A 72089-nucleotide genomic window follows, 5' to 3' on the forward strand; every position below is an offset into this window, starting at 1 on the left:
AGCTGATGGAAAATTCTTCCTCCTCTGATTCCCAAGATCAAGAAATCATTAGAGCAGAGATTCTTACCACAATTTTGGCTCTGAATTTCAGAATATATTGAATAGAATATATGAAAGCCCTTTCCCAGAAAGATGCCCCTATGTACATACATAAAGCATTGTGCAGACTATCTCAGAGGGTTCATGGAACCACTTGAAGCCCATGAACACCATGCCATGAATCTTCTGCATTTGAGATTCTCCTCCATGTCATCTAATCTAATTTTAACTAAAAAGAAACACGTTCTGTAAGAATTCAACATAATGCTGTTAAAGTAACATCATCTTTTAATTGTTGCTGAACGTTTCATTAATCTTGGCCTTGAAATGAGGAGGCCAAAGGCACACCCACTCCTGGAGTCGAGATTCTAGTCAAACTGGTTCTCAGAGGGCTCTTGGGTGCAGATTCTTGACAATGCAGTTTGGGGAGACTTGACTCAGACATCAGTAGTTCAGACAGAATAGTGAGGAACAGTCTCATTTTCATTCAGGAGAAATTGGACCTCTATGGCAGCTTCTCCTTGACCTCTACCTTGTGCTTTCCACTGAGAGAAATCCCTTAAAAATTATCTTCCTCATGTATTTTTGAGGGAGTAGACATGTAAATGTAAGGCAGGTGCCAGACAACTATTTTCTCTCATGACTCCAGTGAGTTTTCTAAATCCTTTGTTAGTTGGACCTTGATTCTCTGGGCTTTTTCTTGTCCATTTATGGAGGCACTTGTTATCTGCAAGTAATATCTGTCTCATAAACTATTCTAGCAGAAGGTCTTGCTGCATCCTGAAGATTGAAAGATAAAGTTTAAAAGGTCCAAGAGTTGTTTTGGAGGGATTTAATTAATTGATCCACTGATCAAGGCATGCATGAACTACCCCCACACTGTGCTCTAAAATGATGGTTGGAAACATACCTTCATTGGGATTCACTTAAAGATCTCATTTGTCCCAAAGATTTTACCATATATGTAAAAGGTTTAATGCCAATGGATTTCTTTACCCTGCTTTAATACCAAGCTGCATGAATAAAAGACTGAATTTTTAATCCAATCTACTTAAATTCACACTCTACCTAAATCATAACATCTTTTTTAAACTTCTCATTAGTGTAAGGATTCACTACTGTATACTTAATGCCCACTATTTTTAAAGAGATAAAAGAAAAGATAGATAATTTTTAGCCTAGAACAGGAAATGTAAAAAATAACATTGGGGGGGGGGGGCATTATCTAAAACTAAAAAATTAAATAATCAAAATCTGGTTTAAAATCAGATTATACCCAGAGGAAAAGAAGGTTAGGGAACTCAGAGATAAGTCAGGAGAAAATTTCTAGTTTGAAGTATAGGAAGTAAAAGATTGGACATACCAGAGATCATAGAGTACATAGAAGATAAAGCTAGATGGCTTAACAAACTTCCAGTAATTGGAGTCCAAGAAGGAGGGGAGAATGAGAACAGGGCAAAAGCAATATTTGAAGATATAAAAAGTGAGACTTTTCCAAACTGATTTTTAAGAAATCAGCCCGCAGGTGCAAGAAACCCTAGAAACCTCAATAAGATTAATTAAAAAAAAAAAAGCAAACCAAAACATTCTAAAAAGAGGCATGTTATGGTAGTACTAATAAAAATTAAATACAAAAAAAAATCTTTGAAAACACAAGAGAAAATAGTATGTTAGTTTCATAGCAAAAATAAGACTGAGAGCTGACTTCTCAAAGCAAAGAAGGCAAAAATACAAAAGAATGATAACTTTGGTATGCTAAAAAAACATAACTGCCAACCTCAAATTCTACAATAAATGAAAATATTAAAAAACAAAGGTAAAATGTGAGAGAATTCTTCTTCAGCAGATAATATACTAAAGGAAGCATTAAAGGGCAATCTTTAGAGGGTGTGCTGGTTTGGATATATTATGTCCACCAGAAGAAGCCATATTCTTTAATGCAATGTTGGGGGGCAGATTGATTAATCTTTTGATTAGGGTCTGACCTCTTGATTGAATATTTCCATGGAAATGTGACTCATCCAACTGTGGGTAATACCTTTGATTAGATTATTTCCATGGAGGTGTTACCCTGCCCATTAAGTGTGGGTCTTAATTAAATCACTCTATAAGAGCTGACAGACAGAAGGAGCTTACTGCTGCTGCTGAGAGAGACATTTTGGAGATGGTCATTGAAAGCAGACTTTTGCTGATGCTTTGGAGATGCTAGCCCAGAGTTTGCTCCCGGAGAAGCTGAGAGAGGACAAAACAACCGAAGAGCAACATTTTGGAGAATGCCATTTTGAAACACAACCTGGGAGCAAAGGAAGAAGACGTCAGCCACATGCCTCCCCAGACAACAGAGGTATTTCAGATGCCATTGGCCATCTTTCAGTGAAGGTACCCTCTTGTTGATGCCTTAGTCTGGATACTTTTATGGCCTTAGAACTGCAACTTTGTAACCAAATAAACTCCCTTTATAAAAGCCAATCCGTTTCTGGTATTTTGCATAATAGCAGCATTAGCAAACCAGAAGGGGGAGGGGGAAGCACCTTAGATTTAAGGTTGGAGATACAGAGAATATGAAAAAAGCCTCTCCACACAGCCCTCTTCAAATAGCTCCAGGTCTTCAGACTTCATCCTATGCCCTTAAAGCCCGAGGATAATAACACATCACTAGCTCTAAGACACTGCACTACCCTTGTTGTTGACCTTCACCCTGCCTATTTATTTGTAAATAATCATTTTAATAAGTTATCCTCAAATTTTCTAATTTGAGGAAACACTCCATTTTCTGTCAGTGTCCTAACTAACACAGACATTATCTACTGCCCATGTTTTCTGAAACAAGTACAGAAAGGGAGCTGGGAGACTCTCAAGGAGCCTTGCATTTAATCCCCTGATATTCAATATGACTCCATCCCCTACCTTCATCTGTGTTTGGTGTACCCAAGTCAAGAGCATCTCTGGAGTATTTTAGCCAGAAAGCAAACTTCCTGTCTCTGACCCCTACAGGGGAGGAACAGTCCAGACCAATGAGCCTGAAGTTGCACGCTCCAATTCTGAAAACTTTTCAAGAATCTGTAATATCAATTTTATTACTGTTGATTTTCCACCTTGCAGACAGGCTATAGCTTTATATACTCTGCTATTCATCCAACTTCTTTGTTGCTGACAGGGTGACGCTGAAATGAGACACATACACAAAGTTATGATTTAAGGGAGCAGGGGACCCACAGCATCGTGTGACAAGTGGGTGCTGATACACCTGTGCTCCAGTTATTTATTCATTTGTTACACAAAGCTAAACTACACTACGTGATCAAAAGCATTCAGGGCCTCTCAGATATTAATCTTTACATCCTGCTGCGGATAAGAAGGAACAATCTGGGGTCAATGGTTAACGTTGGTGTCATAGTCACAAGACACACATCTTTACAGGGTGTGCCTACAATGGCGTTCCATGCAGGCTTGTGACCCAGCATTCCAGGCCACGACCCTAGACATGGTCTAAGTGACATGAAAAGCTTGGTTCCCCACATGTCTCCCTTTTTGTTTCTTCAATGCAGACAGGATGGACCAAGCAGTTTCTTTCTGCTATAGATCTGAAAGGGTTTTTCTTGTGCATCTGAGGACTAAACAAAGACATAAGATGATTAACAAAATTAGGAGAATACTACCCAGGAACCCACCACCAAGAGATTTAACCCATACTATAGGATTTTATTTTTCAAAGCCATTGGCAATACCTTGCATTGTCTCTGATTCTGATAGAACATTAAGATTAGCATTTTGGATATTATCTACTGTTTCTTGCAATTTTAAAACATCCATGGTAAGATTACCATGATGTCCAATTAAATGTCTCTTGACTCTATCCCTTGTAAAATGGGTGTCGTTATATTTATGGGGAGTGACACAAAATGTTGATGTATTCCAATCACACTGTAACTTAAACCAGTATCTTAAGTTCTCAACTTCCTCCCCTACAAGGAGAACAGCATTCTCTAGATCCACGAGATGAGCATTAACTTCTTTGTCAATTTGTAACTGTTCCCCCCATGCTTTACTCGCATTTCTATGCCATTTTTGAACACATGCTGTAGTTTGAATAGATTGATGTAGTGCTGTTCCTGCAACAGCGGCTGTGGTTGCAATAGCTATTATGCCAATCAGAAATGCTATTAACAGTCCAAGAAATCTCTTTGTTCTTTTATATACTTTTTCTAAAATTTGTAGTAACATATGCATATCAGGTGACAATTCCCAAGGTCTGTGCTGTGAAACAGGGAGCCACAGGCCTTTGCATTGTCTAAGAATTACAATAGTAATATTTTTAGAGTCTATGGTGTTATTCAAGCAAGTATAAAGTGAACAACTTCTATTCTCCATACAATTGATTTCCTTAGTAATAATATTAATAGTGAGATTTCTTACCCAAAAGACATAAGGATCTCTAACACAGGCTTGTATTCCAAAAGTATCTATTTTTGTAAAATTTAGAGTATAATTAATCTTAACCATATAATTCCCATTCCATCTAGAAATGTTATGCAAACTAATAGGGAGCCTCGAAACCATATCTTGAACATAGGAATTATTTAAAGTAGGTTTGGGTGGGGACCAGCCAATGCCATGCCAAATAATAGGATATCTTGCTGGGGTTTGAATACTATAAGAATGATTATAATTATGAACTTCCCATTTTAGTCTCTTGTAATCAGAGCACTTTGCATTAGTGCAATTCTGAACTGTATACCCCTTAGGGGACCAGTCAGTTACAATTCCATAGGAACCATTCTGCACTAACACTCCACTAACTGCTCTACAATTATCCCAATATACCCATTGCATTTCTGGTGACCAATGTTTTGGTATGTAACAAATAGGGCATTGTGGAGCATGGTCCTGAATAGTAATATTTTCATTGTAGGCAAAACTATAGCCAGATATTAGGAACAGGGATGCTTTGGAGACATTATCTCACTTGGGTATGACTGATAACCATGCTTGCCAAGTCAGGGTCAGGCATCCTTCACCCTGTCCCACACACAAAGGTAAATGTGTAAAAGCCAATGACTGAGAATAGTTCTTTCCTTCCTCCTCAGGAAACTGAGGAAGTCTTTCATCATTTGGAGGAGGCAGCCAAGTACCGTTGCTAAAATATACAGTGAGAGAGGGATGATCCCATTCTACAGGCTGTAGCAACAGGGGATTAGGAATGTAAGCCCAATAGGTATAATTTCCAGAATGAGCACATGCCGGAGATATACTCACAGCAGTAGCAATTAAAGCCAACATTGCCGCCGTCAGGTTAGGACCTATTATGGGCAGCTGAGCTTGCTGAACTTGTTTTTCAGCATCCTGTCACAGCTTTTTTATCTGACCCCAAGTTGGGTGTTGGGCTTCCCTAGTTTGGGGTGTCGGCCCGATCACTGTCCTCTTCAGTGTCAGACCCTGGAACTGCATCACTGGTGGCTCAACGTTCCACAGGAATTTTCTTTTTCTTGTTGGCTCCATGGTACAGCTTCAGTCGTCGGGCTGGTATTCAAATTGGAGTTCATCTGTCACCTGGGGAAACACAAGCATAACCTCGTCCCCATGTTAGCAATTTTCCCATTGTCCATTCATTGGTTAACACATCCTTCTACCATATGGGAGGTGCTTTCTGAGAGTGATGGTTTGGTGTTTTTTCAGTTGGGAAATGCCGTTCTGCAGCAGTGCCGCCCAGTTTTTCATAAAAATTTTAAAAATTTAAAGTAAATAAGGCTTTTGATAATCTCTCATGGGGAGTTTCATCATCTTCCCCTTTTTGTTTTTGCAACATAGTTTTTAATGTACTATTGGCACATTCAACAATTGCCTGTCCTTGAGGATTATAAGGAATACCAGTAGTATGACGGATGCCCCAAGCTGTAGTAAAACTAGCAAATTTTGCAGATATATAGGCTGCACCATTATCAGTTTTTAACGCATGGGGCAAGCCCATAGAGGCAAAACAGGCAGGTGAGCTCGAACATGATGAAATGTTTCACCTGTTTGTGCAGTGGCCCAAAGAAAGCCAGAGTATGTATCAATGCTGACATGAACAGTGGCTAAGTGGCCAAAGGAGGGAATATGAGTGACATCCATTTGCCATAAATCATTAGGGGCTAAACCGCGAGGGTTGACACCAGGCTCCTGTAATGGAGGAGCAGTAAGAAGTTGACAATTTGGACAGGAAGAGACAATATCTTTAGCTTGTGCTCTAGTAAGGGGAAATCAAGACAGTAGTCCCTGTACATTAAGATGAGTAAGTGAGTGAAAGTGAGAAGCTTCTGAAATAACAGGTAGCAATAATTTATCTGCAGCAGCATTGCCAGCTGCTAGAGGGCCTGGAAGATTGGTATGAGAACGAATATGGGTGATGTAAAAGGGAGTGATACGAGCACGCACAACTGATTGTAGCTCAAGAAAACGGTTAAATAAACAAGGAGGCAACTGTTGCTTAATAGTTGCCGTTTCAATTTTACTAGTTACGTGAACAACATAGGCAGAATCAGATAAAATATTAACGGCTTCAGGAAAATCTGTTAAAACAGCTATTACTGCAGCCAGTTCAGCTTGCTGGGCAGAGAAATGAGGAAGATTTAAAACTTTGGACTTAGGGCCAGTATAGGCAGCTTGACCTTTAGATGATTCATCTGTGAACACAATGGGAGCATTAATCAAAGGTTCACGAAAAGTATATTTTGGCAGTATCCATTGTGTATGGTGAATAAATTGGAAAAGGTCATTTTTTGGATAATGATTTACCCAGTTGGCCAACATAATCAGCTAAAGCAATTTGCCAAGCTAGACGTTGTTGCAAAATAACTGAGTTCTTTAGCGGTTACTGGGAACACAATGAGGCAGAGGTCAAAACCATTAAGTTGCTTTGCTCTTTTCCTTGCTTGAGCAACCAAGGTGTCTAGAAGATCTAAATAAGGGGATATGGATTTTACTGAAGAATTAGGCAAAAATAGCCATGGAGAGGCGGGGCAAGATGGCGGAGTGGTGAGGAGCAGAATTTCGTCTCTCCACTAGAGCAGCTGGCAATTACCCAAGAACTATATGAAACAGTGCTTTCGGGGTCTCCAGTAACCAGTCACACATCAGACACAAGTTTGGAATTGGAGGAAAAGCTGAGATCACAGCGAACATTGTAAGTTCCCCAGACCAGGGGTCTGGCGCCCCTCCCCACCCAGACCTCACAGACTGTTGTCGGAAATAAAGCGGTACCTGTAAGGGAATAAACGCTCTCTCGGTTCTGGAGGAGAAAAGAATTTATTTACGATCTTGCAAGATAGGGCGTCCAGCCAAACACATGAAAGGCTGGCGCGCCAGAGGAAGAGAATGGCGATCTTTAAATTTCCTACTCCTAATTCGCAAGTCCCTCCCCTGTTTCCCCATTGACTGGGTACTACAGAGGTTACAGCCTATCCGAGAACACTAACTAATTCATCTTTTGAGATTTTAATTTGTACAGCCAATCCCAGAGAGCCAACTAGCTCATTATTGAGATTTTGAACTGATCAGCCTATCCCAGAGAGTTCATTTAGTTTAAAAAAAGTTTTTCTTTTTGCTGTGAGTTCCTGCCTCTGATTTTACTTCATATTTCTTTACATTCCAGTAACCATGGTTACTTTTTCATATAAGGGGCTGGCAGATTCTTCTCTTTATCACGGGGCTTGTTTAAACTGGTTTTGCCTCCATTTCCCTTATTCCATGCTGTCTCTATGTGAAAACTAAACTTATCCCTTTCTTACAGTTTTTATCTGTGATTAATCATTTTTCCTGTAGGTAAAACAAATAATAGGTGGTCTATAAAGAAAAGAAGTAATGATTAGACAACTGAAATTCAATTTCAGGTGAAAAGAAGGGGCTTCTATTATTCAACTGTGTAGTCAAGTGATTGAAGAAATAATTTATAGCTGACAAAGCTGCACAGTGATATTAACTTTTAAATCTGATCACCAAAATTTTCATGACAAAATTTTCAGTAATTAATTTTGAAATAAATTTTCAAATCTATTCTTACATCCTGGAAGGGTGTTCTTTCATAAAGAAAACAAAGTTTGGCTTTGACCATGCCCCACAGAAATACTGGTTTTAATTCAGCTTTGGCCCAAAGTACACTTCTAATTCCAATCATATTCAACCTTAAAAAGGAGCATAAAATGTTTTGGATTTGATCACACTCTCCAATCTTCCATGTTATTGCTGTTTTGAATTCTAATACCATCTTATTTTCATATCCCCAATTTAATCATTGTTTTTAAAAAATATTTTATACGTTCACTTCTTATTTAGATTTTCTCAAGTTATGAATCTCCTTGCTCACTATAGGGTTTTGTATTCCATTTCTTCATCACTTCTAAACTCCTATATATTAATTTCCTTATCACCTATTTCACGTCTACTGTTCAAACTGTATATTTGAGCTTTTAAACTTCACTGAATATATTTTCATTGATGGTTTATTAGTCCTCTTTTCTTCCATTAACTTTTTATTTTTAAATAATTTTATTTTGAAGGAATTTCAGATTAACTGAAAAGTTACGAGAATAATACAGAGAATTCCTGAGAACCCTTCAGAGTAATTCCCCAAATGTTAGCATATTTAGCATATTACTATATTTTGTTTTCTTTTTTCTCTCTCTCTAGTACATATATATATAATTTTTTTCTGAAATGTTTGAAGACCCATGTCCCTTTACCGTTAAATTCTTCAGTGTGCATTTTCTTAAAACAAAGGCATTTTACGTAACCACAGAACAATTAATACCATCAGATATTAACACTAATACAATAATATAATTTCTTCTCTAGACTTTATTCAGATTTCACCAATTGTTCCAAAAATGTCCGCTATAGCAAGAGAAAATCCCAGAACATGTATTTCATTTGGCTGACATATTTCTACAGTTTTCATTAATCTGGAACATTTAGTCAGTCTTTCTTTGTGCTTCATAACATTCTTGTTTGGGGGAAGTATAAAGCCAGTTATTTTGTATAATGTTTCTAAATTCGGGTTTGCTATTTCCTCAGTACATCATATCATAAGGTATATGATGTTGATTAGTTCCAATACTGGTGATGCCTTGTTTGATCAGAACAAGCTTGCTCCTTGAAAAAGTGACAGCGTCTCCCCGTCGGGGAATCGAACCCCGGTCTCCCGCGTGACAGGCGGGGATACTCACCACTATACTAACGAGGATTTGACGAGCAGCGTGTTTTTTGTGACCTACTTATGAATTGAGCCACTACTGTCCGGTTCCTTCGCTCTGTAGTCAACACGGTTCGGTCATCGACCATAGACGAGGTGACTGTCTTACTCCAACTTGTCGGAGCCCAGCCCTGCGTCCCACTCCATCCCCTCCCTCGCCCACTGGAACCTGAGTCGAGATGTTCGGCCGTGGTGTTTTTCGAGGTCCTTAAAATAAAAGATAAAAGGCAAAAATTGCTCTCTCTAGCTTTTTTTGTGGAGAACTCACAAGTGCTACACTCACAGCTATGCTTAGAGTCCTACAGAACATAGGAAGGAGTCGCAAACTCTGAAAGGAGCACCCGCCGATGCCACCTTCGAGCCTGGTCTCGAAGACAAGAAATGCAGAAACGGAATCGATACTTGAGCTCCGGTAAGGACATTTAAAAAAACGCTGTCACAGACCCCATGTAATTAAGTCTCCATATAATGTGTACTTTCGAAATCTAGTGCTTTTCGCGGTTCGGTGCGGGGGTGGACCGAATTTTATCACAAGAAGAGAGGTGTACAAAGTTCTAGGCAGTTTTGGTTAATACAAAAGGAGAAAGATATTCCGTAGTCGGCAGGATTCGAACCTGCGCGGGGAGACCCCAATGGATTTCTAGTCCATCGCCTTAACCACTCGGCCACGACTACACACACGTTTTTACCGCTCATATTCACAAACGGAAATTTTGCTAGCAGACGTCATCAAGTAAGAGTTAAAAAAAAAAAAAAGGTGAAAATGACCTCATGCGTAGGAAAACAGGCTCAGCGAGTAGACCAGAAATCCTCGGGTGTAGGGGGAGTTTGGTAAAGACGTCTCTGCGGCAGCAGCAGGAACTGAGAGCACTGGAAAAGAAGTCCTCCCCGCATCAACAACAGCGTTTCCAGACCACATGGAGCATCTGGAACTCCGCTCATCTGGAACCAAATGCATCCCCCTACCCCCACCCCAAGCGAGTTAGAATTAGGCCCTCATCCTATTCTAAGACTGATTATGTGCAGTTTTTGTTTTGGAACTTACAGGCATTGTGGCTCCTTGATGAATTAATAGATTTCAGGGAAGGAATTACTTCAACTGACTTGTATGCCAGGTGGAAGGCAAGGAAAGAAATGGGAAAAAACCTCCTTATATCCCCTCGCTCTTGTGTCCCTAAGCGCCTAGATCTACACCTACCTGGGTGGGGGGGATAGGATGGGGGACGGGAATCAATCCCATTGTGTTTGCACAGTGTTTTGCATTTCACAATGCGCTTCCACGCTCCAGTCAGAAAATATTTTGAGATATTAATTTATGATTTTTTCCTTGTTCTATTTCTCCCTTTCCCTTCCTGTCTCCCTCGTTCAGTGGACAATAGGCTGAGGGCTTCAGAACCAAAAGCAGAAGAACCTATACAAATTTCTGTTTCCAAAAGCCTAGACCCATAGAAAAGTTGACTTTTTCAAAAATTGGCCTATTCTGGAGATGACAGAGGCTTTCTGGAGGAGGTAGAAGGTTTGTGAGTGGGAGGAAGAGTATCTTAGAAAAAAAGGTGGCAGGTGGAGCTGCAAAGGGTTAATGAGAATGGCTTTGGGCTAGTGAAAAAAATATTTGGGGTCCTCCTAGCAAAAGCAAATTTGTGTATCTGTGCAACAATAAAAAAGATTTGGGACAACTCACTTGCCTGTTACGATATGAAGGAAAAATGCACATTGGGAGTTGGAAGAAGCAAGTTCTAGTCCTGACTCCTACATGTTGTTTCTGTTACTTCAGTAGAGTTGCTTAGTTTCATTTTGTTTTCTGTCTGTATTTGTTTCCTAGGGCTGCCATAAAAACTTTGCCACAAACTTGGTGACTTAACACAACAGAAATTCATTTTCTCACAGTTCTGGAATTCAGAAGTTTGAACTTGAGATGTTGACAAGGTTGGTTACTTCTGGAGGCTCTGAGGGAGTATCTGTTTCACGACACTCTCCTAGCTTCTAGTGGTGGCCGGCAATCCTTATTGGTTGCTTGGCATTCCACTCCAGTCTCTGCTCTGTCTTCACGTGTCATTCTTCCCTGTACGTCTTCCTGTGTTTTATAAGACCATCCTTATAAGAAGGTCATGTGGCCTTCTTATAAAGACAACCAGTTTGGATTTGGGGCCTACCCTAATCCGGTAGGAACTCATCTTAATTAGTTATGTCTGCTGTCGCAGCCCAAGAGGGCCATGCCAGTCCAGAGGCCAAAGAAGACAACAAGCATTTTCTGATAATGAACTTTTATTCAGGGCTTACTTACAGGGTGAGAAGTCATGGAGACATCATGATGGCTCTCTCAGGCTGGGCAAGCATCGTCACAAGGAAGACGACCGAGCGATGCAAAGAGGACAGAAAGCCTTTTATAAGGGTTTAAGACAAAGGCCCTCCTAAGGGTGGGGGGAGCATAGATGCAGGAACAGGTCACTGTGACCTGGGGGGTGTGCAGGAAGGACTAGAATAACACTTGAACAATTACATTTTGCTCTTTTTGTGAGACTAAGAGCCCCTCACTTCCTGCCTGCTTCCCATAAAGTTACATTTTAAGGTCAATTTACCCTTTTTCTCTTTACTGGCTTAGAAAGACAATAGGTTAAACATTTAGCTGCCTAGGTCATGCATACTGCTGTGCACCAAAGATCTGCAGGCCTGTTTTGCTCAGGCCACAGGTTGCCACAGTCTGCAAAGACCCTATATACAAATAAGGTCATGTTCTGAGGTTCCAGGTGCACATAAATTTTGTGGGAATACTATTCAACCTAGTATACTGGCTCAAATGAAGGAATTTGAAGAGGTGTTCTCATTCTTTAAGTTCTTTTCAATTCTAAAATTTATTTCTGAGGCCTTTATGTATGGAGGATAACATAGCTGAATATAAATTTATTCAATCACAGACATTTCTTAAATTCTGCAGTTATTATTCCATTTTGTCTTGTCTTTTGTGTAGTAAAAGAGAGCTAAAGCTCTCTTAAGTCTTTGTAATTGATTTTGGTGGTTTATAAGGCAGGACATTTTTTCCCTTTGTATCTTAAATTTTCTTTGCAAGCATATACTTAGGTCCGTATGTATTTTGTCTGGAATGTTATGAGTTCTTTTAATAGGCAGATATATTCTTTCTTAAGCTCAGGAAAATTTTCATGTCTTCAACAGGGAGTCTAGTTTTTAAGATTAAGTGTGAGAGTTTGGAATCACTCCCCGCTTATTGGCTATGTGATCTTAGACAAGTTATTCAACCTATCTGTATCCCAATTTCCTCTTCTGTAAAGTAGGAATAATAATACAGAAGTAACTTCATGGGATTGTTTTGAGAATTAGATAAGTTAATATATGTAAAACTCTTAAAACACTTAGAACACTAAATAGCACATAGAAAGTATTAAATGATAGCAAAAATTTTCCATCCTTTGTCTTTCATATCTAGCTATCATTTTCTCTTAATATATTATCTTCATCTTTTTCTTTTTAATCATGGTAGAGCTTTAAAAAGATATCTATACACACATTCAATTTCCCACAGCATCAAATCAGTTCTTCTCTAGTATGACTTTAATTATATCGCTGCATTTAAAATATGCTTGCTATATTTATCTCATTCATCATTATTTCAGCCAGTTGTCTCAGTTTTTTGTTCTGTTCTGTGCAAGTCATGTCTTTCTGTAATCTATTGTGAATGCCAAATTGTTTTCCTGAATTTTTTTTCTAGTTCCTACATTAGATCTTTACTGAAATCTGCTCTTTGAGACTGCTAGATGTTGTTCCCTTTCCCTTGACTGTAACTTTGTTTTTCATATATTCAGTATTAGGATTTCCAGATTTAGGGTTTTGTCAGCCAACAGGCTGAGGGACCTGGTTCCTCTATTCAAATGCTGGTGAGGGACTTAGTTCCTCTATCCAAGCGCGTAGGCCACATCTTTCAAAATATAAACCCTATCGACTTCTGTTGCACTCTTTTCTGCCAAGGACACGCTTACAGACTGGTCTTGGGCCCCATCCCCAGCCATGAGCTGGCTGATGTAGGCAATATACAATGCACCACTGTAGGGCAAAAAGCAGTAACACCACCTCCCGGTTTCTTTAAGCATTTTTCAAAATGTAGGTCGAGACCCAGATGAGAGTCATGAAAGCAATTTAATGGGTCACGACATAATTTTTTAAACGACAAATAGAACACAAGAGAATGCAGAACGGGTAGTAAAATATTACTTCCTGAAACGCTTGTTTCCTTTCTTTAAAGTATATATGTGTGTACATATGTATTTATTAGAATAGGTTCCACTCAGACAAGTTTGAGGGTCACCACTCTAAAAATACCTTCACCACACACATTCAGGAGCAGGTGATGGGGGATAGCAGATCCGCCACGCGAAGCGCGACACCGCACGCCCGTTTACGCCTCTGGGAATTGTAGTCCAGAAACTCCGTCGTTAGAGGGTTCTGGGAAACGTAGTCCTGCGTGCCCCATGGGCGCGGTCTAACGCAGCTGGCTTGCGGAGACAGAGCTGTCTCAGTTCCACCGGAAGTAATCGTTAAAGCCGGCTGTAAGCGTGAAAAGAGGTTGGCGATCGGAAAGTCCAGCTCCCTTAGATCCTTTAGCTGAAGTCCGGTGACAGCCCAGCGTTTCCGGACTAGAGGTCGGAGTGTGAGGGTAGGTATGAGGGTGCGGCGGGGAAGGTATCACCATGGCAACCTCCAGTCCTCCGGTTGCGTGACGTCACTTTACTGGTTTCGCGTCCAGCGGCCTCTGCAAGAGGGAGCTGGGGAGTCCTAGAACCGGGGCCCCTCTCGCCTTTCTCCCCCGGCCGCTGGCTGGGCCCACCCCGGTCCCTTGGAGGACTTTGTTCTTTTGTTCTGGTCTTAGGGCAATGACGGGAGCAAGGCCCCGCCTTGTTGGCCCACCTCCCAGCTTTTCCGCTCCGCAACAGGTGTGTCTTCCTGTATCCGAGCCCATGGAGGTGTGAGCCCATGGAGGTGTGAGCCCGCGAGTGGGAACCGAGAGGCCGGGCCGGGTCTGTGGGCGCTTCTGGCTTAACTCTAAGGTTTCCACTCTATTGTTCAGCGGAGCGCCACATGCCTTCTCTCGGGGAACTTCTCTTGTGAGGCACCTCCTGGCCACTTTGCAAGACTCGGAGGTGTTATTGTGTGACGGATGCTGCTGAATTCCTTCCCGTGTCTTTTAGGGCGGCCAACTTCAGCGTGCCTAAGAGCTCAGACTCCCGGCAAGGGGAACTTGACATCTGAGCCCCAAACCGAGGTCCCAACTGGAGGGTACGCTGCCTGGGGAGCCCTGATGCCCAGGTTCCAGAGGAACAGGATGAGCTCCTGAGATGGAAGGTAGTGGGGACGCCTGGGCCGGGAGAACGGGGTGATGGAGTCAAGAGAACAATCCCGGCTAGAGAAGCAATTCTTGGAGAGAGATCTGGAAGATTTGAAAGGAGGGAACAGTATGTTTAGGGATAGAGAAAAGAAACAATTATGTTATAGGTAGAGATTCTTCCTGGCTTCAGGATTGGGGGATGAAAAGAAGCAATAATTCATAAAGTCTGTAATCCCCACATGAGTTTGATTTATTAAATATTGGAATGATAATCTTGCAGTCAGAAAAATTGGTAATTTTCTCTTCAATGCAAGAATCAGTTTTACAATATCCTTGGCAGATGACCATCTGTCAAGGCTATGCCTGAAGAAGTGTGGCACCATTTTGGGTGTAGACTCCTCCTTTGTTGGCTCTTTCTTTTTTAGTTCCTTATGTTAGCTAGACCAGCCTGTCCCTGTAACTTCTGTGTTGATTTTAGTTCTGTCCCCAAAGTGAAAGACTGTCTGCTCTCTTTCTCACATTGCTGCCTTTCAAGTATGTGAATTCTGCTCTTACAGCTCCTCACAAATTCTTTTCTTTCTTAAGTAAAATAGCCTCAGTTCCACTGAAGGGTTTTCATATGATGTGATATCTAGCTAGGCCTCTTCTCTGGAAACCCCTGCTTGTCAACAGTCTTCTTAAAATGCAGTGCCTAGGACTAAACAGTTCTTTAGGTATGCTTTGAAAAATACTTAAAAGAGTACTTGTAAAGTACAAAATGCTTCTTTTGATTTGGATTATATTCTGCTGTTTAGCATCAGATTGTATTTGCTTTTTAAAAAATCATCAATATTATACTGTTAATCTTAGATCTTTTTTACATAAACTGTAGCAGCTATTCTTGTATAATGGAATTGTTTTTATCCTTAATGTCAGAACGTCACATTTATGCTTGTTCAATTTTTTGGCCACGTGTTCCAGATGTCAGAATAATTTTGAATACTGATTTAATTATACATTGTTTTAACTGTTCTTTCCAAACTTTATGACACTTGCAGATTTCTATTATTATTTTTTAATTCAGTTTTATTAAGATATATTCACATAGCCTACAATCATCCACAGTGTTCAGTTTTTCCCAGTACCATCATGTAGTTGTGCATTCATCACCATAATCAATTGTTGAACATTTTCATTACTCAAATAAATAAATAAAAAGAATAAAAATAAAAGTAGAAAAGAACATCCAAAACATCCCATCTCCCCCATGTTCCCCCATTATTCATTTAATTTTTGTTCCCATTTTTCTACACTGGATAAAGGGAGTATGAGCCACAAGGTTTTCACAATCACAGTCACATCATGTAAGCTATATATTTTACACAGTCATCTTCAAGAATGAAGGCTACTGGGTTGCAGTTCACTAGTTTCGGGTATTTCCTTCCAGCTATTCCAATACACTAAAAACTAAAAGGGAAATCTATGTAACACATAAGAATAACCTCCAGAATGACCTCTCAACTCCATTTGAAGTCTCTCAGTCACTGAAACTTTATTTGGTTTCATTTCTAGTCCCCCTTTTGGTCAGGAAGGCTTTCTCAATCCCAAATGTCGGGTCTAGGCTCATCCCTGGGAATCATGTCCCACGTTGCTAGGGGGATTTATACCCCCGAAAGTCATGTCCCATGTAGGGGATTGGGCAGTGATGTTTACCTGCCGAGTTGGATTAGAGAGAGAGACCATATCTGAGCAAAAAAAGAGGTTCTCTGGGGGTGACTCTTAGGCACAATTATAGGTAGGCTTAACCTCTCCTTTGCAGTAACTTCGTAAGGGCAAACCCCAAGATTGAGGGCTTGGCCTTCTAAGTTGGTAGTCCCCAATGGTTGTGAGAATATCAGTATTTCCCCAGGTGGGGAACTTTAATACTGCCACATTTTTCCCCAGTCCCTCCGGGGGGCTTTGTAAATACATTTTTACTCTCTGCCCAAATTACTTTGGGATGTATCGGGGCTTTATACTAACCTGTATAATCCAACCAGATCTCATTCCCTATTCAAAGTTCCAAGTAATTATTGTGTTTGACTGACCATACAAGTTAAATTATACAGACACTAGCAGATTTGACGACTGTTCCTTCTGTTTCTTCCTATATATCATTGAATAGGTCAGGGTAAAGGAAGAGTCCTGTGACATGTCACTATAGATTTCCCTCTCTGTTATTGTTGCCTTTACATTCTTTATATAATGTTATGCAGTCAGGTTCGGTTTAACCAACTATTATCATACAGTCCTTTTTCTTGAATTTGTTAAAAATAATATGATAGGAAGTCTTAATGTTATTTATATTATTCACATAGGTTTGAGCTGTGCTTTTTATTTGTTCTCAATTCTTTGCCACTTATGTATTTTTTTCCTTTTTTTATTTATTTTTTATTTATTTTTAAATTAAATTCAGTTTTATTGAAATACATTCGCACACCATACACTCATACATGGTATACAATCCACTGTCCACAGTATGATAACATAGTTATGCGTTCATCACCACAATCTATCTCTGAATATTTTCCTTACATCAGAAAGAACCAGAACAAGAATAAAAAATAACAGTGAAAAAAGAACACCCAAATCATCCCCCCATCCCACCCCATTTGTCCTTTAGTTTTTATCCCCATTTTTCTACTCATCCATACACTAGATAAAGGGGGTGTGATCCACAAGGTCTTCACAATCACACTGTCACCCCTTGTAATCTACATTATTATATAATTGTCTTCAGGAGTCCAGACTGCTGGATTGGAGTTTGGTAGTTTCAGGTATTTACTTCTAGCGATTCCAATACATTAAAACCTAAGAGGTGTTACCTATATAGTGCATAAGAGTGTCCACCAGAGTGACCCCTTGACTCCATTTGAAATCTCTCAGCCACTGAAATTATTTCGTCTCATTTTGCATCCCCCTTTTGGTCAAGAACATACTCTCAGTCCCATGATGCCGGGTCCATATTCATCCCCAGAAGTCATATTCTGCATTGCCAGGGAGATTTACAACCCTGGGAGTCGGGTCCCACGTAGGGGGGAGGGCAGCGAGTTCACCTGTCGAGATGGCTCAGTTAGAGAGAGAGAGGGCCACATCTGAGCAACAAAGAGGTACTCAGGGGAAGACTCTTAGGCACAACTACATGCAAGTTTAGATTCTCCTTTGCGGTAACAAGTTTCATAAGGGCAAGTCTCATGATCGAGGGCTCAGCACATCAAACCGCCAGTCCCAATGTTTGTGACAACATCAACACCAGTCCAGGTGAGGATGTCCAACATATCCGCACCTTCCCCCAGATCCTCGGGGCTGAGGAGGGGGAGGCTGTAAATATATTTTTTATTTGCCCAAATTACTCTGGGACGTGTCACTATTTCACTCCAGCCTATACTAACCTACCGTATCTCACTTCCTATTCAAAGTTCCATGCAATTGTGGTGTTTGAACAAATCGACTGTAGAGTTGTACCGTTTAGAAAATTTAGATCCTGTACCAAATAGATATCTTTTCCCTTGGTCTCACACGGAAGTTGAAGTTTTAAAACACAATCAGTTTCGACCTTTACCCTTTGGCCTGGCTTGCCCTGGTCTTAACCAGACCTGCTTCATTCATATCACTAATTGAAGTCTGGGCTCTTTTTCAGCTTTTTTTTTTTTTTTTTTTTTTTGAAAGTGGCTGTATGCACTAATACTGACATTCATATCCGCCGAGCTCTAGCTCTGAGTTTCAGGTGTCTCAGAGATATGCATTGTTCCAGAGACCAATCAGGTTATACGCTAGGGGATCAGCATCTCAAAGTTTAGAGATAGGCATTACAATTCAGGGATAGAGTTAACTGCTATAAGAGCTTACAATCTAGGGATTATTACAATTATTATGTCCATGTTAGGCTATGTTCTAAGATTCAATTCTGAGTTTACACATTGTAGTTAGTCCATATTGGTGAGGCATCATCCCTCTCACCATGTTTTCTCCAACACTTTTACTCCTATATATATATTTTCCTACAATTTTATAGAGTTATATTCACATACCATACATTTATCCACAGTGTACAATCAGTTGTTCATGGTATCATCATAAAGCTGTACATTTATCACCACAGTCAGCACTTGAACATATTGATTACTACAAGAAAAAAAAATTTTTTTTTTTAGCAATAAGAAAAAAATGATAAAAAGAAAAATAACATGTCATACAATACAATATACTAGTAAGGACAGCAAATAACACCACTACCAAGAATCCCATATTCCTCCCCTATATCCCCCTCATATACATTTAGCATTGGCATATTGCCTTTGTTACATTTAATGGAGGTATATTACAATGTTACTGTTGACCATAGACTCCAGTTTGCTTTGATTATGTTTTTTTCTGAATACCATCCCCTTTTCAACTCTCTACATGGTTGACATTCATTTGCTTTCCCACATGCAAAAACATTTTTATATTTGTATATTTAGTAACAGTCATTGGCCACTCCAGTTTTTGCCAAGTTATACAGTCCCAGTCTTTATCATCTATCTTTACCTCTGGTGTCGTACATTCTCCTATCCCACCTCTTTCAGCTTTACTCACAGACATCTTTGTTCAGTGTACTTACAATACTGTGCTACCATCACACAGTATTATGCTATCTGTTTCTGGATCTATGCAATCGATCCTAAACATTCTGTAGTCTTTCAGCATCAAATGGCTGGTCTGCCCTCTTTCTATCTCCTGGTTGCCTGTGTTGTCAGCTTTTAACTCCCAAAGTTTGTTCATTAATGTCTGTTCATATTAGTGAGACCATACAGAATCTGTCCTTTTGTTTCTGGCTAACTTCACTCAATATAATGTCCTCAAGGTTCATCCACATTATTACATGATCCATGTCTTTGTTCTGTCTTACAGCTGCATAATATTCCATCATGTGTATATACCACAGTTTGTTTATCCACTCGTCCTTTGATGGACATTTGGGCTGTTTCCATCTCTTGGCAATTGTGAATAATGCTGCAGTAAACATCGGTTTACAAATGTCTGTTTGTGTCTTAAGTTTCAGTTCCTCTGAGTATATACCTAGCAGTGGAATAGCTGGGTCATATGGCAAATCTATATTTAGCTTCCCGAGGAACCTCCACACTGTCTTTCAGAGTGGTTGCATCATTCTACATTCCCGCCAGCAATGAATAAGTGTGCCTCTTTCTCCACATCCTCTCCAGCACTTGTCATTTTCTGTTTTTTTTGGATAATGGCCCTTCTGGTAGGTGTGAGATGATATCTCATTGTGGTTTTGATTTGCATTTCCTTAATAGCAGTGAAGTTGAGCATTTTTTCATATGTTTTTGAGCCATTTGTATTTCCTCTTCAGAAAAATGTCTGTTCATGTCCTTTGCCCATTTTTTAATTGGATTGTTTGTCTTTCTGTTATTGAGATGCAGGGTTCCTTTATATATTTGGGATATTAAACCCTTATCTGATATGTGGTTTCCAAATATCATCTCCCATTGTGTAGGTTGCCTTTTTACTTTTCTGACAAAGTCCTTTGATGTACAAAAGTGTTTAATTTTGAGGAGATCCCATTTATCTATTTGTTCTTTGGTTGCTCGCGCCTTGGGTGTGAGGTCTAAGAAGCCACCTCCTATCACAAGATCTTTAAGATATTGCCCTACATTTTCTTCTAAGAGTTTTATGGTCTTGGTGCTAATGTTTAGGTCTTTGATCCACTTTGAGTTAATTTTGGTATAAGGTGTGAGATGGACATCCTCTTTCATTCTTTTGGAAATGGATATCCAGTTCTCCAAACACCATTTATTGAACAGGCTGCTCTTTCCCAGTTGCTTCGGCTTCACTGCCTTATCAAAGATTAGTTGTCCGTAGATGCGAGGGTCTACTTCTGAACACTCAATTCGATTCCATTGATCAGTATATCTGTCCTTATGCCAGTACCATGCTGTTTTGAGCACTGTAGCTTTGTAATATGCTTCAAAGTCAGGTAGTGTGAGACCTCCCACTTCATTCCTCTTTCTCAAGATATTTTTGGCTATTCGAGGCACCTTACCCTTCCAAATAAATTTAGTTATTGGTTTTTCTATTTCTGTAAAGTAAGTTGTTGGGATTTGAATTGGTATTGCATTGAATCTGTAAATCAGTTTAGGTAAAATTGCCATCTTAACTATATTTAGTCTTCCAATCCATGAACATGGTATGTTCTTCCATTTTTTTAGGTCTTGTTCAATTTCTTTTAGCAGTTTCTTATAGTTTTCTATGTAAAGGTCTTTTGTGTCCTTGGTTAAGCTTATTCCTAAATACGTGATTCTTTTGGTTGCTATTGTAAATGGGATTTTTTTCTTGATTTCCTCCTCTTGTTGCACATTACTTGTTTATAGGAACACTACAGATTTTTGTGTGTTGATCTTGTAGCCTACTACTTTGCTGTATTCATTGACTAGTTCTAGTAGCTTTGCTGTAGATTTTTCTGGATTTCCTACACACAGAATCATGTCATCTGCAAATAGTGAAAGTTTTACTTCTTCCTCTCCAATTTGGATGCCTTTTATTTCTTTTTCTTGTCTAATTGCTCTAGCTAGAACTTCCAGCACAATGTTGAATAACAATGGTGATAGTGGGCATCCCTGTCTTGTTCCTGATCTTAGAAGAAAAGCTTTCAGTCTCTCCCCATTGAGTGTGATGTTAGCTGTGGGTGCCCCTTATGTATTTTATAAATGTTTTTTAATTCCACGTTCCTCAGAATTAAATCAGTCAAAAGGGTTTTTTTTTTTTTGGTATTTTTGGTATTTTTCACAATTGGATAGCTAGGATTACCTTTGTTGAGCCGTTGGTCCTTGTGCTAACATTTATAAACTGAGCACTTACTATGTGTCAAACACTTAGTAAGTTTCTGTTACTTGGAATCAAAAGCATCTTATCTGAGACTTTTCTCTTGATTGTACTTTCCTAAAGTCTTCGGAAATATATATCAGGGTGTATATCTGTCTGTGTACATCATTTCCTTTCATTATTTAAAAATCCAAGATAACATTTTCATTCTTTCCTCAAGATTTCTGTCACAAAACAGGTTTTCCTTACTGTCCAAAATTAAGTTAAGAACAGTAGTTCCCTTTATAGAGTCCTCTATATTCTGAGGCATGAGACTGTTAAGATGAATAAAAATTTCTTGATTAACACTATTTTTACAAAATGAGACTTCCATACCTATCCAGAATGTTGAAACTACCTTGACCGTCCTAGCTTTCCTCTTTATCATCTGTCACCCTCACCTGCCTAAGTAGTCCATGCCATGTTGCTGTCAGCATGGTGCGCCTTTTGATTTTTGTTTCCTCTCCATTTTGATTTATCTACAATTTCCATCAAATTTCACTCTCAGGATTATTGCAGTTGTCCATCTGTTTCTGTCATATCATTTTGAGTAAATTTTTCCTAGTCCTCTCTTAACCAAGGCTTTGTCATGAGACCCACACTAGGCCAGTGGGATCTCTCTGGAATTTGAATCTTGAGACTAAAATCAGATAGCATGGACCCAACCTGGTGATAGTATGCCAAAGAGGCTATCCTTCTACCTTAATGGTGCAACCTAGATTTCCCTGAGTGTCCTGTCCATTTCTGGTTATTCAGCTTTTCTTTTTATTCCCAAGTCCCCCAATTTCCTTAGAATGAATTACTAGTTTGTTTGTTTGTTTGTTTTCTGCAGGTATATAGTTTGAGGGTCTCATTCCAGTTATGTCTTCCATCTCAACAAGCGTTGGTATCACCTAAGAGATTGTGTTGCACTCCTTTTGTTCAAGTGTATGTTCATTTGGCTTATTGCCCCATCTCATTGGTATGTAGTTTTCTCTGGTCATAAATATTCTTCTTGACCCTTCCCTATTTTTTTTTTTTTTTTTTTTTGACTAAGCATCTCTTGCATTATTGTTAATCTTTCTATCTCTGGTCGCTAATTCAAATTTTATATCTAGAAACATCTTTCCCTTCTAGACTTTCTGCATACACTAAACGTGAAAGGGGAGAAAATTCTTGCCTATTTTTTGTGGAAACAAGTTCACCTAGTTTGGTTTTCCCACCATAGTTCCCCCCTCAGAAGAGTTTCGAAAGGTATGGTTGTTAAGCATTTGTCCCTACACTTTTAAAGATGAAGAAATTGAAGCCTGGAGAAGAGGAGAGACTTGCATAATTGTGGTTATGATTAATAATATTATGATTCCTGATTAATTACCAACGGAGTCATTCTGACAATTGGGCTTTCCTGTCAGTCGCTGCTCTATGAATCAACTTCCCCAAGAGCAAAGTTTTTGTTTTGTTTTGTTTATTGAAGTGTAAGTTACATACAGTAAAGTGCACAAATCTTAAGTGTACAGCTTTATAAAATTTTATGTATGTATGTGCCGGTGTAACCACCACCCACATCATGAAATAGAATGTTTCTAATAACCCAGAAGGCTCCCTTGTGTCCCTATGCAGTCAGTAACCCCTCCACAGGTAAACACTATTTTAACTTCTCTCACCATAGATCAGTTTGGTGTAGTTTTGATCTTCATATAAATGGAGTCATATAGTATGTTTTTGTGTCTGGCTTATTTTGCCCAATATGATGTTTATGAAATGCACGCATGTTGTGAGGTATATCAGTAACTCAATCTTTCTTATTATGGAACAATATTCCATTATATGAATATACCAGAGTTTGTTTATCCATTCTTATGTTGAAAGACATTTGGGTTGCTTCCAGTTTGGGGATGTTATGCATAAACCTACTGTATTAGTTAGGGTTCTCTAGAGAAACAGAAACAACAAGAGATATCTGTGAATATAAGATTTTATAAAAGTGTCTCATGTAACTGTGGTTATGCACGGGTCCAAATTCCGTAGGGCAGGCAGCAAATTGGCAACTCCAGTGAACTCCTCAGGAAACACTTCGCTGGTTAGCTGAAGAAGTGAAGGTCCTCTATCTGTCTCACTTAAAAGTCTTCAACTAATTGGATTAAGTCCAGCTGATTACACTCTTTCATTGTGGAAGACACGCCCGTTGTTGATGTAATCAGTCACAGCTGCAGCCCACTGACTGATGATTTAATAAACCAGCCTTCAATGTCCTTTTTTATTTATTAATTAGCCACAAATATCCTTGCAGTCACAGTTAGGCCAGTGCTTACTTGACCAGACACTTCGGTACCATCACCTGGCCAAGCTGGCACATGAACTTAACCATCACACCTACTGTGAACATTCTTGTGTAAGTCTTTTGGTGCACAGAAATACTCATTCCTATGAATATATGTACAGGAGTGGAATTGCTAAGACATAGGGTAGCCATGTGTTTAGCTTTATTACATACTGCCAAGCAGTTTTCCGAAGTAGTTAATAAGTTTATATCCCCACAGCAATGTTCAAAAGTTCCAATTGCTAGCAGTTGTATTAACCATTTCTGTTTAATTTTAGCCTTTCTGGTATATGGGTAGTGTATATGATTGTGATATTTGATTTGCATTAATAGCAAAACTCAAAGGGCATGTGAAGACTTTTGGAAAAGAATCTGATTATTTCTTTATGTTTTTTATTTAACAAAGATGGCAGCAGAAATATGTTGCCTAACTTAATGAGGAAGATAATGATCGAGTTGTAAGGTCCATATGATTCTGTAAGCTTCTAAGGACAGAAATATGTATCCTTTTCTTGTTTTTTTTTTTTACATTTTTTTTATTGTGAATTATAACATATACAGAAAAGTGATAACTTTCAAAGTATGAGTTAACAAGTAAACAATTTCAAAAAATGTTATGGGTTACAGTTTCACAATTTCCCAAATAGAGCAAGTTTTGAAGTATGTTATATGTTACAAGAACTGTGAATCTTAATGCAATGCTTTGCCTCCTGAGCCTATTGGAGAGGGTACAAGGGCCCCTAGTCAGCAGTTATGTTTCTTTTTAAGATTTTTGAGATATAAAAGAAGTGGCATAGTTCTTGCTATTTTCAGATAGAAAAGTAAGTGGATTTTATGGATTGCTAGGAGCAGCTAAATCAGACATGATTCACTGTGGCTTTTTCTTCCTCCATTAGCTATATCATCTCCAGACTCTGCCCTTCTCCAAGGAGGATATACTGATGAGGAGGGATTGACCCCTCTACTCCCATCAGCCAGTTTGCAGGTAAGTTGTGCTCCTGAAATGCTGTTTCAGTCCTTAAAGTGAGGTCTTACAGTTTCCTTTTTGTCCAAAAACCAATGCTGGCATTTCATTCTGGGCTTCCATCTGCTCAGTGACCTTCTCTGCTCTGCGTCTCCTACCTTACATACCCCACTTACTTCTTGCTTAGTATCTTGCTATGCTCCACGAATGGGAGAGCAAAGAGGTATAGTATAAAACTTGATCCTTTAATAGATCAGAATGACTGCTAAAAAAACAAAACAGGTAAATATATGAAAGGTGAAATGAGTACTGTGGAAATTAGAGAATGGAAAAATTCTCTGATGGTCTGGAGAGATGAGAGGAGTTTCATGTAGGAGGTGGGATTTGAGCTATCTCTCAAAGGATGGGTAACATTTAGGTATTTGAACAAGTGAGGCAGGGTAAGGGTCAGATTCTAGGTATGGAGTAGATTATAAGCAGAGGCTCACAAGTAAGAATAGGTGGGTGTTATGCAGGATTCAGTAAAATTGGGAGAAGATGGTATATTTTGGCAAGTGATAAACAAATGGTTGAATGAGGTCAGAATATGAAAGGCCTTGAATATCTGTATGAGCAGTTGAAGACTTTATTCTGTAGGCCATTTGTGAACCATTAATGGTTTTTGAGGTGGAAAATGACATGATAATTGTTCCGGTTTGCTAAAGCTGCTATTATACAAAATACCAGAAATGGATTGGCTTTTATAAAGGTGATTTATTAGGTTACAAATTTACAGTTCTAAGGCCATAAAAATGTCCAAAGTAAGACATCAACAAGAAGTTACTTTCACTGAGGAAAGGCCATTGGTGTCTGGAACACCTCTGTTGGCTGAGAAGGCACCTGGCTGGTGTCTGCTGATCCTTTGTTCCAGGGTTCTGGTTTCAAAATGGCTTTCTCCAAAATGTCTCTGGGCTTCTGTCTCTCTTAGCTTCTCTCTCTCAGCCTCTGTGCATCCTTGCTTGTTCTCCCAGGGCGTTTCTCCTGTAAGTGTTTGAGGGTACTCTCTTCTCCATAGCAAACTCTAAGTTTTATCTCTTCACTTAGCATTTCCACACGTCTTTCTGTATGCATCTCCAAGCGTCTCCAAGAGTCAATGTCTGTGTTGACTCTTGAGCTCTCTTAAGTACTTCAGTGAACTAATCAAGACCCACCCTGAATGGGAATACCTCCAAGGAAATAATTTAATCAGAGGTCTGACCCACAGTCCAGTGAGTCACATCTCCAACTGAAACTCAATCAAAAGGTTCCACCCAACAAGATTGGATTAAAAGAATCATGGCTTTTCTGGGATCCATAACAGTTTCAAACCGGCCCAATATTATTTTAGGAAAAACCAGTAACTAACTGAGAACTTAAATTTTTTTACAAGTGGTTAACAATTGTTCCAGCAGCCATAATCAACTTCAAGCCTTTTTTAAATCAGGCTCCGTCTTCTTAGACTTTTTCCCCCTTCTTACTTCTTGTCTCACAACTAATTCATCTTACTAAGAAATGGTCCCAATTCTTCCTACTTCCAGCTTAATTATTTTGGTATCACTTTATTTTTTTTTGTTGTTGTTGACGTATAATGTGACAATAAACTGCACACTTTTAAGTGGTATATTTTGATACATTTTGAAATACGTATACACTCATAAAATCACCCCAGTCAAGATAGTGAGCGTTATCACCACTACCAAAAGTTTCCTCATGCCCCTTTTAACTCCTTTCCCTTGCCCTTCCTGATTCCCTCAGCTTCCCACCATAGTTCCCAGGCATCTGCTGGTAGATACTTTGCTCTCAAGAAACCACCAAACTGTTTTCCAAAGTAGTTGTACCTTACTACATTACCACCAGTAGTGTATGATAGTTCCAGTGCTGCATATCCTCACCAGCACTTGGTATTGGCAGTCTTTTTAATTTTAACCATTTTAATTGATGTGTAGTGATATCTTATGGTTTTAATTTGCATTTCCCTAATGACTGATATTGAGCATTTTTTCTTGTGTTTATTTGCTATGAGTATATCCTCTTTGATCAAGTATCTGCTCATATCTTTTGCCCACTTTTAAAAATTTGGCTTTTTTTGTTTTTTTTAGTATTAAATTTTGAGAGTTCTTTATCTACTTTGGATACCAGTCCTCTATCAGATATAGGCTTTGCAAATATTTTCTCCTAGTCTGTCCCTTTTTTTAAAATTCTCTTTAAGAGTATCTTTTGAAAAGTAGAAGCTTTTAATTGTGATGGAGTCAGTATTTTCTTTTGTGAACTATGGCTTTAGTGTCATATCTAAAAATCTTTATGTAATCCAAGGTCACAAAGATTTTTCCTTATGTTTTCTTCTAGAAGTTTTATAGTTTTAGGTTTTCATTTAGGTCGAGGGCCCATTTTGAGTTAATTTTTACATATTTGCATGTGACTATCCAGTTGTTGCAGCACCATTTGTTGCAAAGACTATCATTTCCCCATGGAATTGTCTTTACACCTTTGTTGAAAATCAGTTGTTCATATATATGTGTATCTGTTTCTAGACTCTATTCTGTTCCATTGACCTATTTGTCTCTCTTTATCTCCAATGACAAACTTTATAACTGTAGTTTACTCATAGGTCTTGAATCAAGTAGTGTTAATACTCCAATTTTGTTTTTCTTTTCTCAAGTTGTTTTGGGTATTCTAGATTCCTTTCATTTCCTTATGAAATCTAGAATCAGCTTTTCAATACCTGCAAAAAAGCCTGCTAGGATTTTGATTGGGATTGCATTGAATCTGTAAATCAATTTGTGGAGAATTGACTTTTTAATCGTGAGACTTCTAACTCATGAACAAGGCATATACCTCTCTTTTTATTTAGGCCTTTTTAAATTTCTCTCAGTGGTAGTTTGTAGTTTTCAGTGGACAAGTCTTACCCTTTTTTTTTTGTCATATTTATCCCAGAGTATGTCATATTTCTTAACTGTTGTAAGTGGTATTGCTCTTATAATTTCAGCTTCAGATGTTTGTTGCTAGTATCTAAAATTGATTTTTATTTTATTTTATTTTACTTTTGGTTGGTTTCAGGGCACTTGCTTGTCTTGATAAGGTTATTTTGGGAAATGCAGGATCATTTGAGCACTTCTGTATAATTTGGCAGAGTTACAGCTTGCTGGAGTGCAGTTTCCCTAACTTACTAGAAGGTGGCGTGCTCAAGCCAGTCTTCCTCAAACTTTTCCTGGGTGCTGTGCAGAGTCCAAACCAGGTGGGGAACCAATCAGTGCACCGGTTCTCCCTGTGCACTGAGGACTGCCTGTCCTGGGGCTGCATCATGGGCCCTGGGCAGTTAGGCAGGAAGTCCTCTCAAGGGCACCCCATGGATGGAACATGGACCTTGCCTGCCTTGCACCAGTGAGTGTCTGTGGTGTGGGAGGGCCTTCTGATCATCAGGATGATGCCTATCCCTTCCCCGCTTCTTGCCAGTGCACATCCCCCCTCCTGGACTTCTGTGGGGGGGAAGTAAATTCTGGCTATCAAGTTCCCTCACAGGAGCTCCCTGCCATCTGACTGTGGAAGATCACCTCACCAGCCAACTGTCCAGGTAGGTGCATGGGAGTGGAGAGCCACTGCTCACAACCTTGCCTGGCAGCAGCAGTCTCACTGCTGCTGGCCCAGGAGGCAGACCCGGTGGGAACAAACTCACCCCGTCCCTTGAGTTCCATCTCTCACATTTTTGTTCATGTCCCCTCCATGTACTGCGGGGGACCCTCTATGGCTGGTCACATCCTGAAACTGTGGTCCTGGGCATACTGTGGCCCCTCTCTAGTTACTTTCATGGAAGAGAATCCTGTTCTGCCTCACCTCTCTAATTGTTTTTTTTTATTTTTTAATCTTCATTTTATTGAGATATATTCACATACCACACAGTCATACAAAACAAATCGTACATTCGATTGTTCACAGTACCATTACATAGTGGTACATTCATCACCTAAATCAATCCCTGACACCTTCATTAACACACACACAAAAATAACAAGAATAATAATTAAAGTGAAAAAGAGCAATTGAAGTAAAAAAGAACACTGGGTACCTTTGTCTGTTTGTTTGTTTGTTTCCTTCCCCTATTTTTCTACTCATCCATCCATAAACTAGACAAAGTGGAGTGTGGTCCTTATGGCTTTCCCAATCCCATTGTCACCCCTCATAAGCTACATTTTTATACAATTGTCTTTGAGATTCATGGGTTCTGGGTTGTAGTTTGATAGTTTCAGGTATCCACCACCAGCTACCCCAATTCTTTAGAACGTAAAAAGGGTTGTCTAAATTGTGCGTAAGAGTGCCCACCAGAGTGACCTCTCGGCTCCTTTTGGAATCTCTCTGCCACTGAAGCTTATTTCATTTCCTTTCACATCTCCCTTTTGGTCAAGAAGATGTTTTCCGTCCCATGATGCCAGGTCTACATTCCTCCCTGGGAATCATATTCCACGTTGCCAGGGAGATTCACTCCCCTGAGTGTCTGATCCCACGTAGAGGGGAGGGCAGTGATTTCACCTTTCAAGTTGGCTTAGCTAGAGAGAGAGGGCCACATCTGAGCAACAAAGAGGCATTTGGGAGGAGGCTCTTAGGCACAATTATAGGGAGGCATAGCCTCTCTTTTGCAGCAACTGTCTTCCCAAGGGTAAATCCTATGGTAGAGGGCTCAACCCATCAAACCACCAGTCCCCTATGTCTGTGGTCATGTTAGCAACCATGGAGGTGGGGTAGGCGAATACCCCTGCATTCTCCACAGGCTCCTCAAGGGGGCACTACATCTTTTTTTCCTTTTTTTTTTTTTAACTTTTTTTTTTTCCTTTTTAAATCAACTGTATGGAAAAAAAAAAATACAATAAAAGAACATTTCAAAGGATAACATAACAAGGGAGTAAGAAAAAGACAACTAACCTAAGATAACTGCTTTACTTCCAACCTGTTCATACTTTACCCCAAGAAAGTTAACCTAATATAGCAACATTTCTGTGAACGTGTTCCTACTATATCCATCAGAAATTAACAGACCATAGTCATTCCTGGGCATCCCCAGAACATTAAATAGCTTATCTGTTCTTCTTGGATTATTGATCTCCTGCAATCTTGTAAAACTCACCTTTTCTAGTAGCTTTTTGGTAAGTTTCATCAGATTTTCTACATGGACAATCATGTCTCTGTAAAGTTTTCCTCCCTCTCTCCCTCTCTCCTTTCCTCCCTCCCTTCTTCCCTTCTTCTGTCAACTTTCCTGCCTGTCTCCCTCTTTCTTCCTTTCTTTTCTCCCTTTACCCATCCTTTCTTCCTTCCCTTCTTCCTTCCTTCTTCCCTCCCTCCCTTCCTTCCTCCCTCCTTTCCTTCTTGCAAATTCTCCAGTGTTTAAAAGAAGTTGGGAAAAGTGACATCCTTGACTTCTTACTGATCTTAAGAGAAAACATTCAGTCTTTCACTATTAAGTATGATGGTAGCTCTGTGATATACATAGGTGCCATTTATTATGTGAAGAAGTTGCCTTTTAGTCCTACTTTGCTGAGAGTTTTTATGAGGAATTAATTTCACATTTTGCCAGATACTTTTTCTACATCTACGTATGTAGAAAATATTATATGATTTTTCACTTTAAATTTGTTAATTTGGTGAATTACATGGATTGGTTTTTGAATGTTAAACCAACCTTGCATTCCTGAGATACCCCACTTGATCATGATGTGTTTGTTATTCTTTGCATGTATTGTTAGATTTGATTTGCTAAAATTTTAATTAGAATTTTGCTTCTTTGTTCATATGGGGTATTGGTCTTTAGTTTTCTTTTTTTATACTGCTTTTGATATTACCTCCTCTTCAACATTCTGGAAGAGCTGAGTAGAATTGGTATTGTTCCTTCCTTAAGTACTGTCGCAGCCCAAGAGGGCCATGCCAGTCCAAAGGCCAAAGAAGACAAGCATTTTCTGATACATGAACCTTTATTCCGGGCTTACTTACAGGGTGGGAAGTCGTGGAGACATCATGACGGCTCTCTCAGGCCGGGCAGGCATCACATTCGTAGAGAAGATGACCGAGCGAAGCAAAAAGGGCAGAAAGCCTTTTATAAGGGTTTAAGACAAAGGCCTTCCTAAGGGTGGGGGGAGCATAGATGCAGGAACAGGTCATTCTGACCTGAGGGGTACAGGAAGGACTAGAATAACACTTGAACAATTACATTTTGCTCTTTTTGTGAGACTAAGCCTCTCACTTCCTGCCTGCTTGCATAAAGTTACATTTTAAAGTCAGTTTACCCTTTTTCTCTTCACTGGCTTAGAAAGACAATAGGTTAAACATTTAGCTGCCTAGGTCATGCATACTGCTGTGCACCAAAGATCTGCAGGCCTGTTTTGCTCAGGCACGGGTTGCCGTAAGTACTTGGTAGCATTCAGCAGTAAAGCCACTGGGCTTGGACCTTTCCTTGTGGTAAGGTTATTAACTACAAATTCAATTTCTTTAATTGATATATGACATCTCTGGAAATTTCTTCTTGAGTGGGCTTGAGATTTTGTGTCTTTCAAAGAAATGATCCATTTCATCTAATTTGTCAAATTATTTGGTATAATGTTATTCATAACATTCCCTTGTTGTCCTTTTAATGTCTAGAATCTGTAGAGCTACCTCTCTTCCCCCCCTTTCTTTCCTGATTTTGGTAATTTTGCCTTCTCTCCTTTTTCCTGATTCATATGGCTAGAGATTTATCATGGATTTGGGGTTCATTGACTTTTTGCTACTGTTTTTCTGTTTTGTATTTCATTGATTTCTGCCCTTTATTATTTGCTTTCTTCTGCTTACTATGCATTTAATTTGTTCTTTTTCTAGTTTCTTAGGGTGGAAGCTAATATCATTGATTTGAGACCTTTCTTCTCTTCTAATAGAGGTATTTAGTGCTATAAATTTCCCTCTAAACACTGCTTTGGTGGCAAGTGTGTTATTTAGTATGATGGTTAATTTCATATGTCTACTTGGCTAGGTTGTGGTGTCCAGTTGTTTGGGCAACCAAGTACTGTTCTGATTGTTACTGTGAGGTTGTTATGTAGATTTACATTATTAGATTTAAATCATTGACTCTATTACATCTACAATCAACAAAGGAGATTGCCTTCAGCAATGAGAGAAGTCTCTTCCAATGAGTTGAAGACCTTAAAGGGAAAAATGGATGATTTCAGCAGTCAGAAAGAACTTCAGCCAGCCAACTTCTCCTGGGGAATTTATCAAAACCTTCATCAGAGTTCCCAATTAGTTGCCTGCCCTACAGAATTTGGGCTTGCCAATCCCCACAGTCTCACAAGCCAAGTCCTATAATAAATCTCTTAATATTTACATGTGTGTGTATTCTGTCTCCTGTCGGTTTTCTGTTTCTCTGGAGAATGCTGACTAATACATTTAGTTTCCAAATACTTGGTGATATTCCACATATCTTTCTGTTAACTGATATCTAATTTAATTCCGTATAGTAGTAGAAGATATTTTGAATGACTTAAATCATTTTAATTTATTGAGACTTGTTCTATGGCACAGTATATGGTCTGTCTGGGTAAATGATCAGTGAGTACTTGAGAAGAATGTGTATTTGCTGTTGTTGGCTACATGTTATATTAAGTTTCTATTGCTACTACAATAAATTACCACCAATTTACTGACTTAAAACAATAAAGATTTACTATCTTACAGATTAAGAGGTTGGAAGTCTAACATGAGTTAGCAGGACTGCATTCCTTCTGGAGGTTTTAAGGGAAAATCTGTTCCCTTGCCTTTTCCAGCTTCTAGAGGTGGCCTGTTTTCCTTGGCTTGTGTCCCTTTCTTCTATCTTCAAAGTCCAGGAGCACAGTATCATCAAATCTCTCTCTCTCTGTGACTCTGACCTCCATTTCCATCTTCACTTCTACTCTGACCCTTTTGCCTCCCTCTTATAAGGACCCTTATGATTACATCAGGCCTACCTGTATAATCCAGGATTATCTCTCCCATCTCAAGCTTTTAATTTAACCAAATCTGCAGAGTCCCTTTTTCCCATGTTAGGTACGTTCACAGATTTTAGGGATTTGGATGTGGATATCTTTGGGGAGCCAATATTCTGTCTACCACAGATGTCAGTTAAGTCAAATTGGTTGATAGTATTATTCAACTCTTTTATATATATATTTTTGTCTTGTTTTATCAATTATTGTGATAGGGGCATTAAAATCTTAGGCTGTAATTGTATATTTGTCTATTTCTCCTTGCAGTTTTATAAGTTTTGGCTTCATATATAAGCATTTAAGGTTATTATGTCCTCTTAAAGAATTGACCACTTTCTCATTGAGAAATGGCCTTTGATATACTTCATAATATTGTGTGCTCTGAAATTTACTTTGATATTTGGCTAGTACTAACATTGTTTAACTTTTTCCATCCTTTTACTTTTAACTTATTTGTGTCATTATATTTAAAGTGAGTTACTTATAGGCAATGTGTTAGATTTAAGTCTGTCATCTTGCCGTTTATTTTCTGTTTGTATTTTGTTCCCTTTTACTTCTATTCCTATCTTCTTTTAGTTGAGTATTTTTTTTATGATTCTATTTTATTTCCTTTCTTGGTTTCTTAGCCACAGCTCTTTGTTAATTTAGTTGCTGCTTTAGAGTTTCAGTATATGGATTTAATTTATCACTGTCTACTTTCAAGTGATATTATATCACTTAATGGATAGTATAAGAATCTTACAATAATATACTTCCATTTCTACTCACCCAGCTGTTATGCTTTTTTTGCCATACATTTTACTTATACATATGTTATAAACCCCACAATACATTATAATTTTTGTTTAAGCAGTCAGTTGTATTTTAAAGAGATTTAAAGAATAAGAAAAAAATTACATGTTTTTATCCATGTAGTCAATATTTGTGATGTTCTTCATTCCTTTGTGTAGATCGGTGTTTCTCAATTGAGAGTGCTTTGGCCCCCAGGGAACATTTGGAAACATTAGGAGACATTTTTGATTTTCATGACTTGGGTGGAGGGTGTTACTGACATCTAGAGGGTTGAAGCCAGGGGGCTGCCTACAATGCACAGGACAGCCTCCCACAATTATTTTAAATGATTATCTAGTCCAAAATATCAGTAGTGTTCAGGTTGAGAAACCTTGGTGTAGATCCATATTTCCATCTGGTATCATTTTCCTTCTGCTTAAAGGACTTCCTTTAACATTTCTTATAGTGTAGATTTGCTGGTGATGAATTCTTTCAGCTTTTGTATATCTTTAAAAAGTCTTTATTTTGCCTTCATTTTTTAAAATGCAATTTTATTGAGATATTTTCACACACCATATAATCCATCCAAAGTGTACAATCAGTGGCTTACAGTATCATCATTTAGTTTTGCATTCATCGCCACAAACACTTTTAGAACATTTTTGTTACTCTAAAATGAAGAAAAAAATAAAAACAAACACCCAAAGCATCCCAAATCCCTTATCTCCCATTATTTTTATGTATACATACATATATATATATTTTTATATACATATATATATATATATATTTTTTTTTTTTTTGGTCTTTATTTTGTTACTCATCTGCCCATACACTGGATAAAGGGAATGTCAGTCAAGGTTTTCACAATCACATGGTCCCATGATAAAAGCTATATAGTTATACAATCATCATCAAGAATCAAGTCTATTGGATTACAGTTCAACAGATTCAGGTATTTCCTTCTAGCTATTCTAATACATTAGAAACTAAAAAGGAATATCTATGTAATACATAAAAATAAGATGGTCTCTCAACTCTATTTGAAATCTCTTAGCCACTGAAACTTCATTTTGTTTCATTTCTTTCCCCCCTTTTGGTCAAGATTGCCTTCATTTTTTTTTTTTTTCCTTACAGTAGTTTATTTGAAATATTTCACTTTATCCTAAATTAATATGTATTGTGCTGGAGTTTAGCAGTCCTTTTTTTTTTTTTCTTAATTAAATTCAGTTTTATTGAAATACATTCACACACCATACAATCATCCATGATATACAATCCACTGTTCACAGTATGATAACGTAGTTATGTGTTCATCACCACAGTCTATCTCTGAACATTTTCCTTACATCAGAAAGAACCAGAACAAGAATAAAAAATAAAAGTGAAAAAAGAACACCCAAATCATCCCCCCATCCCACCCCATTTGTCCTTTAGTTTTTATCCCCATTCCTCCATTCATCCATACACTAGATAAAGGGGGTGTGATCCACAAGGTCTTCACAATCACACTGTCACCCCTTGTAATCTACATTATTATATAATTGTCTTCAGGAGTCCAGACTGCTGGGTTGGAGTTTGGTAGTTTCAGGTATTTACTTCTAGCTATTCCAATACATTAAAGCCTAAGAGGTGTTGTCTATATAGTGCATAAGAATGTCCACCAGAGTGACCTCGACTCCATTTGGAATCTCTCAGCCACTGAAACTACTTCGTCTCATTTTGCATCCCCCTTTTGGTCAAGAAGATACTCTCAGTCCCACGATGCCGGGTGCGCATTCATCCCTGGGAGTCATACTCTGCGTTGCCAGGGAGATTTACATCCCTGGGAGTTGGGTCCCACGTAGAAGGGAGGGCAGCGAGTTCACCTGTCGAGATAAGATTGCCTTCATTTTTGAAAGATGTTTTTGCTGGGTATCAAATTCTAGGTGGACAGTTTTTTTCCTTGCAAGACATTAATAACGTGGCTCCATTATTTTCTTGCTTGCATTGTTTCCAACAACAACAAAAATCTGTGATTTTAATTTTTGCCTATATTTATATGTCTTTTTCCCTGAATGTTTTTAAGATTTAGTTTTCAGGGCTTATTCAAGGATCAATACCATGGCTCTAAGTATCCCTGAAGATAAGCAAGGATTGAGCAAACCAGACTTGGTTCTCCTCACAGGCTAAACTTGCCCTGTTCCTAAAGTGTGCTGGAACTGCTCATGGAAGGTGTTTTGTTGTATATCTTGACTCTGTTCAGTGGTGCCATGTCGATAACTTAATAGTTCCCATGGAGATTATATTTCTGCCATGGAAAATCTGCAAATACTACACATCAGGGTTGTTTTATTTTCAGAGATCCATTTACCAGCACACCACTAGGCATAACCTTTCTGTCTTTTCTCCTCAATGCCCTGGGTATTCAAGGATGTCTCTCCAGTCTAGGTGATTGGAACTTGCACATCTCTCAGCCCTGTGTAACCTTCAGAATCTTTGTTGAATTTACACTTTCCTAGTAGTTGTTCTTTTTTTAGCCTTGTGGAATCTCTCCTGGTGTATGTGCAGATCTGTATTTGTCCAAAGTTTCAAGGGTACCCCATGCAGCTTTTTGGCGCTCCTCCTTTGTGCAGCTCCTTCCTCTCCAGTATTTACCCTGCAGATTCCGTGCCTCAGTAGTTCTGAGCTGCCACCTTTGTCTTCTCAGCTCAATAAGACCACTATGCTTTGCTCTGCACTCTGCTCTGGAGTCTGGAGAGTACCTCCCTGCAGAAAACTGAGGTGATTGTGGAACTTGATTTCTTTGTTTTCCTTCTCTCAGGGATCACAGTTCTCTGTCTTGCCTGTTGTCCAAAATATGAAAACACTTGTTTCAGATATATTGTTCAATTTTATAGTTGTTTACAGTGGGAGTGTTGGTCCATTACCAGTTACTCTGTTTTGGCTGGAAGCAGAAGTTCCAACTAATGTTTAATAAGTTTATTTCTTTTAAAACAATATTGATGCATACTCACTCAAAGTTTCAAATACATAGTAAAGAAAAAGTAGGAAGTTCCCCTGCATTTCCTCCAAGTTTCACTACCCCAGCCCACTGTTAATATTTGGTTGTGTATTCTTTCAGATTTTTTTTCTAAGTATTAACATACAAACTTTCCTATTCATGAAAATAAAAATGGGATCATACCACGTGTACTATTCTTTTCATTTATTAATACTTTGTATACATATTTTCTAATCAGTACATATAGATACAACTCATTTTAAAAATGGCTAAAGTGCTTTAGTGTAGATGTACCATAAATTCTTTGGCCTCTGTCCTTTAATGGGCATTTAAGTTTACTTTCCCTCCTTCCACACAACAGTGATGCAGGGATTCTTGTACATATGTCTTTGCATCATGAGGTTCCTAGAACTGATAAGACTGGATGAAGTGGTATATGCATGTAAAATTTTGATAGATCCTGTAAGATTGTCCCCCAAATAGATTTTAATAGGTTTCCATTCCTACCATAGTCTACATGAGCCAATCCCGGTATCTCATTGTTTAACTATATTTTATTTTAGTGAAGTTCTTTTCATGGTTTATTACTCGTTTCTTGGGTGAATTGCCTGTTCGAGTTGTTGACCTATTGTTGTTTTTGTTGTGGGTTGTTCATGTTTTTTCCTAATGATGATGTCTTCCAGATGTTTTACATTTTTATGTGTTTAACTCAAATTTCTCTCTGTCTTCTGATTTTTTCCTGTCACATTTCAAGTTCATAAAACTATTTTCCTGTCTTTTAGTATACTATTTTATTTGTGCTTTTTCTTTAAAATTTAATCTTTAATCCAATAGGAATTTTGTGTATGTTGTGAAGTAAGGATCTCATGTTAATTTTTTTTCTCAAATAGACAGTCATTTGTTATGACACCATTTATTTACTAATCCAGCACATCCTAACTGATTTGAAAGTTGCTTAATCCTATACAATTCTTATAAGCATGGGTCTGTTTTGGGACTCTATATTGTTTCATTGAGTTTTATTCTATACTAGGCCTCCCTTTTAATTACTCTATCTTTTGGTATATTTTGAAATGTGGCGGGGTAAGTCTATCCTCCCAGTTCTTTCAAATACATTTTTGGCTATTCTCTTGCATGTTGGAGGTAGTAAAAATGTTATTGATGATAGTGGACATGCTATTATTATTTGATATATCTTGGAACACAGAGGGGGGAGGGGGAGGGGGACAATGATCAACATTGAGCACTTATTATATGCCAGACCCCAAAGTAAGCATTTCCCATTGAACATTTCTTATTTAATTCTTACAGTAACTGTAGGAATTAGGTACAGCCTTTATATTCATTTTACATAGGGAGAAATGTTACCAAAATCATTTTTTAGGTAGGTAGTCTGTATTCCATCCATACTTCTTTCAGTATTGCTAACTTTACCCCTTTTCCAGGCAAACACTTTATGGCTAAGCAGAAATATGTTTGGTATTTCAGGAGTCAGTGACCTTCAAGGATGTGACTGTGGACTTTACCCAGGAAGAATGGAAACAGCTGGATCCTGTGCAGCGAGATCTGTTCAGGGATGTGACACTAGAAAATTACACACACTTGGTCTCTATAGGTAGGGATGACTTCTCTCAGTTACTATCTGGGAGAGGGGGAAGGAGGGAGGGTTCTTGTGTTTGTTAGTTTTGACTTTAGGTTTCAAAACTAGAGATAGCTAAGTTTTGAAAGGTTTTGAAAAGGTTTCTACTCTCATAGCAAGTAAAGCGGCAAACAAACTAATAATTTTCTGAATCCAAATCAGTTCTCCACCATGTCTGGGAATTTATAACACTGAAGTTTGATATGCTATCCACTCCCGTTGGATTTGTCTCACATAACCTTTTCTCTAAAGACAAAGCCATGAGATTGAATTCTGATATGGCATTTTTCCCTTACTGCAGACAGACTCCTTTTTTTCCTCTCCATGAGCAGGACTTCAAGTTTCCAAACCTGATGTGATTTCCCAGTTAGAGCAAGGGACAGAACCATGGGTGGTGGAGCAAAGCATTCCAGTAGGCACATTTGGAGGTAAGTAATGGAAACCAGGCAGATGAGTGTCATTAATTCTAATCACCAGTCTGATAAGAGGATTTTATATCTGCATTTTGGATGTGCTTGCTTCTCTTTAAAGTGTCTGCCATGAGAAGTGGGAAACTATCTGCTCTGGGCTCTCTTATGCTTTGTCAAATCACCAGCTTTCTCAACATATATATTCTGTTTTTATACTACCTTTCAGAGGAGGTGTCCTTACTGCATTTTTCTAAAGCCAACCTATCAACCTAGTATTTCAGTTGCCTCCTTTTCACCCCATTGGTGAGGGAGAGATTCCCACCTAGGTTTATGGGGATAGCCAAATACACAGCACCTGACACTGGACAGCTAATATTGACAGCAGGTTATTAATCACTTTACTCTCAGCCCAGGGGAATAGGATGCTACACATGACACAGTGTTACATGGGTATTATACTTAGGAACAACCAGGAGCTATGGGAGGCAGGCTTTGTGGTATCAAAAGGGTGGGGTGCTCCCTGGTTCCTAGAGGAGGATGTGATTAGCTAGCCTGTTTGAATAATTCTCCAGGCTGGCTGGGAAATGAAGCCTGTTACTCACAGTTAAGCAGGGGCTGTGCCTGGTTCCTGTGATAAGCAGGGAACCTTGTCCACAAGAGCGGAGTAGAGAAAGGAACTTTAATTAGACTATTCAGCCTCTTCCCAATTTTACCCAATGTCAAGGCATCACATATTAATTTTAGGCCTTATGCTATACTTGGACTCTGGATTCCATCTTTTCCCATCTCCTTTGGGATCTTGACCTCATAATTACCACTTTACTTTTCAGCCCTTTCAGTTTTCTCTTTTGGATCTACAGGCTCCATCCCTAGTGCCATCGAACAGAAATATATAACCTGTGTTTCCAAGTATCTTCACTCAACACTATTAATCTTTCTGGCCACCATCCATTTGCCTTTTCGTTCCCATCCAAACTCAGCAACAGTGAGTGAGTTCCATGCCTGCAGCCTTTTCTTTTTTTTTAAAGCAGTTTTATTGAGAGATATTCACACACCATACAATCCATCCAAAGTATACAATCAGTGGTTTACAATATCATCACATAGTTGTGCATTCATCACCACAATCAATTTTAGAACATTTTCATTACTCCAAAAAACCCCAGATCATTCCATACCCCTCCCTTAGTCTTGGTGTCATACAATTGTTAATGTTGATGAAAGAATGTTAAAATATTGTTGTTAACTATAGTGCAGAGTTTGCAATGGGTATATTTTTTCCTGTATGCCATGCATATTAACTCCTCATAATAGTGACATACATTTGTTCTAGCTCATGAAAGAACATTTTAATATTTGTACTGCTAATAACTGTCTTCATCTACCACAGGGTTCACTGTGTCATACAGTCCCATGTTTTATCCTGTAGCTTTCCTTCTAAACTTCCCCTTTCAACCACAATCATACACATAATTCAATGCTCTTAATCACACTTACAATAATGTGCTACCATCACCTCTATCTATTTCCAAACATTTAAATTCAACCTAGTTAAAAATTCTGCACACATTGAGCATCAGCTCCTCATTCTCTACCCTCATTTTGTCTCCTGGTAACCTATATTCTAGATTTTAATTCTAAAATAGGAGTTTACTTATTATAATTAGCTCATATTAGTGAGATCATACAATGAATTTCCTTTTGTGTCTGACTTATTTCAGTCAACGTAATGTCCTCAGGGTTCATCCTTGTTGTCACATGCTTCCGAACTTCATTCCTTCTTACTGCTGAAGAATATTCCATCATACATGTATACCACATTTTGTTTATCCATTCATCGATTGATGGACACTTGAATTGTTTCCTTCTTTTGGCTATTGTGAATAATGCTGTTATGGACATAGGTGTACAAATGTCTGTTCATGTCCCTGCTTTCAGTTCTTCCACAGGGGCTGTAACATTTTACATTCCCACTAAAAGTGAGTAAGTGTTCCTATTTCTCCACATCCTCTCTAACACTTACAACTTTCTGTTTATTTAATATGGCCATCCTAGTAGGTGTGAAACACCTCATTGTGGTTTTGATTTGCATTTTCCTAATATCTAGTGATGTCGAACTTCTTTTCACATGCTTTTAGCCATTTGTATTTCCTCTTTGGAAAAATATGTATTCAAGTCCTTTGCCCATTTTTAATTGAGTTTTTTTTTTATTGTTGAGTTATAGGATTTCTTTATATATTCTGGATATTAAACCCTTATTGGATACATGATTTCCAAATATTTGCTCCTATTGAGTAGGCTGCCTTTTCACCTTTTTGACAAAGTCCTTTGATGCCCAAAAGTATTCAGTTTTGAGGCAGTCCCATTTATCTGTTTTTTCTTTTGTTGCTTGTGCTTTGGGTGTCAATTCTAAGAATCTTCATCTACCATAAGATCTATCTAGGAATAAATATAACCAAGGATATAGAGGGCCTGTATTCAGGAAATTACAAAACATTGCTAAAAGAAATCAAATAAGACCTAAATAGATGGAGCCTTTTTTCCTTTATCACCTGTTCATTTCTTAATCTCAGTGTGTAGCTTTTGATCCTATTACCTCATCATATCAGTTTGCTAAAGCTGCTGAAATGCAATATACCAGAAAGGGGTTGGCTTTTATGATGGGGATTTATTAGCTTACAGATACACAGTTTTAAGACTGTGAAAATGTCCAAATTAAGGCATCAACAGGATACCTTCTCTGAAGAAAGGCTGCCAGCATCTGGGATGCCTTGGTCAAATGGGAAGGCACGTGGCTGGCATCTGCTGTTCCTTCTCTCCTGGGTTTTGTTGCTTTAAGCTTCTGGCTTCAGTGGCCTCCTGTCTCAGCTTCTGTGGGTGTGTCCTTGTCTCTTAGCTTCTCTGAGCTCTCTGGGCTTTTTCTGTGTATTCTTTATCCTCTTATAAAGGACTCTAGTAAGGGGATTAAGATATGTCGTGAATGGGGTCGGTCATACCTCAACTGAAATAACTTAATCAAAAGTTCCCTCCTACAATAGGTCTGCACCCAAAGGAATGGGTTAAAAGAACATGGCCTTTTCTGGGGTACATAACAGCCTCAAACCACCACAAAAATTAGGAATAACTTTCTTTGAAACCATCAGTTCCCAAACTCTGCAGAGACCTCTTCCAGAATGGGATCCTGGAGAATTGTACCAATCTAGTTGCTCTAGATAAGGAATACAGCTCCAGAGTTAATGGGAGGAGGGGAGATTCTTTTTTATTGGTGGGGGTGGAAGGAGGAGTGTGCCATGATCAAATTTGGGAAATGCTGGAATTAGCTAAAATTTAAACAGGTTTCTTATTTGAGAACCACTCAGTTTTTTAATAGGCATTGGGCATTATGAATTTGCAAGAGGGTTGCATAGAATATAACGTTTCTGACTTGCTTGCTTGCTCACCACAAATCCTTTTATTCATACCACATCTTTAAAATTATTCTCCTAGAAGATGGTTTCAATTTACACAATTTTATATGTGTATATATATATATATATATATATATATATATATATATATATATTTTAAATAAGCGCTTTATTAACTGGTGCTTACCATTGCTTAACTTTTGCAAAAATTCAGTTGTCGAGTTTCATTACAAATTAAAAATGATTTTTGTAAAACTTCCAACTTAACCAGATAGAAAACAATTTTTAAACATTTAAATGTGTATGGAGAAATCCCAGGCTTTTCAAAGAATGCCTTAGTCATACCAAGAAGAGAAAATATTTAGATAAAAATAATTTAAAAAACCCATGTTCTGTAGATAATTTAGGTAGTTCCAGTTTTCTGGTCAGCGGGCAAAAGGGAAGTACTTACAGTATTTAACTCCATTCTTTTGTTTATATTTTGTTGCTGAATTCGATAGTCCTGTTGGATAACTAAATCAAATGATGGTCATCCTGGTAGGCTAGCCCTCAGTCCTTCCCTCTTTGGCATTAGGAGTGGAAAAATTTACTCTTAGCTGGTAGGGTTGCTGCCTTTATCTCTCTAAAAATGGTTTACAGTTTTCTGGCCATCTCTATGGGTAATTCGAGTTGTGGCAGTACTTACTTTGAAGTGGTCATTGGCTCTGGGTCTTCTCTCCATCATTTTCCTTATCTTCTTCCCACCCTCTCTAGACTCTCTTGGTGACATGGCCCCTGCAGGGTCATGATCTATAACCTTGATATGTATTCTGTCTAATCGGTCCAACTTGTTCTCCTTCTCCCTTGTAGTCAGCATCCTCAAGTACTTCTCCATGCACAGGGGTGTCAGAATACTGTGGTCGGTGCCAAGACCTTGCATGTGGTAAGATGGGAATTCCTTTCTACTGTAAAGATGGTGCTGTTCAGTCCGGACTTTAGGAGCTTTCTCCAGTCCTTCAGTCTTTGCCCCACTACTGATATTACAGTAATTCTGCTGATAAGATCTAACAATGTGGTGTGCTGCACGTTTATTGTGTTCAAATGTAACTCCAATCAGGGCTGAAGATCAGCCACTTCCACACCCGTTTATCCTTTAACAAAACCAGACTCCATGGTATATCCATCTCCTTCACTGCAAAGTTCTTCCAGGAGGTGCTCTTTTTGACAATCTGCTGTGTTACCTGGGGTCTGCTTTACCATCCTGTTATCAGCAGAACCAACTAAAATGCTATTTTGAACATAGCATTGACTGTCCTGCTGCTTTTAGTTGTCATCTCTCTTGTCTTGGGCAACACTACTTCCTGTTTTACTGTTTATTCTGTCCTTTTCTTTTCTTTTGTTTATTTGCTACTATACTGATTTTTCCTTTGTTAGTATATTTTATTCATCCCTATACCCTAAAAACCTTCGAGTATCTTCCCCCTACATCTGCTCTTTTCTCCCATATGTTCCTATGGTTTCAGCTGTTCTTTTCCATCCTCTTTTGAGCTAATTAATATTCCTTGTCCTACATTTGGTTAGCGTGCCGGTTTGAATGTATTATGTCCCCCAGAAAAAGCCATATTCTTTGATGCAATCTTGTGGGGCAGACATATTAGTGGGGATTAAGTTGGAATGTTTGGATTAGGTTGTTTCCATGGAAATGCACCCCACCCAACTGTGGGTGATGACTCTGATCAGATAATTTCCATGGAGGTGTTACCCCACCCATTGAGGGTGGGTCTAAATTAAATCACTGGCACCACATAAATGAGCTGACAAACAGAAGGAACTCAGTGCAGCTGAGAGTGACATCTTGAAGAGGAGCTACAGCCAAGAGGGACACTTTGAAGAATGCACTGGAACTGAGAGAGGAGCTTCAGCTTACAGAGACATTTTGGAGATGGCCTTTGAAAGCAGACTTTTGCTCCGGAGAAGCTAAGAGGACAGATGCCCCAAGAGCAACTAAGAGTGACATTTTTGAGAAGCTGAAGCCTAGAAAGGAACATCCTGGGAGAAAGCCATTTTGAAACCAGAACTTGGAGCAGACGCTGGCCACTTGCCTTCCCAGCTAACAGAGGTTTTCCAGACACCATCGGCCATCTTCCATGAAGGTACGTGATTCTTGACGCGTTACCTTGGACACTTTGTGGCCTTAAGACTGTAACTTTGTAACCAAGTAAACCCCCTTTTATAAAAGCCCATCCGTTTCTGGTGTTTTGCATTCCAGTAGCATTAGCAAACTAGAACAGTTAGTCTCCCTCTTTTGGTGTCTTCCACTCCCCAAAATATTACTATAGTCCAACACTCCATTTCTTTTTCTAATCCTTGAAATGCTTAGACTGGAGCTTCCTAGCTTCCTCCTCTAAATTATTTCCTGTATTATTTACAACTTTCCCATTTCTAGTAATGATATGACTCTTTCTTCAGTGTTCCAGGCTAAAAAAATATGGGAACCTAGCCAACTTTTTCCACATTGTCCTTTCTTTAAGTTATGGTTCTTCAAGTTTTGTTGTGTTGTTCATTGGCAGTGAATCCCAAGTTCAGACTGCTTCCTTTAGTTTCAGTCCTCTCTTACTGTGGCTCACACTCCCTTTATCCAGTGTATGGACAGATGAGTAGTGTTCTAGTTTGCTAATGCTGCCAGAATGCAAAACACCAGAAAGGGATTGGCTTTTATAAAAGGGGGTTTATTTGGGTACACAGTTACAGTCTTAAGGCCATCAAGTGTCCAAGGTAACGCATCAACAATCGGGTACCTTCACTGGAGGATGGCCAATGGCGTCCGGAAAACTCTGTTATCTGGGCAGGCACGTGGCTGGCATCTGCTCCAAGTTCTGGTTTCAAAATGGCTTTCTCCCAGGATGTTCCTCTCTAGGCTTCAGCTCCCCAAAAATGTCACTCAGCTGCACTGAGTTCCTTCTGTATGTCAGCTCATTTATATGGCTCCAGTTATTTACTTTAGACCCACCCTGAATGGGTAGAGTAACACCTCCATGGAAATTATCCAATTAGAGTCATCACCCATAGTTGTGTAGGGCGCATCTCCACAGAAACACTCAAAGAATTACAATCTAATCAACACTGAAACATCTGCCCACACAAGATTACATCAAAGATAATGGCATTTTGGGGGACATAATACATTGAAACTGGCACAAGTAGAAAACAGGAAGATAAAAAGTAAATGAATAATTGGTAGGGGGAGCAGTATGTGATGTTTTCGGTGTTCCATCCCATGATGCCACATCCAGGCTCATCCCCAAGAGTCATGGCTTACGTTGTCAGGGATATTGACAACCCAGGGAGTCATGTCCCATGTAGCAGGGAGGGCAGTGAATTTACCTGCAGTGTTGGCTGAGACAGGGAGGCCACATCTGAGTAACAAAAGAGGTTCTTGGGGGTGACTCTTAGGCACAATTTTAAGTAGGCTTAGCCTCTCCTTTGCAGTAACAAGCTTCATAAGGGCAAGCCCTAAGTCGAGGGCTTGGCCTACTACAATGGTAGTCCCCAATGCTTGCAAGAATATCATTCTCCTTAGCTCTTTCCATCTTTCTCCTCAAATAATCAGCTATATTTGAAAACTCAGAATTTCCTGAGGCGTTTGCTTTTAGTTTCATTACCTCATTCCCACAATGGCAGTTTTCTTTTTCCCTATTCAGAAAATACTGACATTTTCTTTTTCTTTCAGACTGGGAGAACAGACCTGAAAATAGTGTGTCAGCCTCAGAGCTGGACATTTCTGAAGAAGAGCCATCTCCAGGAACAATAGTGGATAAACTCAAAAGGGATGATCCTTGGAGTTCCAACTTCTTAGAAACTTGGGAGTCTGAAGGCAGTCTAGAGAGGCAGCAGGCAAACCAATGTATACTGCCAAGGGAAATAAAAATAACTGAAAAGACAGTACCCACTTGGGAAAGGGACAATATAAGTGAATTTGGGAAAAGTATCGATATGAGTTCAATCCTTGTAACACAGCAAGAAATAGCTCCAGAAGAGAGGTCTCCCAAATGCTATGACCATAAAACAAATGTCAAACAGAATTTAAAGCCAGTTAAAAAAGAGAAATCTTGTAAGTGCAATGAATGTGGGAAAGCTTTTAGTTATTGCTCAGCTCTTATTCGCCATCAGAGAACACATACTGGAGAAAAACCCTATAAATGTAATGAATGCGAAAAAGCCTTCAGCAGGAGTGAAAACCTTATAAACCATCAAAGAATTCATACTGGAGATAAGCCATATAAATGTGAGCAATGTGGAAAAGGCTTCATTGAGGGTCCATCTCTTATTCAGCATCAAAGAATTCATACTGGCGAAAAACCCTATAAATGTGATGAATGTGGGAAAGCCTTTAGCCAGAGGACCCATCTTGTTCAGCATCAGAGAATTCATACTGGTGAGAAACCATATACTTGTAATGAGTGTGGAAAAGCCTTTAGCCAGAGAGGCCACTTTATGGAACATCAGAAAATTCATACAGGAGAAAAGCCTTTTAAATGTGATGAATGCGATAAAACCTTTACCAGGAGCACACACCTTACCCAACATCAAAAAATTCATACTGGAGAGAAAACCTATAAATGTAATGAATGTGGGAAGGCTTTCAATGGGCCTTCAACATTTATCCGTCATCATATGATTCATACTGGTGAAAAACCCTATGAATGCAATGAATGTGGGAAAGCCTTCAGCCAGCACTCAAATCTCACTCAACATCAGAAAACACATACTGGAGAGAAACCCTATGATTGTGCTGAATGTGGAAAATCCTTTAGTTATTGGTCATCCCTTGCTCAACATCTGAAAATTCATACTGGAGAAAAACCTTACAAATGCAATGAATGTGGGAAGGCCTTCAGTTACTGCTCATCTCTTACTCAACATCGGAGAATTCACACCAGAGAAAAGCCCTTTGAATGCAATGAATGTGGAAAGGCTTTTAGTTATCTCTCGAATCTTAATCAACATCAGAAGACTCATACCCAAGAGAAAGCTTATGAATGTAAGGAATGTGGAAAAGCCTTTATTCGGAGTTCATCTCTTGCTAAACATGAGAGAATTCATACTGGAGAGAAACCATATCAGTGTCATGAATGTGGGAAAACCTTTAGTTATGGTTCATCCCTTATTCAGCATAGGAAAATACATACTGGAGAAAGACCTTACAAGTGTAATGAATGTGGGAGAGCCTTCAACCAGAACATACACCTTACGCAGCATAAGAGAATTCATACAGGAGCAAAGCCTTATGAGTGTGCTGAATGTGGTAAAGCCTTTCGGCATTGTTCATCCCTTACTCAACATCAAAAAACTCACACAGAAGAAAAACCCTATCAGTGTAATAAATGTGATAAAGCCTTCAGCCAGAGCTCACATCTGACTCAGCATCAACGAATTCACACTGGAGAGAAGCCCTATAAATGCAATGAATGTGACAAAGCCTTTAGCCGGAGCACTCATCTGACTGAACATCAGAATACTCATACTGGAGAGAAACCTTATAATTGTAATGAATGTAGGAAAACTTTTAGCCAGAGCACATACCTCATTCAGCATCAGAGAATTCATTCAGGAGAGAAGCCTTTTGGATGTAATGATTGTGGAAAAGCCTTCAGATACCGTTCTGCTCTCAACAAACATCAGAGACTGCACTCTGGCATATGACTATTCTGGGAACAGCATAAATGTAGGGGATGCATTATATCTAGTTTGTCCTTTTGTTAAGTACTGAAGAATCTGAGTGGATTGAGAAACTTTTTAAAATACTTTAACTTTTCATTATGTTATGGAATGGAAAGAACATTGGACTAAACGAATTCATTTATGTTATTAAGCAACTTTGTGACATTGGAAAACTCAACTGTTTTATGCTTTAGTTTCTTCAACTGTGAAATGAGGGATTTTGGAGTAGATGATTTCAAAGGTACTCTGGAGTTTTAATATTCAGTTTTGTATATTCATAACATCCTTTAATAGGATTACTATACATCAATATTTTGATGTATTGCATCGAGGCTGTGTTTATGCATGTTTTGCCAATAGAAGGTATTTGTGCTTCAGTAAGTAGACTGGGGATCTATTATACTCCTGTTCTAATGAACTTAGGTTGTTTAGGTAACTGGCTCCTAATAAAAATAATTTTAAAATACTTTCAGTAATTCAGTAGCACATAATAGTTATCTCAGTACAAGCATTAAAACTTTTAAAACTTCCTATTATCTTCTCTTCTAGTATGTTTCAACATTCTAGGAGTTTATCACAACTACAGAGATCAACTTCTACATCTTAAATTATTGGGATTTAACCCTGGTTGCATATTAGAATCACCTTGGAAATTTTATTGAATTCTATTGCCAAGGTCCCACCCATAGAGACTATAATGTATTTACCCTAGAGTGGGACCTCGGCATATATATTATTTTAAGCTCCTAATGTGCACCCTGGAGAGAATGATTGGCTTTACTTCATTAAATACTCCTTTAGTTAGTAGCTTCTCTGGTGGCTGCTCTTAGAAGCCTCACAAATTAGCTGTTCAGTACACATACTGTAATTTTTACTGTCATTTCATTTTATAAATTGGGTTCTCACAAGCTCTGGGAGGTAAGGTCTATTTGCGTCTTCACTAAAGTGTAAATACTAAATGCCAATGCAAAATAATGGTCATTTCACCTACTTTTCCTTGCCTACCTCATAACAGAAGCAGAATGGCACCCCTGGAGATGTGTAACCCACAGCCTATGTAGCTGTATCTGCAGCAGCCCTGGTCAGGATAATAAATATGGGTCTGGCCATAAAGAGATAAGCCACTTATATTTTCTCCAGATACAGTTTAATTATTAGGTCAGCTCTTTTAAGAGCAATTCTCTATTTTCCAGCCTGGACTTAAGTATGGAGAACTATGAGAAGAGAGGATAGCACAGAAATTGGTCGTTATTTATGTAAAAGTAGTTCTTTTAGACTTTCCCCACAAACAGAAGAGGTGAGCAGGGAAAGGATACTACAGATTTATATAAATGAAAAAAAAATCAGTGTAGGTTTTTGTTTACGTAAGTGCCAGTGACCTGATTGGAATTTTGTCACCTCCTTAACTGAAAATGCCAGCATTGGAGAACAGATAGAATTCAGGAAAGAGTGTGGCCATTTAAGTCTCAGGACCATTTTCTGTATTTTGTAATGTTTGTAATTTGAAACATCTATAAAGGAATGTCATCTTGGTATTTAATTCCTTAGGACTAATTATATGAAAATTATACTTATCCATCGCAGAGAGGAGGGAACGCTGAGAAAATGAGTCTCAGTTATAGGAGTAGCTTTGGTTGGAATCTGAGCTATCCCCACTTTACAAGAAAATCAAGTCTTTTTATCAAAGTCTCTATATCCAGGTCTGTTTCAAAGGAGACCCCAAAGTGGAAAACACCAGTGTCTATTCAGAATGGGAAGACTCCTGTCCTTGTGCCACTCCAATTCCTTCCTGTATGAACAAATAGAATTTAGTTATTTGGAAGTATGTAGCCACACTGAAAGATCCACTTTACCCCATTAATTTTCTCTCAGATGCTGTTAGATCAAACACACAGCATCAAGAACATGTGACCACCATCTCACTTAATGCTTGTTTATTTTTTAGTATCTTATCTTTCATGCCTTCCCTCTGCTTGTTTGTCCTTCATCTTCCCAGACATTGGAAATGTGCCACCTTCCAGATAATGCGGGCCTGGAAAAGGGAAAGGCAGTAAGGCTCCAGAAGTTAACGTGATCCTATTTTCTGTATCTTATTTTTGAGTATCTCAAAAACATCTCTAGTAGCCACCTCAGAACACGTTCCTGTTTTCCAAAGCATGTGAATTTGCAATTTCTGCTCTTTCTCAGATATGTCAACTCATTATACACCAGTGAACTAAGGTTTTGTCCCTGATTACCTGACAGGTCCCTAAGCCATGTACCTTCCTTCCTTACCTCTATTTTAAGGGCAGAAAGGAAATTATTTTAACCTATTTCTTAGTCTTTTTTCCCCCTAATTCTCTAATAAGCCATAAACACCCGGTATAACGCTAACATTGTTCCTTTATACTGAGAGAGTAGAATTTAAATCTAAAGGGGGAGAATTGGTTCTTTTTCCTTAAAGTTATTAGTCTAGAAAAGTAGCAGAGGGAATCAGTTTACCTCAAAGATTTAACATCCATTGAAAAAGCTTATGAGAAACCATGGAGGCAAGAAAGTGGTGGTATGAAATGTTTAAAACACTGAGAGAAAATTGCCAACCAAGATTTTTATATCCAGTGAGACTGTCTTTCAAAAATGAGAATGAGATTAAGACAGTCACAGATAAAACAGAGAGTTCATTACCACTAGACCTACCCTACAAGTAATGCTAAAGGGAGTTTTTCATACTGAAAGGGAAGGACACTAGACAGTGGATCAAAGCATAAAAAGACCTCTGGTAAAGGTAACAATAGGTCAGTGCTATTATATTTTTTGTTACATAACCACTTCTTACAGGTGCTAAAATGCAAATGTGTGAAAAGTAATGACAAATTGATGGTTTTGGACATAAAATTCACCAAGATTTAATTTGTAACAATTTAACAAGTACCCCAAAAGGGAGGGGACAGGATTAGAAGAATAGTTTGTGTGTCTGCTATTGAAGATGAGTTGGTATCAAATCAAATGTGTTGTTACAAATTTAGGAGGTTAAATTTTAATCCCATGGTACAAACACACACAAAAAATACATGAAAAATATATTCAGAAAGAAATGAGAATGGACTCAATATGGTTCAATCCATAAAAAGCCATATATAAATACAGATGTAGATATTAACAGAAGACTTGATCAAAAAAAGTATAAGACTTACAAAGACATAATAGCAAAATGGCAGAAAAAAGTGTAAGTAGTTAGTTTAAATGGATTAAACTCATTGTTCAAAAGGCAAAGATTGGCAGAATGGATAAAAAAGCATGACCCAACTATATGCTGTTTACAAGAGACTCACTTTAATTTCAAAGATATAGGTAGGTTGCAAGTGAAAGATGGAAAAAAAAAATGCATCATCTAAGTAATAACCAAAAAAGAGCTGGAGTAGCTATACTACTATCAGATAAAATAGACTTTAAGTTGAAAACTGTTAGAAGGGACAAATAAAGTCATTATATACTAGTAAAGTGGTCAATTCAGCAAGAAGGCATAGCACTTATAAATATATATGCATCTAACAGTAGAGGCCCCCAAAATATCAAGGAAATGACAAATTTGAAGGGAGAAATAGTTCTACATTAATAGTAGATTTCAATACACCACTTTCAATAATGGATAAAGCATCTAGACAGAAAACAAATTAGGAAATAAACTTGAATGATACTCTAAACTAGGTAGACCTAATAGACCTATATAGAACACTTCACCTGAACAGGAGCAAAATACACATTTTTCTCTAGTGCACATGGATCATTCTCCAGGATAGACCATATGTTAGGTCACAAAACAAATCTCAATAAGCTAAAAAATAAATCATGCAGTATATTTCCTCCAACAACAATGGAATGAAGCTAGAAATGAATAACAGAAGGAGAAATGGAAAATTCACAAATATGTGGAAGTTTAGCAACATACTCCTAAACAACCAATGGGTCAAAGAAGAAATCACAAGGGAAATTAGGAAATTTCTTGAGGCGAATGAAAGTGAAAACACAGTATACCAAGACTTAGGGAATGCAGCAAAGGCAGTGCTGAGAGGGAATTTTATATTTCTAAATGCTTACATTAAAAAAGATCTTAAAGATCCATAGGTCTTACTATTTTAAGTTTTGTTGAAGTTGAAAAACATTTTAAGCACTAGAGGGAGGGAGTAAATTGAAAAGACAGAAGGTGGTAGTCAGGAAGTGGAATGCTTGAAATTAAAATTTTGAAGAGTGCACTTGGTAATTAAACAGGGTTTAGGTGTAACTATGAGTGTGTATATATGGGGAGGAGGGGATAACCAGGTCATTGGAGGAGAAGAAAGCCAAAGAGCTAAGAACTTGGCGTTTTAGATGGATTATCTACATACATATTAAGTATAATGGTCAGAACAGTCAAAGGAATAGTGAGCCAGCTGTGAAAATCTTCAATGAATGAGGGAGTGACTCAGGTATATGACTTCAACAAGGAGGATAGTGGTGGTCTAGACTGATGGCAGGTGCCTTTGTGGAACTCAGGGGAAAGGGTCTAGAAATGAGGGAGAAACAATGGCCTGACAGTGACAATGAGGAGCAAGAAGGACACCTACCTCATTTCCATGCCCAGTTGTAAATTGGGTATAGAAGAAAAAGCAACTACTGCTGATGTAAGAGGGATAAGAGAGCAAGATGGTGAAGGAAATATTCTAGAAGAGGTGCCAGAATTATTTGGAGAATTGTCAGAGTCTGTGATGCATTTTCTTGTGAATTCCCTCATTGTAACAAATGCAAAGAGAAGGTGGATTTGATAATTTGGGAACACCCAAAACTTTTGAGTGAAAAATACTGATCACAGAGCCTGGGCTCACAAATGCTACAGTTAAGGGGAAGAAGGAAGGCATTGGAAGAGGGCACAAGCCTTGGGCACACTACCTCCTATGGTGGGCTCTCAAATAGTTTTTATAATTGATTAACTGATTGAAAGATAACTAGGGCAAATACACTGTATGGGGGAGGCAATATTCACCATAATGATCCTATTCTTTTGTGGGAAAGTAATCATGGCCCAATTCCCTAGGTAAAATTATAGAATCCAAGCTGGAGAGAATAGGAAATGAAACCAGGAAGGGGCTGAGAAAACAGAGGGTAATGAAAACCATGAAGGAATATTGTGTAGGGGGGTTGGGGGCCTTAAAGAGCTAGATGCAGATATGACAATGTTGGTATGATCTGCATCAGGGTATTTTAGCTTGATCCAAAACATTTTGAATCATAATTAATTCCTCTTGCACTAATTTCACATTTTCTAAGCTTTTTCTTTCGCACATTATTTTCTACCACCAAGTTGTCTTCCCCTGTATTTCTGTACAAGGAGAGAATAAAAAGTTTGTGCTGATTAAGTATTCCAGTCTTTTTGATGGTTGCAGCTTTTATTGTTAATTAATAAATTAGCATTCTGTTTTATACATCGGTCTTAGATGAGTTTGTATAATGCAAATCAGTCTCCTTAAATTAACTCCTCTTTTATGGCCACATCTAGTGTCTGCAGCTACAAAACCTTAGGATCAGGCCTTGGATGGTGATAATAGCAAAAATAATTACCATTTATTAAATAGCAATGTTCAGGACGTCATATTAGCTACTTAACATGCATTATCTCATTTGTTTTTTATAACAACTCTAGGAGGCTTCTGTTATACCTGTTTTACAGGTGATAAAATTGAAATTAGAATGGTAAAGTAACTTTCCTAAAGTGAATCATATAGAAAGTGGCAGAGTGAGCATTCAAACTCTGTTATGGCTTGCTTCAAAGTCCATACTTTATCATCTTATTACAATACCTACCAGTAAATTGCCAAAGGTAACTCTACCCTCAGATCCTTAGCCAACTGGGTTTCTTCAAGTGACAAGGATACAGAGCTAAGCACCTCTTTCAATCTTCTATACATCATAGTTTGGAAGTTCTCTTTAATATACTCAGTGTTCTATTGCTATTCCACTCCCCTTGTCAAAAAGTTCCCCTAATATCAAAATGAGTCTTCTTTTAATAATAATCTTTGATGAAGCTCCTTGCCAAAAGCTTTTTGAATCTAAATAGATTGCATTATCATCATCATCAAGGCAAACATTATTGCTTTAATGTACCAGTGGATTGCCAGTCTACCACAATTAATAAATGAAGCAAGTGGTCATGCTTATTTAATGAGTATCTATACTATAGTGAACATGGTGTAATGGACAGAGCACAGCATTACCATTTAGATGTGGGATCAACTCTCAGCAGTACTGCTTACTCTCCATGGGACTAAATGTTTTTAACCTCTGTATACATCAGAGAACTACAGGATTCTACAAGGGATATTGTTATGGTCCCTAAAACTCTTGGAACCTTTAGGTGCATGAGCCACTTCTCATCACCTCTCAACAGAGCTTTCCTTCTGTGGAATCAGGCCAATTTATTAAAAAAAATCAACAAATGACCAATTTGCTTAAAAATCAATTCATCCAATTTGCAAATTTACCAAAACCTTCTTAATTTAACTATAAAGTTAAGGTGAGGAAAGAAATAAGAAACAACAGGAGGGAAAACATGGGCTACATAAGTTTTAATGTTTTTGGAAATTTTGTTGAATTTCAGCTAGGCAATTTTCGCTTTTATAGCACATAAAGAAATATTCAGTTTGGGGAAAGTTAAGGATAATAAGGCAGTTTCAGCTTTTAATAAATCTGTTATACAAAAGGAAGATGACTGATACTCAGTAAACAAAAATGTCAGTATAGTAGTATCCCAAATATATATATGCACCATAAATTTGCCAAGGAACAATCTAGGACAGTTAAACTTTAAAGTGCTTATGAAAAAACTTAAACCAAGATGGTGGCATAGAGAGGAGTGGAACCTAGTTAGTCCCCCTGGAACAACTAATAAACAACAGGAACAACTAGTAAATAACCTGGAATAATTGCGGGGAGACAAATGTGACTGTCCACTCATCATACACCAACCTGAATTGGGAGGAATGCCCAAGATCACAGCATAAAGTCTGTAAGTAAAAACTGCAGACCTGAGCCAAGAGACCTTCCCTCACAGAAGCCTTACAGTGCTAGAGAGCAGCACTCTCTAAATAAGCTAATATACCTCAGCCCAGCTCCAACTGGGGTTTTAATGTTAACTGCTCAATACAGACTCCGAATCCCCAAAAAGCAGACAGCGACTTTTGATGATGACTGATCTTGGAGAGTCAGGGGATGAATCGGCCTCAGGACAGGGAGTCCAAAGGATCGGGTGCTATCTCTGGCTGATGGGTGAATCTGGGGACTGAAGATTGACCATGAAAAGGGGCTTTCTGTCCATTTCTCTCCCTGTCAACCTGGGCAGCTCAGTGGAGAAAGCCTCAACCATTTTCAGCTTGCAGTGCTCTGCAATAGAGAAAGCCTCAGCCATTTTAAACTCACAGCAGCCTGACCCAGACAAGGGTGGAGATAGCAGAGTCAGAGAAACAAAGAATCTATATACATGCAAATGACCCCTCTCTAGGGGGCACATCTTCCCCAGAGAAAAGAGGTGGGGCCCAGCTCTACTACCCGCCTTCCATTCAGAACCAGACCCCAGACCCTGGGGGAAAACAGCTATGGGTCACACCTCCTTACACAAGTCTGGAGTGACAGGCTGACAGGCACCACCTGCTGGGCAGAAAATCACAGGGTGTGTCAATCCTCTAAGACACACCATCAGGGAAACAGGCTACTGAATATTTCCTCCTTCTGGGATCTGAGCCTGCTCTCATCTGGGAAAGCCTGATTGGGGTAACCAAGGAAACCAGATGCCTAGACAACAGTAAACTACAACCTACACTAAGAAAAATGAAGTTATGGCCTAGTCAAAGGAACAAACTTACACTTCAACTGAGATACAGGAATGTAAACAACTAATGCTAAATCAATTCAAAAAGTTTAGAGAAGATATGGCAAAAGAGACAAAGGCTATAAAGAAAACACTGGGCATACATAAGGCAGAAATTGAAAGTTTGAAAAAATAACTGGCAGAATCTATGGAAGTGAAAGGCACAACACAAGAGATGAAAGACACAATGTAAACACAACAGCAGATCTCAAGAGGCAAAAGAAAACACTCAGGAACTGGAAAGAAGGCACTTGAAAGCCTACCCACAAAAGAACAGATAGAGAAAAGAATGGAAAAATATGAGCAACATCTCCAGAAACTTAATGACAAAATGAAATACAAGAATGTATGTATCATTGGTGTCCCAGAAGGAGAAGAGAGGGGAAAAGGGGCAGAAGCAATAATAGAGGAAATAATCAATGAAAATTTCCCATCTCTAATGAAAGACATAAAATTACAGATCCAATAAGCACAGCATACTCCAAACAATAGATCTGAATAGGCCTACACCAAGATACTTAATAATCAGATTATCAAACATCAAAGACAAAGAGAGAATCCTGAAAGCAGCAAGAGAAAAGTGATTCATCATATACAAAGGAAGCTTAATAAGAGTATATGTGGAATTCTTCATAGAAACCATGGAGGCAAGAAGGAAGTGGTGTGATATATTTAAGATACTGAAAGAGAAAAACTGCCAACCAAGAATCGTATATCCAGCAAAACTGTCCTTCAAATATGAGGGAGAGTTCAAAATATTCTCTGACAAACAGACAATGAGAGAGTTTGTGAACAAGATACCTGCACTACAGGAAATACTAAAGGGAGAACTACAGACTGATAGGAAAAGACAGGAGGGAGAGGTTTAGAACACAATTTTGGGTGATGGTAGCACAGCAATGTAAGCACAGTGAACAAAGGTAACTATGAATATGGTTGAAAGAGGAAGGTTAGGTGCATGTGGGACACCAGAAGAAAGGAGGAAAGATAAAGACTGGGACTGTGTAACTCAGTGCAACCTAGAGTGTTCAACAATTGTGCTAAAATTTACAAATATGTTTTTTAATGAGGGAAAACAAAAATATATCAACCTTGCAAGGTGTTAAAAATAGGGAAGTATGGGGAAAAATACAATCAATGTAAACTAGAAACTATAATTAACAGAATCATTGTATTATGCTTCCTTTCATGTAAGAAAGGCAATATACCAAGGTAAATGAAGATAAGAGGGGATCATAGTGGAGGGGTGTGAGACTCTTGCCCTTGGTGGTGGTGTCTGACTCTTCATTCTACTTTGATCTAAGGTTATCTTTCCTTTTGCTGCTTCCTAGCTGTCATGTTTTTGTTGTTGTTGTTTTTCTCTTTCTTTTTTCTTTTTCTTTTGCCTCTCTACCTTCTTTGACTCTTCCTCCTGCTTTCTAGAACAAATGTAGATGTCTGTGCCAGTTTGAATGTATTATGTCCCCCAAAACACCATTATCTTTGATGCAGTCTTGTGTGGGCACACATATTAGTGTTGATTAGATTGTAATTTTTTGATTGAGTGTTACCATGGAGATGTGACCCACCCAATTGTAGGTGATAACCCTGACTGGATAATTCCCATGGAGGTGTGGCCCCACCCATTCATCATAGGCCTTGATTAGTTTACTGGAGCACTATATAAACTCAGACAGAAGGAGCAGGCTTGCTACAGCCAAGAGGGACACTTTGAAGAATGCTCAGAAGCTTAGAGTGTAGCTGCAGATGAGAGAGAGTTTCAAGATGGCCATTGAAAGCAGACTCTTGCTCCAGAGAAGCTAAGAGAGGACAAACACCCCAAGAGCAACTAAGAGTGACATTTTTGAGGAACTGCAGCCTAGAGAGGAAAGTCCTGGGAGAAAGCCATTTTGAAACCAGAACTTTGAAGCAGATGGCAGCCACGTGCCTTCCCAGCTAACAGAGATTTTCTGGACACCATTGGCCATCCTCCAGTGAAGACACCCTTTGTTGATGGACACTTTATGGCCTTAAGACTGTAACTTTGTAACCAAATAAACCTCCTTTTATAAAAGCCATTCCATTTCTGGTGCTTTGCATTCTGGAAGCCTTAGCAAACTAGAACAGCTTTTGGTACCAAGAGTGGGGTGCTCCTGAGTTTGCAAATGCCAAACATGTTGGAATGGCTTTTTAAATGGATAAGGGGAAGATGCTGGAAGAATTGTGAGGAGCTTGATACAAAAGGTCTAAACTGCTTTGAAGAGACTATTTGTGGAAATAAGAACTCTAAAGATACTTTTGATGAGGTCTTGAGCAGAAATGATGAATGTGCTGCTGCAAACTGGAAAAAAGGCAATCCTTGTTTTAAAGTGGCAGAGAATTTGGCAAAATTGAGTCCTGGTGTCAGACGGAAGGAAGAATTTGAGATCAATGAGCTGGGATACTTGGCTGATGAGATTCTGAAACTAAAAGTTGCAGATATAGCATGGCTTCTCCTTGCAGCTTATAGTAAAATGCAAGTGGAGAGAGAGAAACTTAGAACTGAACTCTCAGGTTCAAAGAAATCAGAAACTGATGGTTTGGAAAATTCTAGGTTTCCAGGGGGTGGAATCCCAGAAGCTGCAGCCCAACATGAGGATTTAACCAAACATGGAACCCGACCGCCATTTCAGTACAAGCCAGGATTGGAGATGGAATTATCCAGAAAGGATTTGTGGAAAGTCCTATTGTCCAATGGCTTTGGCCCCTGTGTGCTTCATGCAAAGCCAACAAAATTTTTGTGAGATCTTTATAGAGGGAGCTGCTCCCAGTCTGGACTGGAGAAGAGAGAGAAAGAACAAATTGAAGGAAAAATTTCTTCAAAGATGTAGCCATGGAGGTTGAGGTCTGGAGTCAAGAGGTCTCAGGCTGGGAGAGTGGAGTGGCCCGCAGTCATGGAAAGAGTGAGTTTGCCCCAGAGGTTGAGGGATGACCTTCCACCTCAATGTTCAGGAAGAGTGCTCTCACCCCAGGCCCCAGAGAGGGTAGAGCATATTCCCGGGGGATTTGGAAGAGCCTGGCTGCCACCCCCACTGTTCTGAAGGAGTTGAGAATGTGCCCCAGAGATGGAAGAGAATCCAAGTACTGCCCCAATGTTTGAGGAGGGTGGGGCCGAGAAAAGTGGTCTCCCCAATGTGTGGATATGTTGGAGCACTCACCTCAGCATTTGGAGAGAAAAGGGCTGCCACAAAGGCCCTTAGGAAAGGTTAAACTCTCACTCTCTCAAGGCCCAAGGATAAAACATTCTGTAAATGACTCTCAGACTTTGGAATCTAATGGAGTTTGCCCTGTGGGTTTTAGCAACTTTTTTGGTCCTGTGAACCCTGTTTTCCTTTCAGTTTCTCCTTATGGCAAAGAGAATGTTTATCCTGTGAATGTCCCTCCTTTGTATATTGGAAGCATATAACTTGTTCTAAGTTTCACAGGTACAGAGCCAGAGGGGAATTTTGTATTAAGACAAAAATGATTTTGATGGGATCTTGTACTTGCCTATTGTTACTGCAAAGATTTAAGTTTTTGTGATATTGTGATGGAATGAGCATATTTGTATATGGAAAGATGATGTCATTTTGGGGTCCAGGGGGTGGAATGTGCCAGTTTGAATGTATTATGTCCCCCAAAACACCATTATCTTTGATGCAATCTAGTGTGGGCAGACATATTAGCATTGATTAGATTGTAATTATTTGATTGTTTCCATGGAGATGTGACCCACCCAATTATAGGTGATAACTCTGATTGGATAATTCCCATGGAGGTGTGGCCCTGTCCAATCAGCATGGGCCTTGATTAGTTTACTGGAGCACTATGTAAGCTCAGACAGAAGGAGTAGGCTTGCTACAGCCAAGAGGGACACTTTGCAGAATGCACAGAAGCTGAGAGAGTAGCTGCAGATGAGAGACAGTTTGAAGATGGCTGTTGAAAGCAGACTCTTGCTCCAGAGAAGCTAAGAGAGGACAAACACCCCAAGAGCAATTAAGAGTGACATTTTTGAGGAACTGCAGCCTAGAGAGGAAAGTCCTGGGAGAAAGCCATTTTGAAACCAGAACTTTAGAGAGACACCAGCTGCATGCCTTCCCAGAAAACAGAGGTTTTCTGGATGCCAATGGCCTTTCTCCAGTGAAAAGTACCCTTTGTTGATGGACACTTTATGGCCTTAAGACCGTAACTTTGTAACCAAATGAATTCCCTTTTATAAAAGCCAATCCATTTCTGGTGTTTTGCATTCTGGCAGCATTAGCAAACTAGAACAATGTCCTTATATAGAAATTGGTGAGGGTGGTAAACACATAAATATATGACTATACAGGGAACCATCGATTGTTTACTTAGGATGGAATGTATGGCATGTGAACAAAACCATCTTTAAAAAAAATGGGTTGATGATGAAACTTTGAAGGTAATATACTGAGTGAAATAAGCCAGACACATAAGGACAAATATTGCAGGGTCTCACTGATAGGAACTAATTATAATATGTAAGCTCATAGACATGAAATATAAGTTACCAAGATATAGAATGAGGCTAAAGAATGGGGAGCAGTTGCTTAGTATGAGCAAACCCTTCAACTAGGATGAACTTGAATGTTTGGAAATGAATAGAGGTGATGGTAGCACATTGTGAGAATAACTAACAGTGCTGAATGGTGTGTGAATGTGATGGAAAGTGGAAGCTCAGAGTCATGTATGTCACCAGAAGGAAAGCTGGAGGTTAAAAGATGGGAGTGTATAAAACAGTAAACCTTATAGTGGGCAATGTCTGAGATTAACTGTGCAAATATTAGATATTTCTTTCATGAACCAGAACAAATGTATGAAACAGTAACAAATGTACTATACCAATACTATGAATCAACAATGGAGGGGGTTGGTTATGGATATGTGAAGATTTGAGTTTTCTTTTCTTTCTTTTTTTTTTTTTTCCTTCTTTTTCTTTATTTGTTTTCTGGAGTAATGAAAATGTTCTAAAAATTGAATAAAAATTAATTGTGGTGATGGATGCACAGCTGTATTTTGGTACCAGGGGCAACGGATTGTGTACTTTGGATCTTTGGATAATTGTATGGTATGTGAACAATCACAATAAAATAAATTTAAAGTGCTTATCAGTCATCGGTAGTGATAGTCATCATCTTGTTACCAATTTAGTAGGTCTGGGGAGAGGTCTAAGATTCACTATTTCTAACAGGCTTGCAGGTGATACTGATGCTGCTGTTCCAAGTACCACACTCAATAGCTAGTCATTAGAGTGTCTTCTTCAATATGAAATATGTCAGTCTTGGTTATTAACTACTAGAAATGAAAAAAAAAAAAAAAACAACATAGAGCTAATGTACCATTTTAGACATTGACGGAAAATGATAAAAGTTCCTAGAGGTTGTCAAAATGAAAAATAACATACAAAAAATGTCACAAGGAGGCATGCAAGATGGCAGCATAGGGAGGTGGAATTTAGTTAGTCCTCTGGAACAACTAGCATATAGCCAGGAAAAACTAGTAAATAGTATAGAACAACTATTGGGGGACATCTGTGACTGACATCGTACATCAGTCTAGAATGGATGGAACAGCTGAGATCTCAGCATAGAACCTAAGCTCCCAAATTGCAGAGCTGGCACCCTCCCCCACCAGCATGACAAGCTGAGCTGAAACACTTCCTTTTGGGAAAAAGAAGCAGTCTACTGGAGGAAAGGAAGGTAGCTCAACCAAGCTCCAACTGTGGTTTTAGTTAACAAATTCGGACTACTGAATACAAGCTATGAGCACAGATAAACCTGGAGCAAGCAGGAAAGGAACCTGGGCATTTCTCCCAGCAGAGAGGAGGCAAAGCTGACACACACACAAAAAATACATAAATAAATTAAAACACAGGCTTCTGGAGTTGGCTGAGCTCAGAATACTGAAAAATGGCTGTGTGCCAAGAAAAGGGGCACACAGAATTGGGCACCAAATCTGGTTCTTGACTGGTAACTGGGGGGCTGGGAATTGGCTCTGAATAGGGGATTTCTTTCTTTTTTCCTTTTTTTCCTCTCATTCCAAGTAGCTCATTAGAGAAAGCCTCAGACATTTTTGATTGTCAGCACTGACCCAGGCAAGGGGAGAGTTAAGATAGACAAAGGAAGAAATCAAAAGTAGGAGATAAATCCCTAAAGGGCTTATCTTCCCTAACTAAAAGGGGAGGTGGAGCCAAACTCAAATGGCTGCCCTCCCTCAGAGAAGTCAGATCCTAGGGCTGGTGGGGGAGGGGACAGAAACAGCTTAAGCTTGGCTTCTGACACTCTCAGCCCCTGGCAGGGACAGGGTCTACTGATAATTAAAGGCAACTGTATTAGTTATGGTTCTCTAGGGAAAGAGAATCAATGAGAGGTATCTATGAATATAAGATTTATAAAAGTGACTCATGCAACTGTGGGTATGCATGGGTCCAAATTCCATAGGGCAGTCAGCAAAGTGGCAACTCCAATGAAGATGTTCAATGAACTCCTCAGGAAACAAACTGGCAACTTTGATGAACTCCTCAGGAAATGCTTCACTGGGCAGCTGAAGAAGAAGTGAAGGTCCTCTATCTGTCTTGCTTAAAAGTCTTCAACTGATTGGATTAAATCCAGCCAACTGCATTCTCTCATTGTGGAAGACACACCCTTCATTGAGTCATCAGTCACAGCTGCAGCCAATTGACTGATGATTTAATAAACCAGCCATAAACATCCTCACAGCAATGGTTAGGCCAGTGCTTGCTTGACCAGACTGCTGGGTACCATCACTTGGCCAAGTTGACACATGAACCTAACCATCACAGCAACACACCTCTTTATGCCAGCAGGGAGCTGTCGTCTGACAAGTGCCACCTGCTGGGCAGGACAGGAAAAACACAGCATATAGAGGCCTCACAGAAAAGTCTGAAAACTTTCTGGTTATCATCCTCAAGGAAACTTGATACTGATTATACCCTCTTCCTGAGACCAGGGACATCTGGTCTGGGAAAACCAGATTTGGGTAATCAAGGAAACCAGATGCCTAGAGAACAAAAAATTATGATTCACACTAGAAAAATCAAAGATATGACACAAAGAAACAAACTTACACTTCAAATGAGATACAGGAGTTGAAAAAACTAATTAAAGAACTTCAAACTTATATGCTAAATCAATTCAAAAATTAAATCAATGAGTTGAGGGAAGATATGGCAAAAGAGATGAAGGACATAAAGAAGACATTGGGCAAATATAAGGAAGAACTTGAAAGTTTGAAAAAACAATTGCCAGAACTTAAAAGAATGGAGACATACAACAGCAGATCTGAAGAGGCAGAAGAAAGGATTCAGGAACTAGGGGACATGACATCTGAAATCCTACACAAAAAAGAACAAATAGGGAAAAGAATGGAAAAACATGAGTGGGGTCTCAAGAAATTGAATGACAACATGAAGCACATGAATATACATGTCATGAATGTCCCAGGAAAAGAAGAGAAGAGAAAGGGAGCAGAAACAATAATGGAGGAAATAATTACTGAAAATTTCCCATCTCTTATGAAACACATATAATTGTAGATCCAAGAAGGGCACTGTACTCCAAACAGAATAGATCCAAATAGACCTACTCCAAGACACTTAATAATCAGATTATCTAATGTCAAAGAAAAAGAATTCTGAAAGCAGGAAGAAAAAAGCAATCCATCACATAAAAGGAAGCTCAATAAGACTATGTGCAGATTTCTCAGCAGGAACCATGGAAGGAAGAAGGCAGTGGCATAATATATTTAAGATACTGAAAGAGAAAAACTGCCAACCAAGAATTCTATACCCTGCAAGACTGTCCTTCAAAAATGAGGGAGAGTTAAAAATATTTTCAGTCAATGAGGCAATGAGAGTTTGTGAACAACAGACCTGCTCTATAAGAAATATTAAAGGGATTGCTACAAGCAGATAGGAAAAGACAGGAGAGAGAGGTTTGAGGAAGAGAGTAGAAATGAAGACTATCAGTGAGAGTAAAAAGACAGAGAGAAGGAAAATTAAATAAATAAACAAACAAATAAATAAAATAAATATGACATAAAGTCCAAAAGTCAAAATAGTAGACAGTAGCATTATGTTGAGTGAAATTAGCCAGAAACAAAAGGATGGGCACTCTATAGACTCACTAATATGAACTAATATTGATAAGCAAAATTTGAGAGTTAAAGTTGAGAACACAGGTTATCAGAGATAGAAATTGGGCAATTGGTGCTGAAGGAGTACATAAGACTAAACAGAATTGATTGTATAGATTCAGAAATGGATAGCATAATATGTGTGATGGTAGCACAATGTTGTAAGCGCTCTGAACAAAGACGAGTGTGAGTACTGTTGAAAGAGGAAGGTTAGGGGCATGTATGACACCAGAAGGAAAGAGAGACGATAAAGACTGGGATTGTATAACTTAGTGAATCCTAGAGTGGTCAATGATGGTGATTAAATGTACAAATATAAAATGTTTTTAAAAGAGGGAAAACTAATGAATGCAACTTTGCAAGGTGTTGAAAATTGGATGGTACGAGGGGAAAAATACAACCAATGCAAACTAGAGTCTATAGTTGATGGTAACATTGTAAGATGTTTCCAACAATTTTAACAAAGGCAATATACCAAAGCTAAATGTCTACAGGAGGGGGTTATAAGGGAGCAATATGGGATTCATGGTGGTGGTGGTGGTGGTGGTGTTGTCTGACATTTTCACTGTATTTTACATTATTTTTATTTTTCCTCTATCTTTCATATATTTATTCTTCATTTTTTCTCCTTTTCTTCTTTGTGAAGAAATGGAAATGTCCTCATATAGGTTGTGGAGATGAATGCATAACTATGTGACTTTCCAGGAATCATTGATTGCTTACTTAGAATACATTGTATGGTGTGTGAATAAAACTGTTTAAAAAATAAACCAAGGGATACAGGTGCTGGAGAAAATGTGGAGAGAGGGATGTAGCTATTCACTGTTGGTAGGGAAGTAAAATGTTGCACCTATCTGGAGGACAGTGTGGTGTTTCCACAGGAAGCTAACTTTGGGGTTGTGATATGGTCCTGCAACCCCATTATTGGGTATATGCTTGGAAGAACTGAGAGCAGGGAAATGAATAGACATTGCACATCAGTGTTTATGGTGGCAGTATCCATGATTCACAACAGATGGAGCTGACCTAGGGTGCATTGACCCATAAACGGAATAATGAACTGTGGTGCATAAATTCAATGGGAAATTGAGCAGTAACAAGAAGAAATGAAGTTGTGAGGTATGCAAGTAGGTGAATGGACCTTGAGGATGGTATGTTGCATGAAATAAACCAGAATCAAAAAGATAAACATTATAAAGCCTCACTAATATGGACTAACTATAATGTGCAAACTCTGAGAATTGAATCTGACAGCATAGATTATCAAGGGAAGGCTTATTATGGTAAAGGTTCCTAGATTGTAAGCTCTTACAGCAGTCACGTCTATTCATGAGTTGTATTGGTTATTTCTAAATTCTGACATGATGAGCTATTTGTGGATAACCTGGTCAGTCCCTGGACTTTGGGTATCTGTGTGATACCTGAGACTCAGAGCCAGAGTACAGCAGCTATGAATGTCAGCATTACCCCATACAGCAAATGTTGAAGAAAATGAAAAAGAAATCAGAATTTAATGAGAGATATACAAAATGGACTTGGTTAGGACTAAGTTAAACCAGACTAAAGGGAAAAGGACGTTAGTGGTTGTTTTAAAACTTCAACTTCTGTGTGAGACCAAAGGAAAAGATGTTTATTTGGTGGAAAAGCTATATTTTCTGTGGTAGGCTATATAATTTAACTTGTATGGTCAGTTTATTCAAACATCATAATTACATGGAACCTTGAACAGGGGTGAGATCTGGTTGGTTTGTACAGGTTAGCATGAAGCCCTGAAACATCCCAGAGTAATTTGATCAGAGAATAAAAATGTATTTGCAAGGCGCTTTTGAGGGACTGGGGAAAAATTGGAAAAACTAAACTTCCCCACCTGGGGAATTCCTGATATTCTCGCAAGCATTGCGGACTACCATTGTAGTAGGCCAAGCCCTCGATTTGGGGCTTGCCCTTATTATTGCAAAGGAGAGGCTAAGCCTACTTACAATTGTGCCTAAGAGTCACCCCCAAGAACCTCTTTTGTTACTCAGATGTGGCCTCTCTCTCTCAGCCAACACTGCAGGTAAATTCACTGCCCTCCCCCCTACGTGGAACATGTATCCCTGGGGTGTAAATATCCCTGGCAATGTAAGCCATGACTCCTGGGGATGAGCCTGGACCTGGCATCATGCAATTGAGAAAAACTTCTTGACCAAAAGGATGAAGTGAAATGAAAGAAAATAAAGTTTCAGTGGCCGAGAGATTTCAAACGGAGTCAAGAGGTCATTCTGGAGGTTATTCCTATGCACTTTATAGATATCCCTTTCTAGTTATTAGTGTTTTAGAATAGCTAGAAGGAAATACCTGAAACTGTTGAACTGCAATCCAGTATCCTCGAATCTTGAATATGATTGTATAACTATATAGCTTATATGGTGACTGTGTGATTGTGAAAACATGTGGCTCACACTCCCTTTATCCAGTGTATGGACAGATGAGTAGAAAAAGGGGGACAAAAAGTAAATGAATGATGGGAGGGGAGGAGTATGAGATGTTTTTGTTGTTCTTTCATACTTTTATTTTTATCTTTATTCTTATTTTCATTTTTAGTTCTTGGAGTAATGAAAATGTTCAAAATATTGATTGTGGTAATGAATACACAACTATATGATGATATTGTGAACAACTGATTGTACACTTTGGATGATTGTATGGTATGTGAATACATCTCAATAAAATTGCATTTAAAAAAAGTCAACAAGCTCAAAGTGGCCAAAGAAATACTATCAAGTGCAAAATGTTAAAGTTTATAATTTAATTAATGGGAATACAAAATTTGAGGAACTAAATGAATACAAAAAGTAACAAAACAATACAGAGGCCACATTCAAAGGCATCTATAAGAATACAAAAATGACCAAAACAATCTTTACTCTATGAAGTACTACAATTTTTGTTTTTAATTTGCTAACATTGGGAAAGTGACTTGTTAAACAGTTTGTAGAATGATCTGACATGGAAGGATAAAATCATTGAAAGCAGAACACAGGAAGTCAAAATGCCTAGAAGAGATTCTAAAGAACAATATAATCTGTACTGCCTCTCCTGTGAGCTCCCATCCTGAACTTTCAGTTGTCTGCTGAACATTTACAGTCAGATCTCCTATTGGCTTGTCAAATTAAATACCTCTGAAACTGAAATTATCACCTTCTCTTCAGAGAACAATTTTTTTTTCTTGTTGATTTCTTCATTTATTTAGTGGATGTTTATTGAAGACCCATATTTTGAATACAAATGAATATAAAAATGATAAAATTCAGTGTAAAGAGCTCACAGCCTATTAATGCATATAGATGGAACAATTAAAATTATATAATGAAATAACTCTACTAAAGATGTAAACAAATTACCGTACTCAAATAAGAAGGAACAAAATATTTTACTCTGTGGTTAGCTTCCCAGTGAAGGAGACATTTTATTTATGCCTTGGTCCTTGATGGATTTACAACAATTGTCCAAACAGAGAAAGAAGGGAAGGACATTCTGGGAATAGACAGCAGCATGATAAAAGGTTTGAAGGTTTACGTAGAATTCCCAGACAGCTCATGGTCTTGTGACAAATGCTATTGTGTGGGGTAGCTGGTGGAGATGGTAGAAGATGAAGCTGCATAAGGCGGATTAAACATAAACTCTCTGGGAATGAAATGGACATTGAGGCTGGCAAATATTTCTCCTTATAAAGAACATAACCCTCTTGATTTTCTTGTTCAAAATGTCCAGGATAAGTGAAAAGCCTTCGGCCATTTGTAAGACACAACTCTGATTTCTCTCCACCTTGAAGATTCCTTCATGGGACTTTTTGATTAGGTTGTTTCCATGGACATGTGACCCCACCCATTCAAAATGGGTCTTAATCCCCTTGCTGGATTCGTCTATGAGAGGACAAAAGGCAGAGACACTTTGGAGAAAGTGCAGAGAAGCTAAGACAGAAACGCCCAGAGACAATTTGGAGAGAGAAAGCCATTTTGAAACCAGAACCCAGGAGGAGGACCGGCGGATATTGCCATAGGCCTTCCCATGTAAGAGAGGAATCCTGGATGCCATCGGCCTTTCCTCAGAGAAGGTATCTACCTCTTGATACCTTAATTTGGACATCTTCATGGGCTTAGAACTGTAAATTTGCAAACTAAAAAATCTCCATTGAAAAAGCCAACCCATTTCTGGTATGCTGCATTCTAGCCTCTTTAGCAAACCAAAACAGATGGTGAGATAATTACCCTACTGGCAATTGGGTGGGACAGTTCCTGGCTGTGCCAGACTGCCATAGGCCTTTAAGGATGTTTATCATCGCTGACTGCCACCCACTAAATTTGAGTAGCACTCCCTAGTCATTGTGACAACTAAAATGACCTCTTGCTGGGTGGGGGAATGGTATACCATCTACAGTGGTAGGCATTAGAAAAAGTTGGGTTGAAGATGATTAACTCCCTTTGGACATATTTGTGGTGCTAACAGGTCTGGAAACATCTAGGAAGTAGTTGGAAATGTGGATCTGAGGCTCATGAGGAAGTCTCAGTGTGCAGATGCAGATGGTACATAGAGGCAATGGTTTAAGCTGTGACAGAGAAAATAGAGCATGAAGAAAGGCGCTAAAGACCAAACTTTAGAGAAAGACAGTGTGGCAACCCATGGCCTGAGCAAAACAGGCCTGTAGATCTTTGGTGCACAGCAGTCTGCATGACCTAGGCAGCTAAATGTTTAACCTATTGTCTTTCTAAGCCAGTAAAGAAAAAAAGGGAAAATTGACCTTAAAATGTAACTTTATGGGAAGCAGGCAGGAAGTGAGGGGCTCTTAGTCTCACAAAAAAAGCAAAATGTAATTGTTCAAGTGTAATTCTAGTCCTTCCTGCACCACCTCTCAGGTCAGAGTGACCTGTTCTTGCATCTATGCACCCCCCACCCCTAGGAAGGCCTTTGTCTTAAACTCTTAGAAAAAAGGCTTTCTGTCCTCTTTGCATCGCTCGGTCATCTTCCTTGTGAATATGATGCCTGCCCGGCCTGAGAGAGCCGTCATGATCTCTCCATGACTTCTCACCCTGTAAGTAAGCCCTGAATAAAAGTTCATGTATCAGAAAATGCTTGTTGTCTTCTTTGGCCTTTGGACTGGCATGGCCCTCTTGGGCTGCAACAATGTGAGCCAGCCACGAGAATCAAATAACCACCAGTCGGAGACTTAGGAAGTCCCGGGCACTGATGACATGAACTTGGGGAGGGGAAAGGAGAAGGCCCCAGGCAGGATACCAGGGAGGCCTATGATGTCTATGTGGGGAGGGCTGCCCATCCTCCCAGTGGAATGGATGTCTACGTGGGGAGGGGTGGCTACCCTCCTACATGAGTGGAATCTGCCAAGGGAGTATGGAAATATTTATAACTCTATGGCTGAACAAATAGCCATCCTGTATTAGGCCACAGGACCACTGGGGATTCAGAAAGAAAAAAAAGGGCTGCCAGATTGTGGCTGCGGTGGGCTGGCCATTGTTAGAGGCTGTATGCACTACTACTGAGGAAGCTTTAGCAGCTAAGGTGGCCATAAGCCACCTCGGAGGTAAATTAAAGCTAGAAAAAGATATAAGGCTACCAGAAGCATAATTCAAAGATGCTCTGGATAAATGTTTAGAAATATTGGCATGCCAGCACACTAGAGTAAGAGGGCATAAGCTGCCCAAAGGGCAAGTTAGGCATATCCTGGCTTCCCTTGACTGGGACCCTAAAGTGTGGAGCCCTATTGATTCCTCCTCAAAAGATGATGAGCCCCTGTCTGACTGAGAAATTGATACTAAGGAAAGTAGGCATACTCAACCTCTGGTCCAACAAAGGGTTAAAGCAGAGGATGTTTAGCGCCCTGATCCGCCATGGACAGAAGGTGGGGCAGTAACAGTGGCTTCTAAGAGTTTTCCCCAGCCAAATTAGGAGATATTAGTAACCAATATTGACAAAAACCTAGAGAGCCATTAGTGAACTGGTTGCTGCTGTTTAACTTTGTGTTAAACCTTGCTAATATGTTATTTAGAATATTTTTAGATTTTTTCCAGTCAACCTGTGTTAGGCTTCACATGGGGAAAACAACAATGGACATTTGCTGTGCTTCCACAAGGATACCTTCAAATGTGGAAACCTCCAGAAGAGCCTGACTACTCTATCAAGTTCTTGGGTATTGTCTGGTTTGGTAAAACTAAGGCTACTCCTTCAGCTGTTGTTGTTAAAATGCAGTTATCCCACATTGCTTACTTCTGAACAGTTGATGGCTTTTCTTGGTTTGTTAAGTTATTGGGAAGTGTTTATACTCTATTTAGTATGAATTTTAAAACCTTTGTATACCCTAATTAGAAAAGGAAGAGTGTGGAAATGGGATTTTCCACAGCAGGCTGTGTTTAAAAAGACTAAGCAAACTATTATGCAAGCACAGACTTTAAGGGGGGTGGACCCCAATATACCCTGTGATTTGGATCTGGCCAGTACCAATATTGGCTTTGGGTGGGATTTGTGGCAAAGGCAACAAGCTAAATGTGTACCTGTTAGATTCTGGTCCCAACTGTGGAAGGGCAAAGAGCTCAGACACAGCCCTTTAAAAGAGCAATTGTGCACAGTTTGTAATCCTCTGTTGCGAATGTTGAAGGTCTAACTCAGGTGCCCAGTGACCTTACAGAAGACCATACCCATACAGGTACGCAGATATGGGACACCATAAATAAGCCCCACCTGGGGAGTGCTCAGGTGAGCACACTGAGAGAGTGGAAAGTCTACCTCCTATGATGTGGCATTTTTAACAGCTCTTTAAGTACACAGATGCATGAAATTTTAGGACCAGCCTCCTATGTGAAAGAGCAGCATGCCCTGTTTCCTTATAATCTCCCGAGGTGGCTCTTCCCATGCCCACCATTGACAGACAAGGAAATACACCTGATTCTGCATGGACTGGCACATGGGCAACCCGCTACCTGGACATCCGTTATGTCCAGCCCACTATGACACCATCTGGTGGGAAGACATCTGGACTGCCTGCCACAAATATAAGGTAACCATTTTTCACGTCTCTGCCCACACCACCAATTCATTACCAAGTAACGTAAAAGCAGATGCCCTAGCGAAAGTCCACAGCCTAACACCAACAACGCATGGAGTGGATGAATGGCTGTGCCAGAAGACTGGGCACCGAGGACACCAGATTGCTGTCACCTGGTGGCAAGTATAGTATATTGGCCTCTTTCCTCTGTCCAAAGGGACAAAATATGCCTTCACTGCTGTGGATGCATCTAAACATTTAAAGGATGATAGAAATGGTGGACTTGAGGACTGTATTAGCATTAATTCCAGATAAAGGGGCTGGCTGCCTTCAAGCCACAATGGGGCAATGATAACTTTCTCTTGCCTGTGCCACAAACACTAGGAATTGGGGAAAATAAAGTCAATTGGCTCTGGTTCTGGCCCATGCAGCCACACTGGTTAAGAATCCTAAGCCCATGGGTATTAGAATTACATAGGAAACTAACTGTAGATCTGACACTGAAGGGCTCCCTGCAGCAGGAGGAAACATGGTATTTAAAACCCCCTCACCTGGAACCCTTCTATCTACTATGAAGACTCAGTTTATATATAGATATTGTTAAACCACTCAGCTGTCCAATTTAATGCTTACATGTGTTGTTAATTCTTGTTAAAAATAATGTGCTTCTATTTCAATAATGCAATGACTAAAATGTTTTCAGTATTTAGCCTTCTAACAAGTGTAATGTTATTGGTAATAATATGTTGTGAAATGCTTAAGAACAATTTCCAGAATTATTTTGATGACTTGAATGTAGAGGGTATAAGGGATGTCTTTTTCTTCTTATTACTGAAGGAAAAGGAAGCTGTTTTTTCTTAAATGACTGGTTGCATCAGAATAAAAAAAAAAATAGGGGATATAAAACAAAACCTGAATAAACATAGAAAGTTGCAGAAAGTTGGTAGAAAGGGAAATTTATTTCTGTGATCGAGGTTGAAAAAATGGTAAAAACTAAATATAAAATAAAGCAAAATGCCTGGTAGTGTTATCTCTTAGCTATTTTAGCCCAGGCAGTACTTGTGCTAAATGGTAAAACTCATTAATCTGGCCATAGCACCACTTGCTAATAGGTTTATTATCTCTCTGTACCAATGTATTATTAGTATGTTGTTTATTGTATTTTGTTGTGAATTATAGATGTAAAGTCTGTCTTATGGTCTGTGCAAACTCTTGTGCAGGGGTGGATTGTGGCAACCCGTTGCCTGAGCAAAACAGGCCTGCAGATCTTTGGTGCACAGCAGTCTGCATGACCTAGGCAGCTAAATGTTTAACCTATTGTCTTTCTAAGCCAGTAAAGAGAAAGAGGGTAAATTGACCTTA

The 72089-nt window shown here is 39.0% G+C and overlaps 1 protein-coding gene and 2 non-coding genes across 5 annotated transcripts; 1 reads left to right on the forward strand and 2 right to left on the reverse strand.

Annotated features, from left to right (window-relative positions):
- Positions 1 to 9184: 9184 nt before the first annotated feature.
- TRNAD-GUC lies at positions 9185 to 9256 on the reverse strand. Its single transcript has one exon. It is a non-coding gene; the product is annotated as a tRNA-Asp (tRNA).
- A 602-nt stretch (positions 9257 to 9858) lies between these two features.
- Positions 9859 to 9940, reverse strand: TRNAS-AGA. Its single transcript has one exon. It is a non-coding gene; the product is annotated as a tRNA-Ser (tRNA).
- Positions 9941 to 13764: 3824 nt separating this feature from the next.
- On the forward strand, positions 13765 to 48112 carry ZNF184 (zinc finger protein 184). Of its 3 annotated transcripts, XM_037843587.1 has the most exons (6): positions 13765 to 13931; positions 14464 to 14617; positions 24675 to 24763; positions 37979 to 38105; positions 38462 to 38557; positions 45656 to 48112. In XM_037843587.1, exons 2-6 carry the CDS (start codon positions 14611 to 14613, stop codon positions 47626 to 47628), a joined length of 2292 nt encoding a protein of 763 aa, XP_037699515.1. In that variant the 5' UTR covers positions 13765 to 13931; positions 14464 to 14610; the 3' UTR covers positions 47629 to 48112. The 3 variants fall into 3 exon arrangements, with proteins under 3 accessions (XP_037699515.1, XP_037699517.1, XP_037699516.1); XM_037843589.1 differs by lacking the exons at positions 13765 to 13931; positions 14464 to 14617; positions 24675 to 24763; positions 37979 to 38105; positions 38462 to 38557 and adding an exon at positions 39415 to 39524; XM_037843588.1 differs by lacking the exons at positions 13765 to 13931; positions 14464 to 14617; positions 24675 to 24763; positions 37979 to 38105; positions 38462 to 38557 and adding an exon at positions 44031 to 44078.
- Positions 48113 to 72089: the final 23977 nt, after the last annotated feature.

This window comes from Choloepus didactylus, chromosome 7, assembly GCF_015220235.1.
Source record: "Choloepus didactylus isolate mChoDid1 chromosome 7, mChoDid1.pri, whole genome shotgun sequence".
Lineage (NCBI taxonomy): Eukaryota > Metazoa > Chordata > Mammalia > Pilosa > Megalonychidae > Choloepus > Choloepus didactylus.

Bases quoted from the DNA above. Each gene is read 5' to 3' on its own strand.
- ZNF184 (XM_037843587.1), top strand. The intron at 38,106-38,461 runs GTAGGGATGACT...CTCCATGAGCAG, and splicing joins CACACACTTGGTCTCTATAG to GACTTCAAGTTTCCAAACCT. The intron at 38,558-45,655 runs GTAAGTAATGGA...TTTTTCTTTCAG, and splicing joins TCCAGTAGGCACATTTGGAG to ACTGGGAGAACAGACCTGAA.